At 31.3% G+C, this 72,089-nt stretch overlaps 1 non-coding gene across 1 annotated transcript; it reads right to left on the bottom strand.

Moving 5' to 3' along the window:
• Positions 1 to 39,682: 39,682 nt before the first annotated feature.
• On the bottom strand, positions 39,683 to 39,810 carry LOC148301894 (U4 spliceosomal RNA). Its single transcript, XR_015838733.1, has one exon. It is a non-coding gene; the product is annotated as a U4 spliceosomal RNA (small nuclear RNA).
• Between the last annotated feature and the right edge of the window lie 32,279 nt (positions 39,811 to 72,089).

Here is a 72,089-nt window from a genome sequence, read left to right as displayed (position 1 = left end):
ATTCAGTGGATTATTCAAGTGTTTAATTTAATTAATATGTATTGTTATAATAAGCATCTTCAGTCATAAAAAAAAACATAAAACGAAATTGTTCTCTTGAAAATAAACGCATTTCAAAGACTTCAAAAATCTGACTGATTTATTCCTGTACAAATATCTAGTTCTCAATTTAATGTTGTAAATATTTGTGTTAAGTTAAATTTTGAAATTGATTGATTTCATAAAAATTTCAAGTATTTAAAAAATGCTTTTATGCTTGTAAAATATGCTAAAAAAAGATCAAAGATAATCCTTCTTAGCGCGTGTAGTATTCATATCTTATTTTGAGTGATTAAACGCATACATTTATTTCTTTCCGCGAATCATATGTTTGAATTCATACGATTATATGTTGCTTTAAAAATGTATGAAGTAAGGGAGTTTCGAAAAGTAGATCTTAAAAAGTGTACAATTTTTAAAAAAATTCATACAAATGCAAATAAAAACCTTTCATCGACAGCTTAGCGAGTATTTTTGCCTAGAATTTTCACCCATGAATTACATGAAATTATAGTAACTTTAAACATAAAGAGTAAATCCACTCACGAGTAGGCATGGCTATGAAACTTATAAAGTTGAAGCCTGAGTAGGGACATGATAAACAGTGTTGCATAAGCCGTAGATAGATTTCAGAGTCACTTGGACGTTAGGTTATTCAATAAATTAAAAAACATCGACAGCTTAACTGGCAGTGCACAGTGGAGTCTTGGTTTCAACCCTAATTTATGAAAGTGAAGCATAGAGTTGTCAAAAGAAGGATGAAAGTAGACTGGATGCAGTCGAAATGCAATCTCTCTGATGAATGTGCGGCAAAACTATGAATGATAGACGAATGGTGAAATGAGGAATGAATGATGGCAAATGTGAACTGGAGATCAGAATGAGAACAGCAAAACAGACTACAAGGGCTACACCAAGCAGAAGAAGAAGAAAAAAAACGAAGGAGAAGAAGAAGAAGAAAAATTACAAACATTTGGAACTTGAGTGATATAATTTGGTCGCGAGAGTGGAATTACATGATAAATGTTCAAATGGTGAAATGAGGAGTGAATGATGGCAAATGTGAACTGGAGAACATAATGAGATCGGCAAAAACAGGCCACAAGGCCTACCAAGCATAAGAAGAAGAAGAAGAAGAAAAATTACAAAAATGGAACTTGAGTGGTATAATTTGGTTGCGAGAGTGGAATGACGTATGATAGATGTTCGAATGGTGAATGAGGAATGAACGATGACAAATGGGAACTGGAGAACATAATGAGATCGGCAAAAACAGGCCACAAGGCCTACCAAGCAGAAGAAGAAGAAGAAGAAAAATTACAAAAAAATGGAACTTGAGTGGTATAATTTGGTCGCGAGAGTGGAATGACGTATGATAGATGTTCGAATGGTGAATGAGGAATGAACGATGACAAATGGGACCTGAAGAACAGAATGAGAAATGCAAAAACAGGCCACAAGGCCTATACCAAGCAGAAGAAGAAGAAGAAAAAGAAGAAGAAGAAAAAAATTACAAAACTTTGAAACATGAGTGGTACAATTTGGTCGCGAGAGTTCAAACATAGTGCCCGCGGACTAGATATTAAATTCAAAGATGCTCGGACGAAGAGTTGAATGAAAAATGCAGATAAATGACACGTCGTGAGATTCGCGCGACTTCTGACACACGCCTCGCGTTCGTCACACTGTGCTTTCTACAGTATTTCATTTGTCAGACGGGTATTTATCAGATTCCATATTTTCAGTCTATCGGTGTTGTAAGGATGAACATGTGCTCCAAAAAAAACATACGGTGTTTTGCAACACGAGAAAAATCCGGAGATGCTCAAACTTTTGTGCCGTTTTTATTATAAATGTAATTTTTAATTTTGACTTTTCGACATGTCGCTCACTCCTTTCAAGAACGTCAAAAATAAAAAATCGTCAATTTTCAGTTGTGCATGTTTTCGGAATGCCCAGAAAATGTACTATATCCCAGCAAAAGAGGCATATTTTTAACTGAATATTTACCCGCTACAGGGCAGAAAGTGTTGTCTTTGCATTTTGAAGAAAAGGTATTGTTTAATTATTTTTTGAAATATACTAAATATTTTTCAAATGGAGAAAAACCTCCAAGTTTTCCTAAAAAGATCTGTTGCACAGTAAAAAGTTCAATAAGTGGCATGATTTTTATTTTTAATACATTGTATTATATTTTTAAACTTTAAAAACGTTCTCCTGAAAAATCTAGTTTTTTATTTTATGACGTTCTTGAAAGGAGTGAGCGATATGCGGAAAAAAAATATGGAAGTCTAGGTATTTACTAGGCTTGTGGCCTATGATAGGCTGGTTAAGTGATCACTTTATACACTTGTAACATTCACCATTCAACCCACGATTGACAACTACAGTAGGTACTAAAAATTTTGGAACTCTACAAATATCATTAATCTCATGACTTTATGTGTGAGTTCACTGGAGCCATCTATGGTTGACGTCTCAATATTATAAAATTAATGTTGAGATGTCAAAATAAACATATTAATGAATTTTATAATATTTCCTTTTTTGTATAAAAAATGTTAGTAATATCAGTAAATATATAACTAGTCATCGAGTTTTCAGTCTACCGGTTTAAAGACGTACTCGTCTCTTCGTCAGGACAATCACTACAACAGCACGCAAACAATACTACACGTCAATACCATACCACTATTAACACGATTACAACTACACAAAATGTTAATCACATGTGTTTTGGTCGACCCAAGGACCAATATGCACTAAAGGTTCAGGTTAAACATACATATTTTCAAGAAATATACATTTTCAATTGGCCTGAGTGTTTATGATGCATTTTTCACATTTACCTTCCCTATCCTTACTATTCGCCTCCGTAGTGTAATGGTCAGCACGTTCGGCTACCGTTCTGGAGGTCCCGAGTTCGATTCCCAAGGGGGGTTAAATAAATATACGTGATTTTTTCACTGTCATATTTATTCAATATTACCCTGGACTGGTACCTGAAGCGGAGGGCTGATCACCTTTCCTTCATGTGTAAACGATCAAGATAACACTGCGTTTATATGACGCAGTGCCCTATGCACCATTGGGGTGCGGATAAGGGTTTTATTATTATTATTTTATATCCTTATTATCCTACCTGCAGACAAGCCTATAAAAGTAGAGGCTTTGCTGGTTATTCTTAAAAAAATATATAATTATAATTTTAAAAATGTTTTTGAAAATAAAATTATATAACTAAACAGCCAAACTTTGAGAATCATTCATAAATTGCTTTCAATCAGGTTTTAAGACTTACCGAGATAAGCCTCAGGGCTTTTTAGTTAAGAACATATGTAGAGTATTAAGAGCTAATGTTTGTACAAGGAAAACAAACAACACGAGTAATAAAAGATCAATCATTAGTACTGCATTAAGAGAAGAGGTATGTTATTAACGTACACCGTTCTACCCGAGGTATGAATATATTGAAATTGATTACTATTTATTGGTAATGATTGCAAATAACGGAAGCTAACTAAATCCGAATACGTAATAAATAATATTTATTTTAGTATGCAAAGGCCGCTTTTCTTTGTAACTCTTTGCCTGTTTTTATGCAAACTAGTGCTTCATTTTTGACATCTCAACATAGATGAAGAAGAATATGGTAGTCTGGCTATTAACAGGGCTGCATAAGGGTTCATTTTTGGCATGGTGTTAAACAGGGATGTGTAATGTCGTCGTGGCTGTTTAATCTATACATGGATAATTTTTGCCTATTTTTATGCAAACAGTGCTTCATTTTTGACATCTCAACATAGATGAAGAAGAATATGGAAGTCTGGGTATTAACAGGGCTGCATAAGGGTTCATTTTCGGCATGGTGTTAAACAGGGATGTGTAATGTCGTCCTGGCTGTTGAATCTATACATGAATAATTTTTCCCCTTTTTTATGCAAACAATGCTTCATTTTTGACATCTCAACATAGACGAAGAAGAATATGGTAGTCCGGGTATTTACAGGGCTGCATAAGGGTTCATTTCATGGTTCATTTTCATAATGGTGTTAAACAGGGATGTGTAATGTCGTCCTGGCTGTTTAATCAATACATGGATAATTTTTGCCTATTTTTATGCAAACAATGCTTCATTTTTGACATCTCAACATAGATGAAGAAGAATATGGTAGTCTAGGTATTTACAGAGCTGCATAAGGGTTCGTTTTGTGGTTTATTTTCATCTTGGTGTTAAACAAGGATGTGTAATGTCGTCGTGGCTGTTTAATCTATACATGGATAATTTTTGCCTATTTTTACGCAAACAAGTGCTTCATTTTTGACATCTCAACATAGATGAAGAAGAATATGGATGTCTGGGTATTACCAGGGCATCATAAGGGTTCAATTTGTGGTTCATTTTCATCATGGTGGTAAACAGGGATGTGTAATGTCGTCCTGGCTGTTTAATCTATATATGGATAATTTTCGCCTATTTTTATGCAAACAGTGCTTCATTTTCGGCATCTTAACAAAGATGAAGAACAATATGGAAGTATGGGTATTAACAGGGGTGCATAAGGGTTCTTTTTCATCATAGTGTCAAACAGGGATGTGTAATGTCGTCATAACTCTTTAATCTATGCATGGAAAATTGCATGAAAAAATAGAAAGGTTTAAATACTATTGTAGAATGAATAATTTGACTATCCGTTACCTTGTGTATGCTGACGATGTTGTTTTTCTTACCGATAGCAGAGAAGACCTGCAGACGTTGGTGACAAAAGTGTTTTATGTGTGCAAGCAAAGTGATATAATGATGAATATTGACAAATCCACAGTCATGGCTTTTAAAAGAGTTGAATGTAGATCTGGATGTAAAATAGTAGTAAATGGGGGAAATTTTGGATCAGGTAGATAATTTTATGTGTTTTATAGGGAGTTAAGAATGTTTTGTAGGGATGGAAAGATTGATAAAGACATAGAAAAGAGAGTGAATGCTGGGTACATAGTGAATGGTGTACTGAAATCAGTTATAGCAAATAAAAACTGGTAGTGCACAATGAAGTCCTGCTTCAACCTTGATGTATGGAAGTGAAGCATGGGGTTGCCAAAAGAAGAATGAAGGTAGATTGAATGCAGTTGAAATGCGATCTCTCAGACATATTTACGGCAAGACGACGTATGATAGATGTTTGCATGGTGATTTAAGGAAACAATGCTAGGCTGAGATAAGCATTGCCGATATGATTGAGAAACATGCGTCGAGATGGTTTGGACCAGTGGAACGAATTAGTGAAGAAAGAATAGTGAAACAGCAGCAGAGGAAGATCGATGAAAACTTGTCACGGTCAAGTATTTCAAATACTTGAAAGTCAGGAGTAGAAATAATCGATAGGGTGTGTATGAAGAAATGAACGTGGAAGAGGCGACGATTTTTGTTGTTGCAAAGACTGATTAATGTGGCGTTCCATTCTCTCTGCCCACCCATGCAGAGAAGTGTCGTGATGGTTAGTTAATTTTAAATTAACTGATTGAAGAGTATTCTTATTTTTTATTTTTGATTATAAATTTACATAATTACAGATACTGAATTTTTATCACTGAAATAAAATCCTTATTCTTTAAATGGGCAAGTGAATACATATCGTGGTCGTACAGGAGAAAGTGACCAACTACCAAAACGTAAAATGTTCAGAAGGTCCCATTTAAGTCACTTTTGCTTCGCAAGAAAATAAACATCAATGCAGTTAGTCATTTTTAACAAATCAATATATTATACTTCCAAGATTAAAATCCTTTGGGAATTTTACAGGGCAATATTAAGCTAGTAAGATATTAAATAGTTTTACAACATTTTGAGTGTGTCCAAATACTTGTTCACAAAATCTGGATTATCTCCAATTACAGGAGTTATTTTACTGTAATTGGAGATAATCCAGATTTTGTGAACAAGTATTTGGACACACTCAAAATGTTGTAAATAAATTATCTGGTCAAATTATATGCTTAATAATAGAAGTGAGGATGGTATTTTCTGGCGTTTCTCATGTGTGTGATTATGATCCGGGATTTGGATCTCACATACTAATATGGGAGTTTCTGCTTAGTAAAAAGCTTCTTTACATCTCATCAATAGATGTCTGTAGTGAAGTTCTAGCGATTCATGAACAAGGTTTCTAAATTGGTTCATATATATAGAACTTCCAAGAATTTGAGTAGTGTGGTTGTCAATAATGGGTAGAATTGGTGAATGTTACACGTGTGTAAAGTGATCACTTAAACCAGCCTGTGACGGTCGTAAGCCCCGTAAATGCCCAGACTTCCATATTCTTCTTCATCTTTGATGAGATGTCAAAAAATAATATTAAATAGTTAATGATCACGGTTTTGCAAAAATATGCACTTGGTCACTTTCTCTTGTATGACAACGATATCTATATATATACAAAAGAGTCAAATAATTGTACGATTCTAGCTCGACCAAAATTCATAAAACGAATATTTTTTTAGCATAAATTGGTGTAGTCATAATTGTCTTCGTGCTAATGTATTATGGTTTTATTCGGAAAATTAAACATAGACTTTGTGGATGAAAGAAAAATGTTTTAGAAATTTTTGTTCTAGCTTTGATTAGTAGGTTGAAATAAATTATTATTCACAAAATTTTAAGTGTGTCCAAAACTTGTTCAGAAATCTGGTTTGTTTCACCTAGGAGTTATTTTATATTTTTTGACATCTCAACATAGATGAAGAAGAATATCGAAGTCTGGGTATTTTTCAGGGCTTAAGACCTGTCATAGACTGGTTGAGTGATCGCTTTACATACGTGTAATATTCGCTATTCTACTAATGATTGACAACCGCACTACTCAAATTGTCAAAATCGTGTAAAAATTTTAAAGTATTTGGTGAATTTATTTAGGAGATATAAATTTTTGAACAAATAAAGTTGTTACATACAAGACATTTTTATTGATAGGTTTGAATATTAAATACCATTGGTTTGAATATTAATTATCATAGATTTGAATATTAATTATCATAGATATGAATATTAATTATCATATATTTGAATATTAAATAATTTTTTTTTATGATAAGAAAACAACTCAAACATAATTTTTATAATTTCGTCATTTGATTCGGTAGTCACTTTGTGGTAATATCTATCTACTTTTAATTTAATTTTCTTTTGGTAAACACCACGATTCCTTGAAATGTATTTTCATGTTTGAAAATGATGCGGATGTAACAATAAATTTTCAGAAATATTGGACAGAGGAAAGGCAATTGAGATGGTATGGGTACATAGGATATTATTAACCCGAACATATTGTGAACCAGGCGATCGCCATGGATCTTCCTCGAAAGACATCTGGAGGAAGAAAAAAAAACATGGATGCTACAGAAAGTCTTTATTTATTTATTATTTAAACTTCATGTACAGAAAATAAAAAGTACACTGGCGGGCTTATTGCTAAAAAGCAATATCTTCCAACCGACCAAAGACGGACTAGTGATATTGATCAAAACGTTTGATACCATATATAGCCGTTTGCAATCAGAGGGTAGATGGTACTTGAACATTTAAAAAACATAAATTATAAATTGACATAAAAAAAACATAAATTACATATTAATATACCAATTACCAATTAACAAAAGACGATAATAAGGAGGGCAAAGGAAGAAGGGAGCTTAGGGAAGGAGGTAGAGGGAAGAGGTTTGATTGACAGTTAGGATTCTAATGACAGATAGTAATGTCTCAGACGTTTTTAAAAGTTAATACATATTATTGTCTGATGTAATAGATTTTATCAAAAAACTAAAAAACAAAAAGATGAAAATGAAAAAAAAAAAAAAGTGTTCTAGGATTCTAATGATAAATAGGTCGAGTCAGGTAGCAAGTTTAAGAAAGAGAGGAGGGGTCAGGGGAGGAGGAGATGGACAGTTAGGGTTCTAAGGTAAGATAATGAAAGTCAACATGATTCAAAGGCATGGCCTAAGTGACGTTGTCCAGGATAGAAGGACCTACAACCTGAGGACGAGGAGAGCTGACAACTTATATACTACAAAGACAATAAGTTGCGAAGGAGCCAGTAACAAGACTTAAATTTGACACTCGAAATAAAAACATCTTGAATGAATTAATATTTCGGTAGTATAAAGGCAAAGGGGTATATCTGTCTCAGAGCAAATTTTACAGGAGAGCAAAAACAAACTTGTGAAATTAAATATTTTTTTCGGATGGCATATGTACATATCTTAATAAAACTAAAAAAGTATTGCAACTACAGCTTTATCCTTTTGCTAGATTATGGAATACACTATTTTAGACATTTTGTGGAACAAACTTAGAAAATGAAAAATTTGACAGATATACCCCTTTGCCATTACACTACCGATTTAATATATAAATACTCTCCGCCTTCGTAGTGTAATGGTCAGCACGCTCGGCTACCGTTCTGGAGGTTCCGGGTTCGATTCCCAAGGGGGGTAAAATAAATATTAGTGATTTTTTCACTGTAATATTTATTAAAAATTATCATAGACTGGTACCTGAAGCGGAGGGCTGATCACCTTTCCTTCATGTATAAACGATCAAGATAACACTGCGTTTATATGACAGTGCCCTATGCACCATTTGGGTGCGGATAAGGGTTTTATTATATTTTTTTAAAGCACTTTTTCAAAACAAAAATAAAAGATATTCTTGGTGTAACATACATCAATAGTAAGGTAGAGGAATGGCATTTGAGATAGTATGGGCACATAGGATGCGGAGATCCTGAACATATTGAACCAGGCAATTGCCATGGATCTTCCGCGAAAGACATCTAAAGGAATACTAAAATGATCATGGATGTTACAGAAAAATGATTTGAATGCATGGCCTAATTGACGTTGTCCATGATAGAAGGACCTCTACAAAGACGATAAATTAGGATGGAGCCAGAGAGAAGAAGAGATGCAAAAAACAATTTTTGATATTTTTTTATGCAGCAATAAAAAAAACTGGTTTCGCAAGCATGTTAAATAATTGACAGAAAAGATAAAATATTGATATATATCGTATGAACATGTCACCGAATTGTATAAACACAGAGATAACTAAATTAGATTTGAAGTGGGCAGTGATGTATTCGATTAGAAAAAGTGGTGTTATGTACCCGACACGATCGTTAGAGGGTTTCGACCGGTTTTAATCTTCGAAACCAGTTTTTACTATTGTCCATAATTTCGTTTGATTATAGTTTTATTCGGAACAAGTATTTAATATGGAGCATTTTATTAATGACGCATTAACCTCTTAAAATTGATGCTTGTGCGAAGTAATTAAGATAGTGATATTAAAAGTAGGGTTGTCAAAATTTGGGCATCTAAAGACGTAAGAAAATGAATGAATTTATTGAGATGGTGTTAACTATGTCTTCTTTATCTTCCCTTTTCATGTTGGCTTCCTAGGTGTAGTATTTGGCCAACACGAGAGGTCTCTAAGTCACTCTGTCACGCGCCATCTCCTTGGCTTCCTCCCAGGTCAGTCCGGCATCTCGATGTTCCGATGAGTATAGTCGGTGAATGGTTGCCAGCAGCCTTACGGGGTGCTAGAATCCTCGGAGTTGGAAGAAGTGACATTAGGGGTTAATACTGTCAGGTGGCATTCTAAGGACATGTCCCAACCATGTATGGTGTATGATGTATAACACCTACTCTAGGCAACTAGAAACTGCTGAAATGCGAATGCATAGGTTATCAGTTGGACTGTCCCTTGAAGACAAAATAAAGAGTTCTTGAATTCATAGAAGCTTGAGTCTAATAGACATAAAAAATAAGGTAGAGGAAAAGAAATTAAGATGGTTTGGGCGCATATGACGTAGAGAAACTGATCATATTGTGAACCAGACAATTGCCATAGATCTCCCTAGGGAAAGACCAAAAAATTCATGGATGCTACAGAAAGATAACATGATTCAAAGGTATGGCCAAGGTGATGTTTTCCATGATAGAAGGACCTACATTCTGAGGATAAGGAGAGCTGATTCCAACAGTTTACAAAGATGAAAATCTAGGATGGAACCAAGAAGAAGTATAATCCAACACACTCAAAAAAATCATGGATGCTACAGAAAGATAACATATTTCGAAGGCATGGCCCAGGTGATGTTGTACATGACAGAAGGACCTACAACCTGAGGACAACGAGAGCTGATCCCAACAGTCTACAAAGACGATAAGTTGGGATGAAGCCAGGAAGAAGAAAGACAAAATTGTAAATCATTAGGCATAAAGTAAATATATAGCTCTTTTTTATGTACAAATGAAATATCGAATTATCACGGAAAACATTTCAAAGTGTCGTTCTTTAAAAAAAAAACTTTCGCCGGTTATTTCAATATTTCAAACGTGCTGAATAAATATCACGGATAATTACCGTTCGGATTTGTAATTTCCCCGCGGAATGTTTGGGGGAAATGTTTTAATGGACCATAAATATTAGCGGACGGGATCTGTTTGAAATAAGAATATGATGAATGCGAGGGGAGGAATTTGTAATTATGGCAACACTGGAATCTAGGATACGTCATCGGATTACATTAATCGGGAATGTATTGTTTACGCGCGCAAGTGTTGCCAGTGTAAATATCAACTTTTTTTAGTCCACTTTTGAAAATATTCCCATTGTGATTCCATTTATCGTCTTTCTCTCTTTCATTTTATTTTTATTTTTAAACAAATGTCAAATCGTTTGGTTGGAAGATATTGCTTTTTAGCAATAACTCGTCAATGTACTTATTTATTTTCTGTACATAAAGGTTAAATAAATAAATAAATAAAATCGTAATAATTTTATTTTAATGACCTGATGATGGAATAATTTTCCGAAACCACTAGTCACAAAAAAGTGTTTATAAAAGTGGTATTACACAAAGTAAACAATGGATAATAAGAAGAGTGTTTTAGCAACATTTTTTTTAGATTTTATTTTTTACTAAGAAACTCACTTAAAATTAATCATTCATATTATTTTTTTTGACATCTCAACAACGGTATGAAGAACATTTCTGGACACATTTCAACAGGAAGTCTGGGCATTTACGGGGCTTACGACCGTCATAGGCTGGTTTAAATGATCACTTTCACACGTGTAACATTCACCGATTCTACCCATGGACAACCACACTACTCAAATTCTTGGAGGTTTTACATGACTCAATTTTGAAATACATGATTCAATTTCGAAGCATTGTACTTGAATCACTATAATTTTCACTAGAGACATCTATTAATAAGATGAAGAAGCTTTTTATTGAGCACAAACTCTTTCAACTGTATGTGAGGTCCAAATTCTGGATTATAATCACAAATATGAGGAACGCCAGAAAATGTCCTTTTCATTTTTATATTTTAGCTTATAATTTGACTAGATAATTCATTTACTACATTTTAAGTGTGTCCAAATACTTGTTGGACATTTAAAAAATCAATCAATCATTCGCTCAACATTGCATCAACCGGATGCAGTGCTCGACGTTATTGAAAGGAGTGAGCGATATGTCATCAACTTCCTTTACATTTTTGGCTTTTTCAACCGTACTGGCTTCAATAATTTCATTAATTATTCGGCTGTCACTTTGTGGTAATATCAATTCATTTTAAATTTAAGATTTACTTGGTAAAAACCACTATTTCTTATAATCTGTATATGGAATAAGGCTTTTGATAATGAAATTTTACGACGGTCGAGGGGCTGTTTAGAGCTGCTCAAGACAACGACAATACGCCTGTCCAAACTCAAAACACAGTAAGGGTAAATAAGTCCAAAAATGCAAAAAAAAAACGTACTACAAAAAATGTCCCTTACTGCGTTTTAAGTTTGGACAGCCGAATATTCTCAAGTGATAATCGACGTTAGGGGAACTTGATATGACACGTACAGAAAAAGAAGAACATAATATTAATATGAATCGATTTAATAGACAATATTTTAATCTATTTTACACGTTGGCAACATTCATAATAGACAATATTTTAATCTATTTTACACGTTGGCAACAGTCGGTTCTTTTTCCAATTTGATTTATATTAATTAAGTACCCGGAGAGGCGTATTCAATAATTGGGAGGAGAAAAACTGTGGCTCGCTGTAATAATCATTAAACTATGTAATATTTAAAACCTCATTCACAACTTCAGTCAATACATAAATATGACGAGTACTCATTCAGTCAACATTCTTGTTAGCAATTAAAATTGATTGGGAATTGGGAAAATATTATAAATAGGTATCTAAATATATATATATATATATATATATATATATATATATATATATATATATATATATATATATATATATATATATATATATATATATATATATATATATATATATATATATATATATATACATATATACATATATATATATATATTTACATATATATATATATATATATATATATATATATATATATATATATATATATATATATATATATATATATATACATATATATATATATATATATATATATATTTATATATATATATATATATATATATATATATATATATATTTATAAATATATATATATATATATATATATATATATATATATATATATATATATATATATATATATATATATATATATATATATATATATATATATATATATATATATATATATATATATATATATATATATAAACAACAAAATCAGGTTGCAATATTTTGGGCGTGTTCAAATCCTTATTCACAAATATGTATTTACATTTTGACATCTCAACATAGATTATGAAGATTAAGGAAGTCTGAGTATTTACTGATCTGACGACCTGTCATATGTTGGTTGAAGTGATAGCTTTTTACACTTTAACATTCACCGTTTTACCCATAATTAACAACCACACGACGCAAATTTTTAAAATTTATGTATATTAATATTCTTTAATTGATACGTTTTTTCATACGTGACTCCTTTCTTAATAAATTGTCAATATTATTAACTCCTTTTCTAAATGGAGAAACACAGATTTGTGAACAAGGATTTGGTCACACTCAAAATGTTTTCAGAAAACATAAATTCAAAATTACTAAAACTTATCCAGTGAAGATATCGTTTTGTTGTTTTTTTTTATTTTTATACTACTTCTACTACTTTTTCTACAAAACGCTGTTTTCTGCAGGGGTAGGCAGAGATGATGGAACGCCACACTCTTCTGTCCTGACATACAATCCTCGCTTCCTTCACATCCATACATCTAGTCATAAATACCCCCCGATTACGGAGACTTTTGACACCGTCGGATTTTAGGTTCTGATTAATCTGATCGTGCCACGTCTTTTTCGGCCATCCTCGTTCTGTTCTCTCGCTCACATTCGCTAGATATACTTTCTTAGTCATTCTCTCGCTATCCATTCGCATCCACATGTCCATACCACCGTAAAGAACTCTTCCTAATTTTTTCAATTATTCCACGTTCAGCCTTTAATTCCTTTCTTATTTATTCTATTCTTATATTCTCTACTGCTATATATATATATATATATATATATATATATATATATATATATATATATATATATATATATATATATATATATATACATATATATATATATATATATATACATATATATATATATATATATATATATATATATATATATATATATATATATATATATATATATATATGTATATATATATATATATATATATATATATATATATATATATATATATATATATATATATATATATATATATATATATATATATATATATATATATATATATATATATATATATATATATATATATATATATATATATATATATATATATTTATAAATATATATATATATATATATATATATATATATATATATATATATATATATATATATATATATATATATATATATATATATATATATATATATATATATATATATATATATATATATATATATATATATATATATATATATATATATATATATATATATATATATATATATATATATATATATATATATATATAAATCTATTATCTTATATTTTATATCCATTTGCTCCTGTTAATGATTTTTATAAAATAACTAAAATACTGCCCTTGGCATGGGAAAACCTAATGAGGACACATTATGGTAAATTTAACATCGTAAATATGTGAATGATGAAATAAATAAATCATTTAATTTCAGGTCTGGTATATTTTTCAACTTACGAAAGCTCTACATCTGGCAAACATGTTTCCTTAACAGCAATAAATTTGAACTTAAATTAGTAAAATAACACATAAGAAACGCACAAAATGCAAGGAAAATATTATTTTATCAGCTTAATTGGCCGATCTGTTGCACTTCAATTTGATTTAAACTGATGCTGGATATAAACACTTTATTTACCATATTCTCAATGTTATTAATATTTAAAGCATTTACTTTGTGGTTAGTCAATTTTCCTTATTTATTTTTTTACAATTTTTGTTGTAATATTAGTATATAACCACTCACCGAGATTTTTATGTCTACCGGTTTTGAGACATACCCGTCTCTTCGTCAGGACAATCACTACCACAGCATGCAAACAATACTACCCTTCACTGCCATTGTACTGTTTACACTTTTATGACTTACGTTAAAAACCAAGCAAACTTGTACTTAAAACGAATCAAAGTTACGTTTACGTACAAATTTTAAAAGAATAGAGATTTATCACTACATCCATTTAAAAATTTGAACTATTCACGTAAAAGGATATTTACAACAAACTGAAAAATCCGTTTCCATAGTGTAATGGTCAGCATGCTCGGCTATCGTACTGGAGGTCCCGGATTCGATTCCAAGGAGGCATCAAATAAATATTAGAGTTTTTTTACACTATTATTTATTCAATATTACCCTGGACTAGTACCTAAAGCGGAGGGCTAATCACCTTTCTTCATGTGTTAACGATCAATATAATACTGCGTTTATATGATGCAGTGCCCTATGCACCATTGGGGTGCGGATAAGGGTTTTGAAGATATAAAGTCGGATCTAAACGCACACAGGCAAAACTATATCTTCTTGAACGTTAAATACATTAATTATACCTAATTCCGGAAAAACCCAGTCGAGATAATTGCGAATTACAAAGTTTCACAGCCAAATGAAAAGTTTCGCTTAATATTATCGCTAGGGCATGAAATAACTTGGGAAAATCCCATCTCAGATTTGAAAACTTTTGAGCTTAATCCTTTCTTAACGCACAGATGGAACTTGCTGAAATAAAGTACGTTTTATTTTTTTATTATTTATTATGCACAACTTTATAACAAATTGTTAGTGAAACAAATTCCTTGCAGGTGTTTCGGAGTACTTACTACCAGTTTGTGTACAGGTCATTCAAAAAGTTTATACTTGTCACAGAAAAGCTCCCTTTTATTTTGTATTTAAAAGTTTTCCTCATACTTTATTTAAAAACAAAAAATCACTAAAATTACAATTGAGTTCACAGAAGTTCTCCTTCCTGCATACCCTTACCCTTTTACTCACTTCCTCACACACACACCCCCACTCTTTATTACCCACTCTTTATTATTATTTTTTACCTCTTAATGTTTTAATAGTTATAAAAACATAAATGTGGAATTGTTTAATGGGCTTTATTTTCATTAATGTTACTATTTTTGTTTATATAATGTAATGTTTATTATTGTTACTGTAACTATTTTTCATTATATACTTTTTTCAATGTAAAGCTGTACAATTCCCGAACAAATAAAATAAAATGAAATAAAGTTACATCCAGTTATTCACATTTACAAAACAAGTACTGTTTCAATTACAAAATTCCACATTTGTGATTTTGTAAAATAAAAATACCCGAAAGACAGACGGGAGTAAGGAAAAGAGGAAAAGGCGAAGATCAAAGAAAAATTGCACGAAACGAGGGACACAGTACAATATCAATGCCGACTCACAATGTTATGTTAACAAAATATTTCAAAGTATTGTTCTTACCTGCCTCAATCTCATACAGCCTGCCAAACTTCCTGAGCGCGTGTTGCACCAGCACGCCCGAGGCGACTTGCGCGCCGTGCGCGATGACGTGCACGATCACCGCGACGCCCAGCACGCACCAGCCCCAGCTCCCCTCAGGGTAGTAATGCCTCCTGAGGGTCACAAGAGGCCGGATCTCTCCTATAGCGGCGCAGGCCAAGATCGCCGGACGCCGGTTGTCGTGGAGATGCACGTGGATATCGTTGAACTCTGGGAAGTCGTGCAAGATCTCTCTCGGCTCAGAGCCCGAGAAGGAGTCGGCTCTCAGGTGCGGCACGCTCTTCGACCGCTGCAGCACCTTCTTCTGGATCACGGCACTTATCTCGAGCCTCTCTTCAGACGATGAGTCCTCATGCTCCATCTTGCAAGAGCCCTCTGTGTCCCTTGGGTTCTTCCTACTTAGTGCCGTCGAGATGGAGAAGTTCGGCTCGTCGCGGCTCGCGGAGTGTGCCAAACTGCTTGTAGTGTGCGAGCGACACATTTTCGAAACACATATTTAGTCTGTCTTTCCGGAATCGAGACTTTCTTTGATCTTGCGCAAATGTCTTTATAATATCACATTAAGTACGTCAATCATATTTTCTTCAATGTTTTTTTACAGATACTTTGTGGTACATTTTACACAACTATATAAAATAAAACATGTTTTTTTAAAGCTTTTCTTCAACCGGTTTCGATAGGTACCTTAACATCTTCAAGGAATGAAATATACTTATTCATCCCTGAAGATGTCTAGATGCTTGTCGAAAATATAAAATGTAACTTAAACCTTATTTTTAACGGCTTTTATTATGGTTCTTTTCTCCAACTGGTTTAGACAAGCACCTTACATCTTTAGGATTGTATATGTACGAGTACCTACTTATCCATCCCTGAAGATGACGATTAGAGTTAAAATTTTATTTTATAAATTATAACGTAAATATGTAAGTAGTAAATTGATGATATTAGGTACCTACCGAGGATAATTTAATTTGTTTGGTGATTTTTTTATATTTATTAAATTGTAGTTAAGTTGATGGGATTCCAGTATCGATCATTACAAATAAAAAATAAAAATACCATTGATCATTCCAGTGAAATTATTTATATTATGACAATTGTTTCGCCTTTTGGAGATGTCAGACGAATGAGTTGTCAATAAAAAAATCTTTAATATAAGTTGTCAAAATATCGGTGGTATTAATTAATTAACATATTATTTGTTTGACATCTCATCAAAGATGAAGAAGAATATGGAAGGCTTCACATTTACGGGGCTGACGAACGTCATAGGCTGGTTTAAGTGTTCACTTTACACACGTGTAACATTCACCGATTCTACCCATTATTGACAACCACACTACTCACATTCTTGGAAGTTCTTCATATATTAACAAATTCAGAAACATTGTTATTGAATCAAAGATGAGATGTCAAACAAATATTATGAAAAATTAACTCCTACAATTGGAGATGATCCAGATTTGTAAACAAGTATTTGGACACACTCAAAATGTTGTAATTGATTAACATGCCAAACCCATTAACAAAAAATTCTTTGTTTTTTATAGCAAAATATCCAGTGAAATTTTTAATGTAAAATATTTACCATTCGTCCCAAATTCACTAACAAACGCCATTATGGTATTTCTTAGCTTGAAATATATAATACCAAATAAATTTCCGTTTTTTTCACTTTTAAACTCCTGGGTCTTACCTGAATAGTACCATACATTATTGTTTTACCGACGCAGCAAGACCATTAGATTTTATGGAATGAAAGTACATTTTAAAGAAAATTATTTTACGAGACGTATTTCGCTTTTGTCTAAAATTCTGTTTTAATGATTTTTTTCGTTAATACATTAAGCTAACTGTTTGCAATTTTCCCTGTCAATTGTGATTAATTTTTCGTATTTACTAGTTTGTAAATATACCAAGTCTTAAGTAAGGCCGAGGGAATCTAGGAATAAATTATTTTATGTACTTAATATGGTTACAAAGTTTTTTTTAAATAATTTAATTCATTTTCTCGACATTTCTACTTTAATAATCATAAAATTATAACGCAGTTCTCTCCAATAAAGAGACTAAGCTTTTGTGCTTCGAGAAGCACTTACATTTATTATTTATGTTTGTTGGTATTATAAATTATTTTTTTATTGATTTTTCTTTCTTGGATTAACATGTATGTATATAATTAATTTTTTAAGCATATTAATGTCCTCATTTTTTTATATCTGTTAGAAGGGTTATTGAAGTACTTGTTTCCCAAATATTGAAAGTTCTGTTGGATTTCTTTGGTGTTGCATTTCGGTATTGTAAAGTCATATTTGTATCTCGAAGATGGACTTGTCTTAAGATTTAAACATGATCAGGTATGTCAAATACTTGAAATCGGCGGGTGTGTATGAGGAGATACATGAAAGCATGAATGTGGAAGAGGCGAATAATGTTTGCAAAGCCACCATATTCTGTGGTTTCAGATATTTTTCTACATTATTATTTTTTTTAATTTGTATTTCTTGGTCTTCGTCTTCGTGTTGTAGGCCTTGTGGCATGTTCAGCAGAGGTCTGTCATGCATAAACTGACCCTGATTTATTTTTGTCATCAAAACGGGAAATCTACCAATTTTTACGTAATAGTATGTATTTTCAAGAAAACACGTATTTTTCATAGTTTTTATGTATTACTAAAAGGAAAGGAATTTTGATAAAGAAAATAAGAGAAATAAATAATATAAATATGAAAATATTATGTTGTTTTATATTTTACATAAAAAAACGGGACGGTCCCGTTCAAAACGGGACGTATGGTCACTTTGATCATGCACTTCTTCGGCTCTTAATGTATGATTATTCTGCAACCCCTAGTGCATGTCGACCAAAATCGCATGTGATAAACATGTTGTGTAGTTGTAAGTGTGTAAATAGTGCTACGATAGTGACGTAGCGTATTGTTTGCATGCTGTTGTAGTGATTGTCCTGACGAAGAGACAAGTACGTCTCGAAACCGGTAGAAAAAAAAATCTCGGTGAGTGGTTATTTACTAATATAACTAACATTTTAGTAAATAAATATAAAAGTAAAAATATTTATTATATTTTCGTTCAAGTTAATAATCTTGTCAAATTAAACTCTTTTTAAATATGATTGATAGAGATGGCTCATTAGCGTTTCTTGTCTTCTCTCATTATGTTTGAAGTGAGGAATAAACTATGCCATGAATAACTCATTGAGCGACTGTGTGCAAACAAGATAACGCCAAAAATCTCTTAATTAATGCTCGCTAAGCAAGCTTTTAAAGTGGTGTAGATTGGTATCTTGAGAAAAAAAATCGTCCACGTGTTGAATCGGGTTTCCGAATTATTTAAATGATCAAGAATAGTATGGAGAGGAAAAGAACGGTGATGTAATAAATTTATTTAAGGTTTTTTTTATTAACCTTAAATGATAAAATAAATTTAATTCCTTGATCGGCTGTCATTTTGTGAAGATATCCATACTATTATTATTTTAGTTTTACTTGGTAAATACCATTATTTCTTAAAAACTATTGAGACAGGTTTTTCGATACCTTTCGCATCATTTCGCACACTGTGTTTGAAAATGAAGCGTAATGCATCGAAACACATGTCGCTCACTCCTTTCAAGAACGTCATAAATCAAAAATCGTAAACTTTCAGTTGTGCATGTTTTTGCAATGCACAGAAAATGTACTATATCCCAGCAAAAGTGGCATATTTTTAACTTAATATTTAGCCACTACAGGGCAGAAAATGTTGTTTTCGCATTATGAAGAAAAGGTAGTGTTTAATTTTATTTTTAAGTAAACCAGTTATTTTTCAAATGGAGAAAAAACCTTCAGGTTTAACCTAAAAAGATCTGTTGCAGGGTAAAAAATTTAATAAGTGGCTTGATATTTATTTTTAATAAATTCTATTATATTTTTAAACTTTAAAAACGATCTCCTGAAAAATCAAGTTTTTTTATTTATGACGTTCTTTAAACTAGTGAGCGACATGTCACAATAGATTTTATTAAATAATGGTATTTATTAAGTAAAAATTTAATTAAAAATCAATTGAATTAATCACAGGGATAAATATGAAGTTATAGTAGAAGTAGCGGATAAATATGAAGTTAAAAATATGCCTCTTTTGCTGGGATATAGTACATTTTCTGGGCATTCCGAAAACATGCACAACTGAAAATTGACGATTTTTAATTTATGACCTTCTTGAAAGGAGTGAGCGATATGTACCTATGTTAAATAGACTTTTAATTATGCAATTACATTTAATACGGCTATATAGCTATACAATTAATAACGTGCTTATCTCGATTTCATTACAAATCTTTTGTAATATTTTTTATACGTTACAATTAATATTAACTATGTCTATTGTCTGTTGTCTGATGTATATCTATGTCAAAATCCAAATATTTGAATAGAGGGACCCAACATAACTTTTTGAAGTTGATTGAAAGTAATGTATTGCATTAGAATGGTTGAAAAAATGGTCAGGGGTACTAAAATACTGGACCACACTACAATATTTATATATATATATATATATATATATATATATATATATATATATATATATATATATATATATATATATATATATATATATATATATATATATATATATATATATATATTTTCCTTTTTTATATATATATTTTCCTTTTTTTTTCACTTTCTGTCCTGTAGCGGGTACATATTAAGTTAAAAATATGCCTCTTTCGCTGGGATATAGTACATTTTTTGGGCATTCCGAAAGCGTGCACAACTGAAAATTGACAATTTTTGATTTATGACGTTCTTGAAAGGAGTGAGCGATATGTATAAATGTTTAGAAATTGTATTATGTTGTACTTAAAAATGAAACTATATTAAATAAAAAATAAAAAAAATAAAAATTAAGCTTTAGAAAAGGACAGTAATTACAAATATATATATATATATATATATATATATATTTATATATATATATGTATATATATATATATATATATATATATATATATATATATATATATATATATATATATATATATATATATATATATATATATATATATATATATATATATATATATATATATATATATATATATACATATATATATATATATATATATATATATATATATATATGTCACTTTTGCTTGGCAAGAAAATAAACATCAATGCAGTTAGTCATTTTTAACAAGTCAATATATTATACTACCAATTTTAAAATCGTTTGGAATTTTTTTCAGGACGATATTAAACTAGTAAGAATCAAATAGTAAATAATCACGTTTTTGTAAAAAATGCACTTGGTCAGTGTCCCCTGTATGACTACGATATGTGTAAAAGTCACTGTTTGGTCTACTTTATAGGCATGTGGAATCATTGGCCCATATTTTTTAAGACGATGCCGGCTAGAACGTTACGATTAATGGAGAGGTACAAAATCATGATTTTTGATTTCTTCGTACCTCAGTTGAATTGCATTGACGTGACAGAGCTGTGGTTTCAACAAGATGGTGCAACATGCCACGCGGTGGGTGCCACGATTAATTCATTGCGTTGAATTTGAAAAAAAAACACCCTTTAAACATAAATATATATTTATTTTTATGTATTTATTAAATGTATTTTTGTGTAATTTTGTTAATCACTTTGTTTTTTAAGAAAAATATTCACGGAAACAGTTTTGCACCGTAATTAATAAGTAGCATTATTTCTTCTTAAACAACGTGTTCAAAGTTATGTTACAAATTAAAAATAATGAAATGCGTTTTATTATCGTATCCATAACTTCTTATTTTTTGCGATATCAATAAATAAATTACATGGTGAAAAATCCATTTATCGTGTCAAGTCTTTCTTAGCCATACTCATTCCGTTCCCCCTTTCACATTTGTCGAATATCTTTAGTCATTTCTCATCATTCATTCGCTCCACGTGTCCAAACCACCTGATTCAGACGTTTAAAAATCCATTTATCAACCTTGCATTATTTTTTATCTTCATTCAAATTATGTTAAGAAAAATATTTGTGTTTTTATTATTTACACAAATATTTCAATTTCATACTATTTCCAACACTTTAAGTGTGTCCAAATACTTGTTCACAAAATCTGGATTATCTCATTATATCTTATTATATAAGAGTTTCTGCTTAATAAAAAGCTTCTTTACATCTCACCAATAGATGTCTCTAGTGAAGTTCTAGTGATTCAAGAACAAGGTTTCTAAATTGGTTCATATATACAGAACTTCCAAGAACTTGCGTAGTGTGGTTGTCAATAATGGGTAGAATTGGTGAATGTTACACGTGTGTAAAGTGATCACTCAAACCAGCCTATGACGGTCGTCAGCCCCGTAAATGCCCAGACTTCCATATTCTTCTTCATCTTTGATTAGATGTCAAAAAATTATACTATTTCTGTAAGCCTAAGCGGCTCATTATTAGAAATAGGTAGCAAATTGTGGTAGAGTGGGTTCAAACCGAGAAACCCTTGCTCAAGAATCCGCGACACTAACCATGGATGAATTTTATTTTATTATATTGTGTTATTTTCTGTAAATATTCTGTTGGTTTTCTAATAAATAAATAAATAAGATCGCGTGTTGAATAAGTTTAGCTCCCCTGAAAACAACCACGCCCAAGCACCGAACCTATGACCTGTTGTTTAATAGCGAATGTGATCGATACGATATGTTAACATTCAAATTGCACAAATTTTAATCCTTTCAAATTCATGCATGTCTGGAAATGAAATATATCCATTTCACAAACCTGGGTTTCTCCACTTAATAGTTATATATTAACTCCTAAGTGGAAAAACCCAGATTTGTGAACAAAGATTTGGGCATACCCAATATTGTCTGCCCCCGTGGTGTAATGGTCAGCACGCTCGGCTTCCTTTCTGGAGGTCCCGGGTTCGATTCCCAGGGGGGTTCAAATAAATATTTGTGATTTTGTCACTGTAATATTTATTCAATATTACCCTAGACTGGTTCCTGAAGCGGAGGGCTGATCACCTTTCCTTCATGTGTAAACGATCAAGATAACACTGCGTTATATGACGCAGTGCCCTATGCACCATTGGGGTGCGGATAAGGGTTAAAAATATTGTAAACTTAATTTTTATATTTAAATAAATTAAACATAGATTTGGTAAAAGAAGGATTAAAGCATACTGAATGCCTTCGATATGCGATCCCTTAAATGAATGTATGGAAAAAACGATGAAATAAGCCGTTTGTTTATAATATATGAGGTATGAGAAAAGAATGGTCAAACAAATATACGAGGCGAATGTAGCTAAACATAGAACAAGACGAAGACCGAAAAAAACTTGTCATGATGAACTATTTAAAATATTTGAAAGCGCAAATATTTTAAATATTGGTCAAAAGCCAGAATGATCGGGGGGTATGTATCAGGAGATACATGAATGTGGAAGAGGTGAATAATGTTTGCAAAGACAGAGTGGTGAGGCATTCTATTCTCTCTGCCTACACATACGAGTTCTATGAAAATTGTGAAATAGTTTGTATTATTAATTTTTTCTCTCTTTTTGTATGTATACTAGGTTGAAATGGATAAAAACAATAAAAAAAAAATTGTAAAAAGAACTCCACCGACAAGACACACAAGGTGGGCTTGGTGGGTCTCTGCAAAAAAATATTTTTAAAATATGTTTATAATTGTTCTTTAAATAAATATATACAATTAATGTACTACGCATTTATGTATTACGCATTTTTTTCGATTGTTGCGCGGTATGATCGATAATCCTAAAATTATCCGGAACATTGGTCTGTATGTTCCCGATAGTTACCTAAGACAGCGTCGACATAGATTGTTTCACATTCCTATACACAGGACCAACCTGCCGATGGTTATGCCTGTAGGAAGAGCTACCGCTATAATGAACAATATCACATTGGATATTGATCTGTTCCATGTGTCCGAAGGAGTCTTCCGAAGCGGGATCCTCCTACACATTTAACAAGAGTCTTCTTACTTACTTTTTAATTTTTTTTTTAATGTATACGCCTTAAATGTTAGTTTGTAATGTATATGTTAATTATTAAATAAATTGAATTGAATTGAATTGAATTGAATGTAAATATATAATAGAAAAATAATTATAAAAGTAAACGACGTGATGGTTAGTCAATTATTAAGTTAATAAGGCAGTGTATAAACTAACTATCTCAGTATTTCTCAAATATTTTCCGACTAGTCCTATTCCGATTCCCGTTTTTATGTGATTTTCTTCCCGGCTTCAAAAACGAAAATATTTTTAAACGTAACTATGATGTTTAATAAAATTTCTAGCAAATAAACACCCAAATTTTAATATTTAAGTTCTGTGTTTAGTGCTACAAAGAAATTCAAGCGTAATAAGGTTAAAAGTTTTCTTATTGTATACGTACAATTTTAATGCCGTAGACGTTTAGATATGGAGTTGAAGTTGTATGTAAAACAGGGTTACTCAAAAAAATGTATCTAAAAAAAGTTTTAATTTTTTTCATAGTCGGTAACTGCTCTTTGTCAAATTTTTTTTTACAAACAAATCGCAATGACATTTTTAACATCTCAAAATAGATGAAGAATAATTAAATTATAAATAAAAAACTTCGGCTGTCCAAACTTAAAACACAGTAAGGGACATTTTTTTTGTAGTACGTTTTTTTTGTATTTTTGGGCTAAGTCTAAGCTATCTACGCAGTCCAAAAATGCAAAAAATACGTACTACAAAAAAATGTCCCTTACTGTGTTTTGAGTTTGGACAGCCGACTTGTATTAACCACTTATTATATTTTACAGTATTATATTTACACGTATTATATTTTGTCCGCATTCGTAGTATAATGGTCAGCATGCTCGGCAATCATTCTGGAGGTCCTGGGTTCGTTTCCCAGGGGAGGGTCAGATAAATATACGTTATTTTTTCACTCTAATACTTATTCTATATTAGCCTGGACTGGTACTTGAAGCGGAGGGCTGATCACCTTTCTTTCATGTGTTAACGATCAAGATAACACTGCGTTTATATGATGCAGTGCCCTATGCACCATTGGGGTGCGAATAAGGGTTCGAATATATGAATATGAATATTTTCACGTTAAGTTTCGGAAGCTACAGATGCTTCCATCCACGGGTTTGATATAAAGTTTATATTCACTTATATCCTGACCTGACCACTTTCCAGTATTTGAAATATTTAATCATGCCATCAAGTTTTCCTCGTTCTCCCTCTTCCTCTTTTTCCAGCTTTATTCACCTTGTATATTTATAATTATAATAAGATAACAACAAAAATACTTGGCAAAAAGAAAAACATCGAAAAATTAAACCTTTTTTTTTGCTTAAAAAAGTAACTGATTTTCTGTGCACCCAGTATCTTACGTCACTCATTGTTTGATTTAGGCATTCAGAGTGTTACTATTGGCAGAATCGTTGGCAAATGAATGATATTGACAGCTTTTGAAATTCGAACATGGCCAAAATACAGGGTGGTGCAAAAGTAATCACCCTATTGGAAAATGTTATAATTTTTTCAAATAGCGTAGTACGTCAATAATATTTGACATTTGTAAACAAGACAGCAGCAGTATATTAACAAATTGATAAAACAGGCACAAATGTGTATCAACGCTTATTGACGGATATCTCTTTTCCATTTTTTTTGTAAAAGTTCAAATAAAGATTTCCATTACTCAGTTTTTTTTTATTTTGTTTTTATTTTTAATTTTATTTTTTACATAATCTGTAAACGTTTCATGTATAATTTTCTTTGCAGAGATCCATCAAGCCACCTTGTGTGTCTTGTCGGTGGGTTCTTTTTACATGCATTTTTTTCATTGTATTTTTCTATTTTAACCTAATATATACACAAAAAAGAAAGAAAAAATTAAAAATAAAAACTATTTTACAATTTTCATAGAATTTACTCTTGATCAGTTACCCATTCCTTTATTTTGCCTTTGTTACATATTTTATTTTGACATCTTACCTCCGTAGGCAACAAATTAAACATGTTTGGAACGATATATTGAAGTGTTCTACTGCCATATTTATTTTTAATTCTTGGGACCATCAACCCTTCGTTGTGGGTAAATCGTGTATCATGGTTGTGTACTAGAATATATATTTATATATTTTTGTAGTTTGCTGTTCAACGATGATACTCATCTACAAAATTCCACGTACTGGAAGTAATTATTTATTAAGTTTTTTAAAAACGAAAAATGGATCATTAGTTTTGCGTCGTCCTGTATTTGATATAATATTGTAAGATGTGTGCGAAATTAGGGATGTTCGATTCGTATCGATCTATTGAAATAACTTTTTTCGATTCGGTCAGATCTAAAGTGTTTCGAGATCGAAATTATTATAAAATTTATGTCGACGATCAAATTTACATACGTATTATTATAGAGGATGTTTGATTTACGTGCGTTATTTATTACGTTCGGATTGTTGGAGTTGGATCTAATTTATTAAAAGTAATATTTTTACGAGTATTTTTTACCCAATATTAACATAAATAACTAGTAATCTCATTAAAATGATTAGGTTTTAAAAAAGAAGAAATATTTCCGTGTTTTTTATTAATTAAAAAAATACTATTTTTTATTAATTAAAAAAATGCTGGGGACAAAGTGAATGGTGCACTGAAATCAGTTAAAGCAAATAAAAACCTATCAGTGGAAGCTAAACTGGCAGCGCACAACGGAGTCCTGGTTCCAACTCTAATGTATGGAAGTGAAACATGGAGTTGGCAAAAGAAGGATGAAAGTAGACTGAATGCAGTCGAAATGCGATCGATGCAAGAATGTGAGACAAAACGATGTATGATAGATGTGCGAATAGTGAAATAAGGAAGGAAAGACGAGATAAGCATTATCGATAAAATTAAGAAAGGTGTGTTGAGATGGTTTGGACATGTGGAACGAATGAGTGACGAAAGAACGGTAAAACAAATTTATGAGGCGAATGTTAGTGGGAAAAGAAGCAGAGGAAGACCGAGAAAAACATGGCACGATCAGGTATGCCAAATACTTGAAAGTGGTCAGGTTAGGAGTCGTAACAATCGGCGGGTATGTATGAGGAGATGCATGAACGTGGAAGAGGCGAAGAATGTTTGCAAGGACAGAGTGGTGTGGCGCTTTGTTCTCTCTGCCTACCCCTGCGGGGAAGCGGCGTGATGGTTAGTTAGTTAAAAAAATACTTAAAATTATTACAAATTCATACATTTCTGTGAGCCTTAGCAGCTCATTATTAGTAGAAAAGGTATCAAATAGGAATAGGTATCAAATTGTGGGAGAGTGGGTTCGAACTGAGAAACTCTGACTCAAGAGTCCGCGACACTAACCACGGAACTACAACCCGACATTTTCTATTTGTTTCGTGATGATCAGCGTTACATGGTTATTTTGTTGTTATTTCGAGGACGTTCATAAATTTTGACGTCTTAACATAGATGTAGAAGAATATGAATGTCTGGGTATTTGCAAGCCTAATGACCTATCATAGACTGGTTAAGTGATAACTTTAAAGGCGTATAATATTCACCCATGATTGACAAACAAACTACTCAATTTATTAAACATATTTAAAGCGATCACTTAAACCGGCCTATGACAGTCGTAAATGCCCAGAATTCCATATTCTTCTTCATTTTTGATGAGATGTCAAATAATAATATCGCTCTTTCTTTTCAACAACGTCATATATAAAAAAAAATGATTTATCTGGAGATATAAAAGGAGGTTAAAAAAATAATAGAATGTGTTAAAAATAAATATTTACTGTGCAACAGATTGTTTTAGGTAAAACCAGAATATTTTTTCTCCATTTCAAAAATATTTTGTATATTTAAAAAAATATTTTGTCCGCCTCCGCAGTGTAATGGTCAGAACGCTCGGCTATCGTTCTGGAGGTCCCGGGTTCGATTCCCAAGGGGGGTAAAATAAATAAAAGTGATTTTTTCACTGTAATATTTCTTCAATATTACCATGGACTGGTACCTGAAGCGGAGGGCTGATCACCTTTCCTTCATGTGTAAACGATTAAGATAACACTGCGTTTATATGACACAGTGCCCTATGCACCATTGGGGTGCGGATAAGGGTTTTATTATTATATTTAAAAAAATAATTAAACAATACATTTTCTTCAAAATGCAAGAACAACATTTTCTGCCCTGTAGCGGGTAAATATTATGTTAAAAACATACCACTTTTGGAGGGATATAGTTCATTTTCTGGGCATTCCGAAAACATGCACAACTAAAAATTGACAATTTGATATATGATGTTGTTGAAAGGAGTGAGCGATATCATACATATATAATTCATCTCACGTCGCTTCATATTTTCAGTTCACGCCAGCATCTATGATTAGTTTGAAATAGCTCATATTTGTTCTCGTTCATCAATACATTTTTTATGTAACTGGATGTACATTTTTTTTCTACGCGATCTGATTAAAAAACGTCATGTTTTTAATACCAATCTAATCAAATGATTAATCTCGATATTGAATTTAGTCAATAATTCTAGGCAGATTAGAAATAATTGATTACAGCGCCGGATAAAGTATTGCCACACACCACCGTAATTGTTTTTAGATCAGGAGATATTGATTCATATTTACAACAATATATTTGTAACTTAGATGTAGGCTGCAACATATGGTGTGCTCTTATGCGCACTGTACGTTATACACTAAACATATGATATAACATAGATATGTACCCAATAATATTTCGATTTGGTAATACTGCAGTATTGTCCGCCTCCGTAGTGTAATGGTCAGCACGCTCGGCTACCGTTCTGGAGGTCCCGGGTTCGATTCCCAAGGGGGGTAAAATAAATATAAGTGATTTTTTCACTGTCATATTTATTCAATATTACCCTGGACTGGTACCTGAAGCGGAGGGCTGATCACCTTTCCTTCATGTGTAAACCATCAAGATAATACTGCGTTTATATGACGCAGTGCCCTATGCACCATTGGGGTGCGGATAAGGGTTTTATTATTATTATTAATACTGCAGTACTACAAATGTATGTAACTTTATATTTTTTAAATGATTTTCGCTACTAAGTTCATAAGAAAAATGCTTTGCAATAGTAGTCTGTCAGAAAGCCTAGAATTTCGTTTTTTTTTAAATAAAAAAGATCAATAAGTATTTGTGTTTTTATTTTTTACATAAATATTTCAATTTCACACCATTTCTGTGAGAGCCTAAGCGGCTCATTATTAGAAATAGGTATCAAGTTGTGGTAGAATGGGTTCGAACCGAGAATCTGCGATACTAACCACGGGACCACAACCTGACACGGTTTTCAGTTTAGTTATCATAAATCAACATAATGTTTTAGCTATCACAAATCACTAACCTAGCCGGATCGAACAGGGGGATTGAAATCCCTCATATTTAAATTTTAATTTGGTAACTTTAGTATTACAAGAATTAATTCCTACATATTTTTTGTTTGCAAAAAAATTATATTTAAGAAAATTTTCCCGTATTTATTTTTATAATTTCAATCGTTCAAGGTTTCAAAATATTGTTTTTGATAAAAAACACGATAATTTGATGCCCCAAGATCTGCATATGTACTTATGTATCAGAAAGCTATTTTTTGTCTGCTAGCAACATAGTGTTTATTTCATTCTAATAAATGTGGTATTACCATAAACAGCGAGTGAGACAATTAGTCTTCTCGGCTTTTGTATGATCGGATGGCAGTATTCAGTCGGCGCTTGGCAGCGAGTTGGAACAGACGCGGAATCTATGACTCAACTGGCGGCGAGTTAGTACATGCTGCGAGCTGCGTACTACGATTTCCATACAAATATAACTCGCTTTATGGTATGCGCATGTGAAGAGAATAGAACCATCCAGACTCCCCCCTTGCACTGCACGGCCAACCCCAAAGTAGACGACTCCCGGGCAGATCATGGATGAGATGGATTGACAGTTAGGTATCGATATCTCGATTTTTGGTATGCGCATGTAAGAAGAATAAAACCATCTAGACTCCCCCACATTGCACTGCACGGCCAACCCCAAAGTAGACGACTCCCGGGCCGACCATGGACGAGATGGATTGATAGTTAGGTATCGACATCGCAGGAGGCTACTTATCCCTTCTTAAAACAGGTCACAAGGCCTACACCAGGAAGAAGAAGAAGAAGAAGAACTATAAATGTCAATCTACCGAAAATGGTGATTTATTTTTTGAAAACGATTTTCTGTTATTTTTGAAGTTATTTGTTTTCAAAGCAAAGCTACAAAAAGCCGAAATTCTAAACAAATATCGAAAATAAAAGATTCGAAGTTAGTTGTTCTTTCAAGTTTCCGACTTTTTCTTGTCGTCTTTGTTCTCAAGAAAGTATTGACGAATGAATGACGAATAAATGCGGAAGATATACCCATACAACACAAAGCGGTTTCCGCCTAACTCGACTCTTGAGTTCAACGGTTACATAATATACAAAGCAAGAAGTAGTATTATAAAAAAAAAACCTTTACATACAGTTGCAGCTTTTAAAATTGTTAACAGTGTTTTATGATGAGAAATTTCTCCCACTTTTAAATTTTTAAACAAATTTATGGAGCGAATGTAGTAGGAAAAAGAAGCAGAGGACGACCGAGGAAAACTTGGCACAATCAGGTATGTCAAATACTTGAAAGCGGCCGGGTCAGGAGTCGTAATAATCGTCGGGTATGTATGAGGAGATGCATGAATGTAGAAGAGGCAAAGAATGTTTGCAAAGACAGAGTGATGTGGCGTTCGATTCTCTCTGCCTACCCCTGCGGGGAAGCGGCGTGATGGTTAGTTAGTTAGTTAGTTAGTAATATAAAGTTTTACACCAATCGCTCACTCCTTTCAACAACGTCATATATAAAAAATCGTCAATTTTCAGTTGTGCATGTTTTCGGAATGTCCAGAAAATGTACTTTATCCCAGCAAAAGCGGCATATTTTTAACTTAATACTTTTCCCGCTACACGGCAAAAAGTGTTGTTTTTGCAGTTTGATGAAAAGGTAATGTTTTTAATTTTTTTAAATATACCTAATATTTTTCAAATAGAAAAAAAACATTTCGGTTTTACCGAAAAAGATCTGTTGCACAGTAAAAAGTTAAATAATTGGCTTGATATTTATTTTAAAAACATTTTATTATATTTTTAAAGTATAAAAATGTTTTCCAGAAAAATCATATTTTTTTGATAAATGACGTTGTTGAAAGGAGTTAGCGATATCATTGGAACAATTTTTTCATATTATTTTTCTACAAGATATCAATGGAGCAATTTTTTCATATTATTTTTCTACAAAAAATATCATTGGAACAATTTTTTCATATTATTTTTCTACAAGATATCATTGGAACAATTTTTTTATATTATTTTTCTACAATATATCATTGGAACAATTTTTTCATATTATTTTTCTACAAGATATCATTGGAACAATTTTTTCAGATTATTTTTCTACAAGATATCATTGGAACAATTTTTTCATATTATTTTTCTACAAGATATCATTGAAACAATTTTTTCTCGAAACCCCATAGTACGGTGGCAATATTATTTGATGAGCAAAATGTTTCAAGGGGAATATATATCAAGACGCTCAGAGAACCAATCTCTCGTTTTTATTGCGTATTTTCACATTTTCGAGGGTGAAGGGGACATTTACTTTTTTCTCCTAAACAGGGTGGGTTTAAAGACCATCCCCTCAGGAATATATTACGCATAAATAACAGCCTCTGCCGACAACATAATTTATAAATTTAAAAGCTTATATGTAAACATTGTCATCCAAATACAAATCTGAAAGATATCGGCATGTCGTCACCTTGGAGATATTTTTCACAGTGTCCAAGAACAGGTAATTTTTAAATGAATATTTAAAAAAATATTTTAGGTGTGTCCAAAGCTCTGTTCAAAAATCTGGGTTTGTTCACTTGGGACTTATTTATAATGACATCCCAACATAGAGGTGAAGAATATGGAATATGGTTTAAGTGATCACTTTACACAAGTGTAACTTTCACTAATTCTACCCATGATTGACAACCACACTACCGAAATTCTTGGAACTTCTAGATATTTTGATCAAACTCGAAACAAAGTGCTTGACTTGACTAAAACGTATAATAATTAAATATGGATAGATATACGAAGTGACTGCCGAATTAATATATATATATATATATATATATATATATATATATATATATATATATATATATATATATATATATATATATATATATATATATATATATATATATATATATATATATATATATATATATATATATATATATATATATATATATATATATATATATATATATATATATATATATATATATATATATATATATATATATATATATATATATATATTTGTATATATATACAAATATACAAATAAAAATAAATTCAGCATTTACTATCCTTCGGTTTCCGAATTGAAAATTTGCGAAGGTACTTAGGTTTTATAATTCCGATATTACGAGAGCTTCTAGCGTGATTTACGAGTGCGACTCTCACCTAGGAAAACTTTCCCAATAACAAACACTATTTCCACTGTTTATTTTTCCCTAAAAAAAAATTTAGCAACCTATAATTCTAAAAAAAAACTTCTTTGAATATTTTTATATGGCTATTAGAATACACGAGCAGGGTTTTAATGTATATTTTTTTAATACGACGAAAAATATGAATAAAATGACTTTAGTACAATTTCAGATCACGTTTTTATTCACGGTATTGTCAATTGTCGAGTTATTTACATAAATACACCCCACATTTCAGTCGTTTTCATATCATTTGATATTTTGCATAATGTTAGTAGATGTATTATTTAGGAGGTATACTCTGTACCAGTGGCGGTACTTCCATAGAAGCCCAAAAGCCCGGCTTGCCTTACAACTCCAAATAAAAATGAATAAATCTATACCAAATGAATAAAAATATGTAATTGATGTATGACTATTTTTAAATTATGGCGCGCTTACATGATTATTAAACTCTATGCATGCCATTATATGGTGATGGTACTTATTGGTTATGGTTAACATCTGAGGAAGATATTTTTATATAGTGAACATTTTCTTTATTTCAAGGTGATGGCTATACCTTTCAAAAGTTATATGTTAGCATATTTTTACAATGATTACAATACATTGTTTATATTTATAATACTTTCTGGGTGCTTACTATACTGGGAGTAATATGAGATGAAGAAATTATAGGCACATCATGTATTAACGAATGTGAAAAATAATGGGCTTGCCTTACTTGTAAACCCTAGGCACGCCACTGCTCTGTACATATAATCGAGAGTTATATGGGTCCATTTAAGTAGTGTTTTACGAATAATTTTCAATATTAAACGGTAATAACTAACTAACTAACTAACCATCACGCCGCTTCCCGCAGGGGTAGGCAGAGAGAATAGAGCGCCACACCACTCTGTCCTTGCAAACATTCTTCGCCTCTTCCACGTTCATGCATCTCCTCATACATACCCGCCGATTGTTACGACTCCTAACCTGACCACTTTCAAATATTTGGCATACCTGATCGTGCCATGTTTTTCTCGGTCTTCTTCTGCTTCTTTTCCGGCTAACATTTGCCTCATAAATTTGTTTTACCGTCCTTTCCTCACTCATTCGTTCTACATGTCCAAACCATCTCAACACACCTTTCTTAATTTTATCGATAATGCTTATCTCAGCTCTGCATTCCTTCCTTATTTCACTATTCGTACATCTATCATACATCGTTTTGTCGCACATTCTTCTGAGAGATCGCATTTCGACTGCATTCAGTCTGCTTTCATCCTTCTAACGGTAATAAAGAGACGATTATTTATATTTTGTATATATAGTTCTTCAAACCCTTATCCGCACCCCAATGGTGCATAGGGCACTGGATCATATAAACGCAGTGTTATCTTGATCTTTAACACACGAAGGAATGGTGATCAGCCCTCCGTTTCAGGGTAATATTGAATAAACATTAGAGTGAAAAAATATCCGCTGATTATTAACTCTTGACCTGATTACATTCAAGTAATGGAAATAAGTAATTTATTAAATTTTCCTCAGTCTTCCTTTGCTTCTATTTCTACTTGCAGTCGCCTTATAAATTTGTTTTACTGTTCTCTCCTCACTCATGCGATTCACACGCCCAAACCATCTCAATACACCTTTCTTAATTTTATCGATAATGCTTATCGCGGCCTTGCATTTTTTCCTCGCGAGAGATCGCGTTTTGACTGCATTCAATCTGCCAGGGGCGTGCACTCCATGTAGGCAGAAAAGCAGTGCCTATACTAACTTACCCGCGTGACATATAAAAACGCAACCAGTACCTACCCTACCTTACTAAGTAGTACCTAATGATTTAAGAAAACACTTGTTTTATACCACTTGAGTTTTATTAAAGACTACATGTTTCAGGAGTTAAACTTCCATCATTCAGGTCTGTATTGTAACTAAAATATAAATATAAAATTGTTCTATAAATAAGGAGAGAGAAAAGTTAGGGGGAGGGGGTTAGTCAAGGGGCGGAGTTTAAAATCAAAGGAAAAATGGAAAGCAAAGGTGAAGAATTTTGAAACAATATATTATTTAATACATTATTATTAAATAATATATTGTTAATATATAAAAATCAATCATTCCACTCTCATAAATTATTAATACGCTTTGTTCCACATAAAGGCCAAATTATGAATTATTTAGAAAATTTAGAAATAAAAAAAAAACTAAATTCTAATAAGTTTAACTTCTGAAACATGTAGTCTTTAATAAAACTCAAGTGGTAGAAAACAAGTGTTTTCTTTAATCATTGTAACATGTCTTACCACAAAGTTAATGCCGAAATAATAAATAAAGTAGTACCTAGCTGCACTTTAAAAAAATAGTTTATCTTCGAGATTCTTAAACGATTTTTCAACTCTAAATTGCAATACTAAGCAATTTCAAAAAACTTAAAATATTTGGGAATTAAATATTTCAATAAACTCTTTAAAGAAATGAAAAAAAAGAAGATATAAAAATACTTAAGAAAAAATTAATGCCCATTTCATATAAATCTTGAAAAAATATATAAAAAAGACTATTATACCATTAATTATATAAAATATTAAACCATGAGTGTAAGTCCCTCTCCAAGCACAAGAGCTCAGTTTCTTTTTTGGAGAGGAACAGCGAATCTAAAATTGAAAGTTTGCCATGTGTATAAATGTTTAGAAAATGCATTATGTTGTACTTAAAAATGTAAATTTATTAAATAAATAAAATAAAATGTAAGGAAACGTTTAAAAAGACCATTTACTCTTTGTCTTCGTGTTAGCCGAAATGGTCTTCTGACGGCTTGGTCACGTCAGTTAAACAAATGCAAAAATCCAGTAGACAATAATTCAATATTTTGTTTATGACATCGAGGCAAGATCTACTATTATGCAATGATTATAGGCGATCAAAATCTTAAATAATACACAAAGTAATTGGTCCAGATCCGTTCCAACGGCTTATGGAGATCGGTATGCGACCACCATAAATCATTCCCATGCGCCTGACAGCGATGTCTAGTTCAGCCGTGGTAGTCAAAATTATGACATTAAGTCGTTCTTCTTACACAAACGTACATTTATGTAAATTTTATTAAGAAATAATGTATACTGAGTGAATTTATTTAAATAAATAAATAAAATTTCAGGTTTTTTTTTCAGATTGCTTTTATCCATCTGCTTTTTATTATTATTATTTTCTTTAAAAAAGTATTCTGTTTTAATTAAAACATTTTTTTCTTCAAAAAGTATTCTGCGGATACACCATATCTCCAAGATCATAAAACGTCTAAATTGTGTATTTTTATTTCATTTTCAAGGACTTTCCGCAAAACCTCTATTTTAGAAGCTTGTGTGCTAGACGGATTGTAAGGATAGGGAAGGTAGATGGAAATCACATCCCAGACCAATTGAAAATAAAAACCCGCAACGCCAGTTACGCAGTCGATTGTCTCCCCACTACGCCACAGCGCCTGCCTAAACGAGTAGATAGGCTAACGAGTACAATGGAGTGCTGATACTGACACTGATGCATGGGGACGTGATGTAGATGTAAGTTCCCTCAGATGAATGTGTGGGAAATCATGTGACAGAATTAAAAATGAAGTTATTACGAAGGAATGCAAAGCTGAACTCTGGGTAAGTTAAGGGTTATATTAATTAACTCGGCAGTCACTTCGTGGTAATATCCATTCATTTTTTATTTTAGTTTTACTTGGTACCACTATTTATTAAAATATATTATGACACGTGTTTTGATGCATTCCGCAATAATGATCACATATTTAATAACAATAATGTAGAAATTCTAAAAAAATATTTGAAACAACAGAAATGCATAAGAAAAACCACAATTAACCCATAACAAAGCCTCCCCCGTATTTTAAATGTTCCCATTTATAAAAAAAAATAAACAGATCCCACCTCCTCTTTATCCTTCAACGTCCCAAGGACTCAATTCTAAAATTTGGACTTAGCTTCACATATGGTGTTTGATAATGATACAGAATGCATCGAAACACGTGTCACTATACATTTTAACAAACAGTGGTATTAACCACGTAAATTTTTATTTAAAAATGATTGCATATTACCACATACAAAGTTACTGCCGAATTAAGGGATGGAATAACTCATTTATATTATTTATTGATTCGGAATTAACTTTGTGGAATGACATGTTGATTATTTAAAAAAAAAAATTAAATACTTGAATATACCACTTGATTAGTTTTATTTATATATTTGACTAGTTTCGAAAACTTATAGATGTTTTCATTTTCTGGTAAAAATTAAAACTTAAATGTTTAGTTTTAATTTTTACCAGAATATGAAAACATCTGTAAGTTTTCTAAACTAGTTGTATATATAAATAAAGCTCATCAAGTGGTATATTTAAGATTAATTTTTTTTAAATAACTCATTTTTGTTATTTTTAAAAAATATACAAAATTATGCTTTTGAAACGATTGATAATTCTGGCGATAATAGTATTTCCTCAGTGTTATATATCTAACTAGAGCCACATTACCGTTTCCATTTCGAGAGATGTCCCATCAATCATTACACATCATACTCAATAAAAATATATTTTAAAAATATCTAGTTTGATCAATCAATTATTGTTAAAAGTAACGAATTAGGTGACGCCTACGGTAAATTGAATTTTGTATATATAATCTATAAAAATATAATTATTATAATCGATGAAGCTTTGGTGTTCGATTTTATACGAAAGAAAGTATTTTTAATGTGGAAATAAACTTTATTTTAGTTACAACATTTTGAGTGTGTCCAAATACTTGTTCACAAAATCTGGATTATCTCCAATTACAGGAGTTATTATCACATTATTTTATGACATCTCATCAAAGATGAAGAAGAATATGGAACATCTCACCAGTAGATGTCTCTAGTGAAGTTCTAGTGATTCAAGAACAAGGTTTCTAAATTGGTTCATATAAACAGAACTTCAAAGGATTTGAGTAGTGTGGTTGTCAATGATGGGTAGAATTGGTGAATGTTACACGTGTGTAAAGTGATCACTTAAACCAGCCTATGACGGTCGTCAGCCCCGTAAATGCCCAGACTTCCATATTCTTCTTCATCTTTGATGAGATGTCATAAAATAAGATTTATTTTAATTTGTATAAATAGGTGAAAATAAACTATATTTGTAAGTGAATAAAAGAGATGCAATTAAACATTTTTTCTCAAGTGGAATATGGAAAATAACTGTATTTTTAAATGGAATACAAAGGTGGAAATAAACTACGTTTGTATTTTGTTGTATAATAAATAATAAGATGTAATGAACCGTTTGAAAGCGAAATAAAGAGGTGATAATCAATATTTTTAAGTGGAATATATACATAAACAGGTGGAAAAAAACAACATTTTTAGTGACCAAATTACATAGGCCAAAACAAATTTCATTTTTAAGAAGAATACAAAGATACAATTGAACTATTGTTTAAGTAAATAGATGAAAATGAACCAAAATATATAATGGAATAAAAAAATGCGATTAAACTATTTTTTAAGTGAAATAAATAAAAACGTGGAAAGAAACCTTTTTTACGTAGAATAAATAGGTTAAAATAAACATTTTTCATCAACATTGAATTATGAAATCTAAAAGTATATTTATAGATTTCGCTGGACGATACAAAAATTTTAATATTTTTACTAGAATACATAAAGTTTTAGTACAAAATATATATTTTTTTGCATTCTTCATACGTTGTTCATAACTTTCATTATAATAATAAATCCCTTATCCGCACCCCAATGGTGCATAGGGCACTGCGTCATATAAACGCAGTGTTATCTTGATCATTTACACATGAAGGAAAGGTGATCAGCCCTCCGCTTCAGGTACCAGTCCAGGGTAATATTGAATAAATATGACAGTGAAAAAATCACTTATATTTATTTTACCCCCCTTGGGAATCGAACCCGGGACCTACAGAACGGTAGCCGAGCGTGCTGACCATTATACTAGGCGGACATTTTTCATTAGTTAGTGAAATACGTTAAATTTTTTGTTGTTGACAGAGTTACGGACGGAAAATATCGACTCGAAAAGGATATTGTTGATGTCAGTAGGAATCAATTCTATAACACTAATCTATCTATTAACACTAAAGAAGCGGACGCACCGTTAATTATATTAAAAACTAAAAAAAACTCTTATTTTCAATAAAATGATGGGAAACCCTTTGATCTGGTAGATAGAAGATATTCGCTTCGTTATTCCAGCGATTTCGGAAATATTTACGGAATGGGTTCGCGAGGAAGTAGCACGGTTTGTGTCCGAAGCTTTAATTGCGTTTGTTTTGTGCGTTGCCGACAAAAGTGCAAATCCGCGCCGGAATTTTTATTGCCGGTAACTGATCAATCGCGGCATTTTTCGGCCAGTCCGCCAGTGGCGGGTGATGAATACTCTGCATCGAAAAAAATTACAAAACTAAACGTTTTGAGATAATTCACACGTGAACTCGCATCGCTCACTCCTTTTAACAACGTCATATATCAAAAATCGTCAATTTTCAGTTTTGCATGTTTTCGGAATGCCCAGAAAATGTACTATATCCCAGCAGAAGCGGCATATTTTAAACTTAATATTTACCCGCTACAGGGCAGAATGTGCTGTTTTTGCATTTTGAGAAAAACGTAGTTTATTTTTTTTTTACATACTAAATATTTTTCAAATGGAGAACAAACATTCAGGTTTTACGTTAAAAAGATCTGTTGTACAGTAAAAAGTTCAATAAGTGGCTTGATAATTATTTTTAATACATTTTATTTTATTTTTAAACTTTAAAAACGTTCTCCTGAAAAATCAAGTTTTTTGATATATGACGTTGTTGAAAGGAGTGAGCGACATGTGAATTATGAGATTAATGATATATTATATGAAGAAGTTGTAGTGTGTGGTTTAATTTAATTTTTTTTATTAATATTATTACTGTTTTTTTAATAGTAGCCCATTACAGGCTTTCAAAAATTGCCATAGCGGACGGTATTTCACGTCCACAAGGCAAAGTTTTCAACTTGCAATAATCGTACCTCGGATAGATCTCATTGGTTACGATATCGTCACTGCGCAAAGTTTTTAAGGAATAACCCGCAAAGCCTATACTTTAAGATGCTTGTCCGCAGGCAGGATAGTAAAGATAGGGAAGGTAAATGTGAAAAACACCCCATACAAACACCTACAGCAATTGAAAACCATTATTTCATGAGATTATTTTGCAATTGGCGAGAATCGAACCCGCCACGCCAGTTTCGCAGTCGAGCGTCTACCCAAATACGCCACGGAGCCTATGACAGGTCATAAGCCAACAAGGCAACAAGATAAGACAACCACACTTCTCAAATCTCTGAAACTCCTTCATGTATCATTAATCTCTAACTCTGTACATACGAGTTAACACCTGTATAAAGCGATCACTCACCACCATGTGACAGGTCATTAGCCCTGTAAATACCCAGACATTTATATTTTTCATCATTTGTGATGAGATGTAAAAAAAAAGTTAAAATAACTCCTGAGTGGTGAAAACCCATATTTGTGAACAAGTATTTGGACACACTTAAAATGTATGCCGCTACTGGATTTTATTCGATACCTCCAAGGAAAGCTTCGTCGAATACAGACAGCACGCATTTATTTGGATATCAAGTATTTCCATTTAAACCTTGTTAATTAACCCTTGCCGAAATAAAGATCGAACTGATGCAACTTAATTACTGCTGCAGACGTTTCTATTTAAGACGATTTTTGCAATTCGGAATCTTGTCGCAATTAAAATTATCATTTTTAGGCCATCCCTCTTAACCCCTTTCAAAAATCGAATTCCTTTTAAAATAATATATTGTTTGCTTTTTCTGCGAAATTCGCAAATACGTCAAATATAAATTGCCAGCCAATTTTTCTAAGAAAACTTGAATTCATGGCTGAATTAAAACGCAATACACAAATCATATTTGAATATTATATATTTGGCAGGCATCGCGGTATTAATGGATAGTCGCTTGACTACGAAATTAGAGTCGTGGGCTCGATACCCGCCAGTTTATTTTCAATTGGTCTGAATATTTTTGATATATTTTTCATCAGATTGGTGATGTTGGTAACGACGAAACCCGGTCACTGGTCAAATAAAATAAAAGTGAAAGAAAAACTACAAAATTGTTGTTTTTAAATCGTAAAAAATAGTAATTGATGCGTATCACAAAAATATACATTTTTAACAAAACAACAGTACGTGTAAAAATGGAAGTCATTTTGTGCATAAAATATCACTTTATTTAAAAGAACGAATTTTGTACACTAAAAAAATACCACTACATTTAAAAATGGAACATATTTTGAGCAGCAAAATATCACTACATTTAAAAAAGGAGCAAATTTTGTAAGACAATAATACCGCTACATTTAAAAATGGAACGCATTTTGTACAAAAATCACTGTATTTAAAAATAAAAAACACATTTTATACAAAAAATCAGCTCTCCACTCGAAAATAGAATAAATTTTGTACAAAATATAACCACACCTTTTAAAAATGGAATAAAAAAATTGTCACCTCAAAATGGTTTCAAAATGGAACACATTTTATGCAAAAAATATCACTCCGTTTAAAAATGGAATACATTTCATACAAAAAATCATCGCTTGGTTTGAAAATGGAACTCATTTTATACAAAAAAATCATCACTCCATTTAAAAATGGGACACGAGAATGTGGTATTTCTTTGATATATTTTAATGTGTAGGTAGCGTGTTGAAAAGCTATAAAAATTTCAGAGTGGCTAGTTTTACGTCAACTTTTTTTATTGTTTTAGCTTTGATTTGTATATAATTGCGATATCCCGCACGATCATATGTATATACTGACTAGTTGAATTGGAAGTTTGACTACCATCTGACATCGAAACTGGCAAAGCTAGATCAATTCCCAAAATATGCAAGACCTAAAATATGCAAGGATGAAAGCAGGGTGAACGCTGTCAAAATGCTATCCCTCGGACGAATGTGTGGAAAAATCGTAGTAGAAATTTCCTTTTTGTGTTATTTATAGTTTTGGAAGAAAACAGTAGTTCTTTATTTATAAGAATCTAAATTTAATCATCGCGACGATTTTTCGTAGGGGTATGCAGAGAGAACAGAACGCCACATTGAATTTGTCTTTGCACACAATCCATGCTTCTTCAACATTCAAATTTTTTTTTTCATGCAAACACGCCGATTATTCCGACTCCTGACCTGACCACGCCAAAGTATTTGAAATCCAAACGCCAAATTGATCATGTCAAATCTTCCTTGGTCTTCCTCTGCTTCTATTGCTAACCACATTCGCCTCATAAATTTGTTCAACTATCCTTTCTTCACTCATTCGAGGCACATGCCCAAACCATCTCAAGCACCTTTCTTAATTTGTATCCATACTTCTTTCTATATAGTATTTAGTAAAAACTGGTTTATTATGTAAAAAAATTACTTTTCGATTTTTTTTATATCAACGAAATTTTAGTTTATTGATTTTTATACACCGTTTCGGAAATCCTAGTTTAAAAAGGTTAATTTTATTACTTATTTACGCTGAAATCGATTTTTGTTCACAACAGTGTGACATCTATTCTAAATAAAACCGGTGATTCGTTTGTAATAAAAGTTTCCCTGTTGATATGAATGAGAATAGTAAAATATACAGGCCATTTGATTATAAAGCATGTTTGAATTTACTACTACTACTACTTGTATTATCACCCAATTTTCCTGCAGGAGCTGGCAGTGAGGATGGAACACCACACTCTTTTTTATATCTATATAAAAAAAATATTTTTTAATAATCATTTTTAATCAAGTTATTAAGTAAAGTCAAGTTACTAAATACTTTTATTGACCATTATTATATTCATATATTTAAATATATATATATATATATATATATATATATATATATATATATATATATATATATATATATATATATATATATATATATATATATATATATATATATATATATATATATATATATATATATATATATATATATATATATATATATATATATATACATACATATATATGTATATTGTTATTTCACATATATTTTACTAAACTAGTGATCGGGCTTTTCTGTTACCGACATCATCAAACTGGTGATGTCAGCGAAACCTGGTCAAATAAAATAGCTTTCAAATTGTTTTTACAAAATGCAGTTCCACCATGAAATGCCAGTACAAACTTTAATATGTAATTTTTTTAATTCCCTATAATTTATCTTGAAATTTTTTCACTACAATATTGAATTAATTTTTTTATTTACTGATTCGGCAATCATTTAATAGGTATATCTATTTTTTTTAAATTTAAGGTTTACTTGTTCAATACTACTACTACTACTACTACTACCATCACGCCGTTTCCCCGCAGGGGTAGGCAGAGAGGATGGAACGCCACACTCTTCTGTCCTGACATACACTCCTCGCCTCCTTCACATCCATACATCTAGTCATACATGCCCTCCGATTACGCAGACTTTTGACACCGCCAGATTTTAGGTTCTGATTGATCTGATCGTGCCAAGTCTTTTTCGGTCGTCCACGTTCTGTTTTCCCTCTCACATTCGCCACATATATTTTCTTAGTCATTCTCTCGCTATTCATTCGCTCCACATGTCCATACCACCGCAAAGAGCTCTTCCTAATCTTTTCAATTATTCCTCGTTCAGCCTTACATTCCTTTCTTATATCGTCGTTTTTAATTCTGTCATACAATGATTTTCCACACATTCGTCTGAGGGAGCGCATTTCATATTCAATCCCATTATTTCTTAAAATCTGCTAACCTCTTAACCATTGAAATAGTGTCACAACAGAATTTAAGAAATAGTGGTATTTACCAAATAAAACATTGATAAAATAATAATGTTACCCTCAAATATTTCTTTTGTCTAAACCAGTGAAAAATAAATCCTGGATATTAATTTAATAAAATTGAATTTCATTTCATTCATAAAAATAAGTTTCAAACATAAATCAAATAAATATACATATGTAACAAAAAGCCATGCTATTTGTTCCACAACGTATTACTTATTAATTTGCGGAAATAAATATGTAATAAATAACACATTCGCCATTTAAGACGTGTTTTTAAATAGAAAATCAATTACATACAATAAATTATCCGTTTTCATATATATTATTAACCGTATCAAATAGCGTATTATTACCGCTAATAGAAGCGATAATAATAATAATATAATAATAAGAACCAATATTACATACTCCTTTACAAGTTATATCAACTATCACTAACACTTAAACAACTTTTGGCATCAAATAACAACATCCAACTTTCACTTAAACACGAATTTAAACTAGTTCAAAATAGACTTAAAATCACACGCGGTTTAAGCAGATAAAAACCAATAAAAACCATTCAATTTGATTAGACGGATTCGAAAAACCGCGACTAGTTTTTCGGAAAACTTTGGCGCTGTTACGACTTCGGAAATCTCCGGAACACTTCGGAATCTATTCCTCGTATACGTGTTTTCGGCATCATATTTTAAATAAGACTGGCGGGTACCTATCTGTTGTACGTAAAGTAAGTGCTATACATTTGTTAGGAGGCAGTATTCGAAACGTTAAAGGCAGTATTACAAGGCATGATCTAATTCGTAGTCGATTTTGATTCTACAGGGTGTCACAAAACACTATCAGAAAATGATTTGTTATATTTTCTCATTTGTATTTATTTATTTATTTGGGAATTGTACAGCTAACATATAAAAAAATGATATAAAACAATGGTTACATTAACAAAAAATAGTTACGTTAAAAAAAAGCCAATTAAACAATTCCACGTTTTATGTTATAAAACTATTAAAAAACATTCAGAGATTAAACCAAAAACAAAAAAGGGTATTATGTAAAATAATAGATTTAGCAGGAAGGAGAAGGAAAGGAGAGGAATGAATAAGGGTAATTAAAGGATTTTTTTTCTAAGTAAGAAGTTTAAAAATATATTTATAAATGTATATATATATATACATACATTTACATACCTACGCATACATATACACACATATATATGTATATACATATACACATTCATTATATTTACAGAATTTCAATTGTATTCTCAGTTTCTTTTGAATATGTTTCTTACCTTATGTTCTTTTACTTTGTTTCGTTTAAACATGCTTCTTACCTTATGTTTTTTCACTTATTTCTTTTAAACATGCTTCTTAACATATACATTTTTTATTTGCTGATTTATTATAAAACCTGTTCGGTATAATAAATCGGCAATTATGGTATCGTATGACAATAATATTTGACGTTTGTAAACTAGAAAGCTGCAGTATACAAACAGATTTAGGGTGGCGCAAAATAAATCATCCAATTTTTTTTTTTTAATAACTTTTAATCTGAATAAAAATGAATATTTATATTTTGACTGATGGAACGAAATCTTTATTTGGACCTTAGCAATTTTTTCTGTTAAGTGAAAAATATAATATCCGTCAAGTGACTGTGTTGATACACATTTTTGATAATTTTATAAATTTGTTTGTATACTGCAGCTGTCTAGTTCATAAACGTCAAATATGATTGAAATAAAAAGCCATTTGCAAAAATTATAACATCTTTCAATAGGGTGATTAATTTTGCGCCATCCTGTACATGAATCTTGACGCAATATAAGGTATCCACACGCATTTATGTAAAACACATAAATTGAGTTATCGTGTTTTCTCGGATTTGTCCGTCCATTCGACAGCCATAATTGCTTGACAGATTTTGTACTAATTAAAAACATCCGCTTTTTAAATTAAATATTTGAAATTTTTGATAATTTATTAAGTAACAAATTGTAATTTAGATAATACTGTAATTATTTTTATATCAATTTTTGTAAGATTAAATTACATATCATCTATTGAAATTGTATAATATGCGTAATAATAAGCTTACATATCTGTATATAACTTCATTAATCGATTCGGCAGTCAGTTTGTGTTAAAATATATCCATTTTTTTACAACATTTTGAGTGTGTCCAAATACTTGTTCACAAAATCTACATACATTGTGAACAAGTATTTGGACACACTCAAAATGTTGTAAATAAATTGTCTGGTCAAATTATAAGCTTAAATAATAAAACTGAAAATGGTATTTTCTGGCGTTTCTCATGTGTGTGATATAATCCAGGATTCGGACCTCACATACTAATATAAGTGTTTCTGCTTAGTAAAAAGCTTCTTTACATCTCACCAATAGATGTCTCTAGTGAAGTGCTAGTGATTCAAGAACAAGGTTTCTAAATTGGTTCATATATACAGAACTTCCAAGAATTTGAGTAGTGTGGTTGTCAATAATGGGTAGAATTGGTGAATGTTACACGTGTGTAAATTGATCACTTGAACCAGCCTATGACGGTCGTCAGCCCTGTAAATGCCCAGAATTCCATATTCTTCTTCATCTTTGATGAGATGTCAAAAAATAATGTCCATTTTTTATTGAAGTTTTACTTCGTTAATACCACTATTTTCTTAATATCTATTACGACACGTGTTTCGATGCATTACGCATCATACGCTGTTTGAAAATGATGCGGAATGCAGTGAAACACGTGTCACAATAGATTTAAAGAAATAGTGGTATTTACCAAGTGAAATTAAAAAAAAAAAATTGATTCGGCAGTCACATTGTAGTAATATCAATCCATTTTTCTTTAAAGTTTTGTCTTGGTAAGAAACACTATTCTATTTACTTGGTTAATACCCCTTTTCATCCTTCTACGTCCCAAAGACACAACACACTTTGGAAAATGGTGATAAATCCATCGAAACACGTGTCACAATAGATTTAAAGAAACAGTGGTATTTACCATATAAAACTTTAATTAAAAATGGATAGATTTTACCACAAAGTGACTGCCGAATCAATTAATGAAATTTATTTTTGTGTGTTGATTAGCAGTCACAGTCAAAAGGGATCAGGGATTTTGAGTGATTGGAAACAAATTTAAAAACGGACTTTTAGAAGAATCGTTTGCTTGTGTATTTATAAAACTAACTAACTAACCATCACGCCGCTTCCCCGCAGGGGTAGGCAGAGAGAATAGAGCGCTACACCACTCTGTCCTTGCAAACATTCTTCGCCTCTTCCACGTTCATGCATCTCCTCATACATACCCGCCGATTGTTACGACTCCTAACCTGAGCACTTTCAAGTATTTGGCATACCTGATAGTGCCATGTTTTTCTCGGTCTTCCTCTGCTTCTTTTCCCACTAACATTCGCCTCATAAATTTGTTTTACCGTTCTTTCCTCACTCATTCGTTCTACATGTCCAAACCATCTCAACACACCTTTATTAATTTTATCGATAATGCTTATCTCAGCTTTGCATTCCTTCCTTATTTCACTATTCGTACATCTATCATACATCGTTTTGTCGCACATTCTTCTGAGAGATCGCATTTCGACTGCATTCAGTCTACTTTCATCCTTCTTTTGCCAACTCCATGTTTCACTTCCATACATTAGAGTTGGAACCAGGACTCCGTTGTGCACTGCCAGTTAAGCTTCCGCTAATGGGTTTTTATTTGCTATAACTGATTTCAGTGCACCATTCACTTTGTTCCCAGCATTCACTCTCCTTTCTGTATTTATTAATTGTAAATTATTTTTAATTGCACTTTTAATTTCTAATATTTCTAAGTTATCTAATTTAAGTCCTGTGTTGCATGTTTGTAATATATTTTGAATATTGAAAAGTTATAAAATAAACCCTGAAGAGGGCAACAGGTTGTTGCCGAAACTAGTTGGTTGTTAATAAAAATGTAGGTGAATCAAAAAGTCTTTTTATTTCTCAAAATAATATATGGCTCACTCCTTTCAAGAACGTCATAAATCAAAAATCGTCAATTTTCAGTTGTGCATGTTTTCGGAATGCCCAGAAAATGTACTATTATTATTATAGCGGGTAAATACTATTTTTAACTTAATATTTACCCGCTCCAGGGCAGAAAGTGTTGTTTTTGCATTTTGAAGAAAAGGTATTTTTTAATTATTTTTTTAAGTATACTAAATATTTTTCAAATGGAGAAAAAACATTCCGGTTTTACCTAAAAAGATCTGTTGCACAGTAAAAAGTTCAATAAGTGGCTTGATATTTATTTTTCATACATTGTATTATATTTTTAAACTTTAAAAACGTTCTCCTGAAAAATCAATTTTTTTGATTTATGACGTTCTTGAAAGTAGTGAGCGATATGTGTGTAAAATATTAAGACCTTGATTTTTATCAAATGTGATTATTTTCTATTAGGTGATTGGCGAATTCAGAGTAATAATTATTATTCAGAAATTTTGTATGCTCTTTACATAGGATGTTAAAATTTCTAAATAAATTTTATCAATTTTAGTGCTTCAAATTAAATCTAAGATTAAAAAAAAAATAGTGGTATTTACCAAATAAAACTTGAATTATAAATAAACACAACATCACCATTTGATTTTGGTCAGATTTTTTTCTTTATTAATTGATAGATTTACATTCCGGACCAGAATATCCCACCAAAATTTAATGTTAAATATATACGACATACGCGAATTAACGTGTTATCATGTTTATCGAGTTTTGAAATCAATTAAGCGAAGGAAATTATTAATTATATCATTATGATTTCGATATGTTATAACGGTTGTGTGTCTGTCGATCGGTATAACATGTTTTAAATGTATCAGGTATTTTGCGTCAAATGTGTGGGAGGGCCACTTAGGAACAATGTCACTCTAAAATACAAAACATCAGCTTACATTTCGGGTGTGTCCAAATACTTGTTCATAAATCTGGATCATCTCCAATTATATATATATAAATATATATATATATATATATATATATATATATATATATATATATATATATATATATATATATATATATATATATATATATATATATATATATATATATATATATATATATATATATATATATATATATATATATATATATAAAACCCTTACCGCACCCCAATGCATAGGGCACTGCTTCATATAAACGCAGTGTTATCTCGATCGTTTACACATGAAGGAAAGGTGATCAGCCCTCCACTTCAGGTACCAGTCCAGTGTAATATTGAATAAATATTAGAGTGAAAAAATCACTTATATTTATTAAACCCCCCTGGGAATCGAACCCGGGACCTCCAGAACGGTAGCCGAGCATGCTGACCATTACACTACGGAGGCGGACTTATATAATAACTCCTATAGTTGAAGATAATCCAGACTTGTGAACAAGTATATGGACGCACTCAAAATGTTGTAAATAAATTAACTAGTCAAATTATAAGCTAAAATAATAAAAATGAAAGTGATACTTTCTGGCGTTTCTCAGGAATGTGATTATAATCCAGGATTCGGACCTCACATACTAATATATGAGTTTCTGCTCAATAAAAAACTTCTTTTCATCTCACCAATATATGTTTTTAAGGAAATTCTAGTGATTGAAGCATAATGTTTCGAAATAGGATCATATATGTATATAGAACTTCAGAGAATTAGAGTGGTGTGGTTATCAATCATGATAAGAATAAGTGAATGTTACACGTGTGTAAAGTGATCACTTAAAGTAGCCTATAACGGTCGTCAGCCCCGTAAATGCCCAGACTTCCATATTTTTCTTCATCTTTGACGAGATGTCAAAAAATAATATGATGGTTTTACTTATTTATTGACTTTGTGGAAAGACACGTTGAATTAAAAAAAAAAAACTTGTATTTTATCATTTATTGAGTTTTATTTAATTTTAATTAAAGCTAGGTTTTTGTTATGAACTGTCGATAAAAAATTATCTATAGATTTCGAAACTAGTCGAGCCGAAGGAAATAAAACCCAATAAATGGTATTATACAGGTGGCACAAAATTAATTACCCTATCGGAAGATGCTATAATATTAACAAATAATAACTCGACACTGGCTATAACACCCAAGAAGGGTGAAAAGCCATAAAAAAAAGAAGAAGAAGAATATTAACAAATAGCGTCGGACGTCAATCATATTTGATTTTGCGTCATTCTTAATTTGTTTGCTTACATATTGCAGCTGTTTAGTCCAAACGTTTCAAATATTATATATTTGATGTACGAAGCCATTATAACTCCTAATATAATTATGACTCCAGATCTGACCGCGTTCAAGTGATTGAAATACTTAATCATGCCAAGTTTTCCACGGTCTTCCTCCGGTCCTTTTTCCAACATTTGCCTTATAAATTTGTTATTTTTATACAATGAAATATGCACTTTTCGAGGTTTTAAATTAAGATGGTGCATCGTAGTGCTATATTACGTTAAAATGCCCGTCATTATATAGAGAGTCGCGCCATATGTCCATTCCTTATCTGGCACCGGCTATCGTCTGCCCATCCGTCTTACGAGTATCTATCTACTCATCGGAAATGATAAAGTTGCGAGCCGATATTACCGGTATCATAAATACAGTAAACCCTCGATATAACGGACTGATCGGGGAGAGGGGGTGTCCATAAAAGCCGAAAGTTCGTTGTATAAAAATAAGTTTAAAATAAAAAAATAAACACTGTATTTAGATATATATTGAAAGCTGTCCCACCGCATTCCCAGATCTGATACAGAACGGCTGTCCAAACTTAAAGTGGATTCTACTTAGTCCAAAAATGCAAAAATACGTTTTTCAAAAAAAATGTCACTTACTGTGTTTCAAGTTTGGACAGCCGAGAAGCATATAGGCTTCCTGATAGACCTTTTCTTGCAAAGCAATTTTTTTCAAACAAACTAAGATGCCAAATTTATAGAAAATTTGAAACGAAATTGTATCCTGATTTTATTGTGAATTTGCTCGGCGACATGTTAATTTAAGTATTAGAAAAATTAACAGAACGATTAAAATTGTTCATAATTGAACGTATTTTTTGTCCCTTGTCACGTTGAACGCCATGTGAGTTATATTTATCGTGAGTCAAATGTAACTCTAATCATGGATGGGATTTTACGTTCTGTAAATTGGATACGCTTCACGTTTGCCATGTAATGTAAATGTATGCACTTTTTATGTGGCCCCTTGGATAAATTACCAAAGTTGCCACAGATTTTTCTCTGAAGACGAATACTTGGCATTGCATTGAAATGAAGACAAAATTTTAGGTGAAAGTAATTTTATTTTTCAGAGAAAACAAATGAATATTTTAAATACGTTTTTGGAATAAAGCACAAATATAATAAAAACTCATTAAAAATTATTATTCTGAATTTGCCTATCACCTAATAGAAAATAATCACACATTTGATAAAAATAAAGGTCTAAATATATTACAGGCATATATTATTTGAGAAATAAAAAGACTTTGTTTTTTGAACCACTCACATATGTTTTATTGCTTTGTGTTTCATGAAAAAAATATTCAAAACCTAAAAAAATAACCGCAACCTTCACATTTATATGCAGTCTTTCTTGTAACTCACGGACGAAAAACAAAAAAAAAAAGTATATATTTTCAAATTTTCTTTAAAAATTGCGTATGTGGCATATTTTTAAAACAAACTAACAATAAAAATTCGTGGCCAAGGATATTTTTTTTCTTCTTCTTATTTGTCAGTCAATGTGTTAAATCAGAAGTCCGTGAAATAGAAGTCCGTTATATCGAGTTCTTACTGTACGCGCGTAGACGACGAATACTTTTGACCTGTGACCCAAATATTCGAAAACAATGAAGTCCGGGCGATTTTTTTGTGTTTTTTTTTCGCGTCGACTGTTTTTCTTGTGATACAGAAAAGTGTTGAAAACATTATGATTTGTTTTTCTCTACGGGAGGCTGGTCGTAAAGCACAAAAAGAAATAAATAACTGATTTATTATCTGCGAAATGTTTTATTATTTCGATTCTGTCTGTTTGGAAGACATCTATAGTGCATTCTTTTTTTTGTATTTGTTTTTTAGATGGAAATCGCATTTATTATTAACCTTGCTTATGGTGTACGAGGTTCATAGATCATTATGTGGATTTTAAACCATTAATTCAGACATCTTCTCATACATACCAGCTGGTTACTCAGACTCCTGATCTGACCAAGCCAAATTATTTGAAGTACATGATCATGCGAAGTTTTTCTCAGTCTTCCTCTACTCCCATTTCTAACAACATTCAACTCCTAATTTTGTTTAATTTTTGTTTTTTTTTTATTGTTCTTTCCTTACTCACTCGTGGCACGTATATATATATACTGTATATATATATATATATATATATATATATATATATATATATATATATATATATATATATATATATATATATATATATATATATATATATATATATATATATATATATATATATATATATATATATATATATATATATATATATATATATATATATATATATATATATATATATATATATATATATATATATATATATATATATATATATATATATATATATATATATATATATATATATATATATATATATATATATATATATATATATATATATATATAACGTGGTAATATTTTCCTTTTGAAAATTAAGTGTAAATAATATGTAAAGTGGGTGTATAATAATAAAATAAACAATGTGTTGCTTTGTAATTAAAGAAACGACAATAAAAGTTTATTCTTAATTAATCTTTACAATAATTTTTATATCTATCTGATTCTGACAGTTAACAATATTATCGGAAGTCTTTTGTTTCATTCTGAGCGACGCATTCGACATCTTGTGGTAGAACTGTTTTATGTAGGTACTATTTGTAAGTACTTAATAAAATGTATAGGTAGGTACCTAGTTATTTTATTACATCTCCCCCCTTGGGGAAGAAAATTCATAGTAAAATTTTCACTCGTCCTCCGGATCATCTCCTTGTAGTGAAGGGACTGGTATAAGTTTAGTGATATGATAAAGTTTTTTTTTTTTTTTTCTTTCTTTTTTCCTTCTTTTTTTTCTTTCGTTTTTCCTTTTTTTTTTCTTTCTTTCTTTTTTTTTCTTTTTTCTGTTCTTTTTTTTTCTTTCTTTTTTTTGTATTTTTTTTTTCTTCTTGACCCCTTTAAAGTAGACACAGTTTTTTTTCAATCCATTTGTTTTTTTCTTTTGAATTCCTTCATTTTTATTCTGACCTCTTAAAGTATCTTCTAATTTAACCAAATTTACAACTTTTAATTGTTCATCTGCATTTTCATTCGAGTTTAATACTGGATTCCTGCTTAGACAATCTACTTCTAAATTCTTCTTTCCTGGAGAATATTTTATTTTATCTTTCGTAGAAGTTTTTTCTACTTTATTTTTATTTTCATTTTTCAAGCACTGTTTCTGTGTTATTTGTATGTCTTTATTTTTATTCTGATCTTTTAAATTATCTTCTAATTTAACCAAATTTACAACTTTTATTTGTTCATCTGCATTTTCATTCGATTTTAATACTGGATTCCTGCTTAGACAATCTACTTCTAAATTCTTCTTTCCTGGAGTATATTTTATTTTATCTTTCATAGAAATTTTTTCTACTTTATTTTTATTTTCATTTTTCAAGCACTGTTTCTGTGTTATTTGTATGTCTTCATTTTTATTCTGATCTTTTAAAATACCTTCTAATTTAACCAAATTTACAACTTTTAATTGTTCATTTGCATTTTCCTTCAATTCTAATACTGGATTCCTGCTCACACAATCTGCTTCGAAATTCTTCTTTTCTGGAGTATATTTTATTTTATATTTTGTAGAATTTTTTTTCACATGATTTTTATTTTTAATTTTATCACTAGTTCTTAAATTTTCACGTCTTATTTGATTATCTTCTAATCGTTTTCTTTGATCGTCTTCTAATTTTTCTCTCTCACTCCGAACATATTGTAGTAATTGTTTTAATACATCTAATGTTTCATAATCCATTTCCAATTAACAAAATTGTCGTTTTATAACGTGGTAATATTTTCCTTTTGAAAATTAAGTGTAAATAATATGTAAAGTGGGTGTATAATAATAAAATAAACAATGTGTTGCTTTGTAATTAAAGAAACGACACTAAAAGTTTATTCTTAATTAATCTTTACAATAATTTTTATATCTATCTGATTCTGACAGTTAACAATATTATCGGAAGTCTTTTGTTTCATTCTGAGCGACGCATTCGACATCTTGTGGTAGAACTGTTTTATGTAGGTACTATTTGTAAGTACTTAATAAAATGTATAGGTAGGCACCTAGTTATTTTATTACATATATATATATATATATATATATATATATATATATATATATATATATATATATATATATATATATATATATATATATATATATATTTATATATATATATATATATATATATATATATACATATATATATATATATATATATATATATATATATATATATATATATATATATATATATATATATATATATATATATATATATATATATATATATATATATATATATATATATATATATATATATATATATATATATATATATATATATATATATATATATATATATATATATATATACATTTATCAAATGAAGCATAAACATAGCTTACGATGTTTAAGTAGTGTGTAAAGTACAGACAGTACAGATCACTTAACCAGCCCATTACAGGTCATAAGCCCTGTAAATACCCAGACTTCCGTATTCTTCTTCATTCTTTCTGAGCTGTCAATATTATTACACACGTAAAAGATGTTTGCGTATTATTTTAATTTAATTTCACTTAATTATGTACGTTTTCCCTTTTTAATATATGAGAACTTATTTTATTTTTTACTACATTTAATGCTGATTTTCTGAAAAACTGAACAGAACTGAACTGAACTTTAAATTTAGGATATTTTATAACAATTTTTAAAATAGCGTATTTTTGAACAAATATTTAAAACAATTTTTATTTTTATCGCCTGTCCATAGTGTCAGAAGCAAGTGTGATAAAATGTGATACAATTTAGTATTTCCACAGCTTGTAAAAGTCTAATACTCTTAGAACGTTTGACAAGTTGATGTTTGTACTGAAAGAAATGCATTTGCTGATAGGCTCAAAAATATCTCTGAAAAGTGCTAACGAAAAAAACCGTTGATGTTCTAATGTGATGGTATTAAAAGTGATTTTTATAGCTCAACCTTTTCAATGCTATGAATAAATGAATAAAATTTTGTTTTAATTATATTTCATTGTTATTGTCTACATAAGAAATTGAATTCAATATAGTTATAATGATAAATCTCCAGCATTTTAACTGTGTTCATATCCTTGTTCGCGAATCCGGGTTTCTCCATTTAGCAGTTATTTTTACATTTCTGGCATCTCAACATAGATGAAGCAAACCAGACCGGTGAATTGGGATATTTAGACACTGCCGTAATGTTGTGTCCCGACTTTTTACTAGGCTTCAAAATTTAAAAAAAATCATGCTTGCAGGTGCCTTCCAGTATAAAAAATAGTTCGGCAAGGATCTTGCGTACATAAAAAAATAAGAGTCTCTATTCAATTTAAAGCTTACTTAAATCAACCAAAGATGCAGTCGTGAACTTGTATGAATTATATGTATATATACACACACATATCGCTCACTCCTTTCAAGAACGTCATAAATCAAAAATCGTCAATTTTTAGTTGTGTATGTTTTCGGAATGTCCAGAAAATGTACTATATTCCAGCAAATGAAGCATATTTTTAACTTAATATTTACCCGCTACAGGGCAGAAACTGTTGTTTTTGCATTTTGAAGAAAATGTATTGTTTAATTATTTTTTTAAATACACAAAATATTTTTCAAATGGAGAAAAAATCTTCAAGTTTTACCTAAAAAGATCTGTTGCACAATAAAAAGTTCAATAAGTGGCTTGATATTTATTTTTAATACATTTTATTATACTTTTAAACTATAAAAACGTTCTCCTGAAAAATCCAGTTTTTGATTTATGACGTTCTTGAAAGGAGTGAGCGATATATATAAATATATGTGTATACATATATTTAGGTGTTTTTATATATATTTATAAATATATATATATATATATATATATATATATATATATATATATACACATAAGTGTATTCAGAATTATATATAGCACCTAAAATATCAAATATATCAAAAGCTTGAAATGAAAAAAAAGCCGTCCGCGTCCAAAAGCTTTGAAGCCGGTCGAATTTTTAATGAAGTTTTCATAAGATATATAGTGGTTTTATAACAAAGATATAAAATCGCTACATATCTGTGTCACACTTCACAAAGTTTTGCTGGTTATATGTAACATAGAAAATATCTAACTTTATTTTTCAAATATGATTTATATACTATTTTTTTTAGTTTATAATTTACCATTACTACAAAATAAATATAATAACGATATATTTGATAAATCTATCGAAAAATCTCAAAGTTTGAGCTTCTACAGAATTAATGTGATATCGATCTACATATTTTTAGTAGTTAATATAGTTACATATATAATATCTAAGTATTTAACAAGAAATTAATTGAGACAGATGTGCTGCACTAAGTGCACGATCACGACTTCGTGCTTTTGATTTCAAAGATAAATATGCACTAGTTTTATGATATCCTAATACCATGATCTCATTTCTTGTTAAGCTGGGATTACAGAAACATAATATTTTTACAGATTATCCTAATTATGAATTTCTCAGAAAAAATAACTTATCTCAGGAGTGCTTTAGACATTTACCGCTTGAATTACTACCTAATATATTCTGTTCTGGTCGGATTGCGATGGGGCTCTATACTTTATGAATATTCATGGGGTTTTTGTGCAAAAATATCCATTATATTGCGAGATATTGTGAGGCTTGTTAGAACACTTTTTAAAGAAAGAAAGAGAGCTTTTTGCTATGTATGGACCTCTTAAAGCTTCCACCATATTCCCTGGTCCAAAATAGAATATCTTGGTTTTCATTTGGACCCATCCATTAAAGAAAACCTTTGAAAAGTATAACATCAATTATTTATTCCAAGTTTACAAGAAAAAAAAACTAAGTGTGGATCAAGTGGTTTAAAAAATATGTCGCACTAGCTGTACTCGGTCATGCGTTTCTGTGGCTCACTCTGGTTAAATGATAAAAATAGAAATTTCAAGGCATATATTTGTAATCTGTTTAGTTTCAGAATTCATTACATTAATATTTGAAAAATCCATAAAACAAAATTACATTGAAAAGATTGCAAGCGACAGCAGCTGTTAAGAAGCACGCAAAAGGGTGGTTGGAGTAAACGCTTTATATACGAGTATGCGTATTACTTTCACCATTTCACCCATGATTGTTGGAAAATCACACCTCTCAAAACTCAACTAAATACTAAACTAAAAATCACGCCAATTTACCACAGGGGTAAGCTAAAAAAAAAACGTCACAACAATCCGTCTTCCTAACCATTCTTGCCTCTTCCACATTCATGCATTTCTGCATATATACCCGCCGATTATTCCGACTCTTATCAGACCATTTTCAAGAATTTGAAATACTCAATCATGCCAAGTTTTTCTGTCTTCCTCTGTTTCAATTACCAACGTACCAATATGAAATACGCGACCAAATTTATGCACCAATTGGCTTTGATTGATAAGCTTTGAATGACTGAATGCAAGAACCGAATTAAATTATTCTTTTAAATAAGTCATAATTTACTTCGGTTTTTCAATTCGATCACCCATGTCTAGACTTCAATGCTTGTATAACATATAAATGTATTAAGCAGGAAGTCTGAACTAATCAAGATAAGAAGCGAGCATTTTTAAACGAAGAAAAAAACTTGACCAGTGGCGTGTCGGCGTCGTGTGAGCAAAGGTTAAACCGCACACGCAATTGGACCGTTTAAAGATATTTCTAGAACGGATTTTCAAATTGGCCAATCGAGATGCAATCCTGTCAACCAATCCACGACACGTCATTTTAAATACAGTACATAAAATACGAAAGGTTTAAATTCTCACAGCCTGTAAACATTATTTATTAGTGCTTTTCTTAAAAAAATCTTTCTTAGTAGATTAAGGAATAAGATTAATAAAAATAGTGCAGAACTCATTTTTAAAATAATAATTATTCCTATAATGGAAATGTATAGTGAGATGCCTGAATGTATGAAGAATGAAAAGAGTCTGAAAGAATTTTTTAAAAAATGTTTTGTTTACTGTAAGATGTGTATACACATATATGTATATATATGTATTATTTTTTGACATCTCATCAAAGATGAAGAAGAATATGGAAGTCTTGGCATTAACGGGGCTTATTCTTCTTCATCTTTGATGAGATGTCAAAAAATAATATGAAAATAACTCCTGTAATTGGAGATAATCCAGATTTTGTGAACAAGTATTTGGACACACTCAAAATGTTGTAAATATATGTATATAAAAAGTTTGTATTTATTATGTAATATATGCTAACTAAAAAAAAAAAAAGAACAAAGCAGGCCCCGGAAGCTCATGTTAAGCTTTTCACTAAAAAAATATGTTCAAATATCATTGAAATATTTATGAAAAAACCATATTTTATAACTAACGAACTAACTAACCATCACGCCGCTTCTCCGCAGGGGTAGGCAGAGAGAATAGAGTGCCACACCACTCTGTCCTTGCAAACATTCTTCGCCTCTTCGATTCGATTGTTACGACTCCTAACCTGACCACTTTTAAGTATTTGGCATACCTGATCGTGCCATGTTTTTCTCGGTCTTCCTCTGCTTCTTTTCCCGATAACATTCACCTCATACATTTGTTTTACCGTTCTTTCCTCACTCATTCGTTCTACATGTCCAAACCATCTCAACATACCTTTCTTAATTTTATCGATAATACTTTTATAATATATATGTGATATTAATTTTATAACTTTTTCGACGAATTATATAAATATAGATTATACATACGTAAGCGCAAACTTTCTTTCGTCTAATTGATTCTGAAATTTAAAAAAATATATATCCGTGAAAAAAGGTGCCAAAACGCCATTCCGCCGCGTTCCAAGGAAAAAAGCCTTGTTTATTAATATTATAATTGTTTCAAGTTGCTATGAACGTTACACAAGTGTATAATGTGATCGCTTAAGCCAGCCAAATGCCAGGTCGTAAGCCCTGCGATGCTGAGACTTCTTCTAACAGCCATCATTATCATAATTTATCTTAGCGACTTTATTTCCCTAATCCATTGGTTATGGTTTTTTTTGCCCCGCAGACCGCTTGTCATTTTTTTATGTTTTCCGGAGATCGCCTGCCTGGCTAATATTGAATTTTCCCACCCTTTAAATCCTCTTTGAGCGCTTGTGCACTACACGGATTTTTACCGTCCGGCAGTCCCATTTTTTTTTAATAAAGGCAACTATGACAGTTTAGCGTGATCGAATTTACGCGCAACGTGTTCACGCACCGATCCGAATAAAGACGGATAAAAGCACAAGCGAATCATCTGTTTTTTCATGCTAGCAAAATTCCGTGTATTACAGAAGCGCCCTTTGAATGTGTTTAAATAACGTCCAAGTAACTATGAAGTAGAAAAGTATAAACTGTATAGTTATTATTTCATTATATGCACCATTAGTATGAATAAAAAAAATGAAACCAACAAAAAAATCACTCACCTGAATATCAAATCCGGCGTGGGGTACATATTTTCTGTTTTATTTTATAAAATGGGTGATAATTACCTGCAATAAACGAAAAAACAATCAATTAGTGCATATTTATATGTGTTTAAATTTATATATTTTTTACATTTATTTAAATGACAATTTTAAACATATTTAATTTTTTTGCAGAGACCCACCAAGCCACCTTGTGGGTAAGTTTCATTCATCTGTTTTAATAAAAATGTAAATACTAGTTTGTTCAAAATCTTAAATCTTGCATTCGCATATGCGCGTATTTGTAATACATATAGTTTTTCAAAACACAGGTGTAACAACGGTGTTTGTTTTAAAAATTCATGTGCAACAAAACTTTTTGTATAAAATTGCTATTTGGTTTTCTTGCTATAGTCTTTTTAACCATGATGGCAGAGACATCTACTGAATGTAACGATGACACATACAATACTAAACTTCGCTCATGGCGGCTAGCGTCATGCATTTCTTGACAGCTTCTAAAATATTGTGAAATTGTGAACAAGCATTGCGAAATTATTTGTACATGTAAAAAAAAGTGTGTTTTATTTTTTTTATTTTTCATTTAGCCAAAAAAAAAAGATTGACACATCTCTCGAGATGCAGAGACCTTATTTCCTTGTACAAAAATCTATACTTGTATATTTTAATACCGTATTATAATATTAATATATTCCTCCATCAATCAAACACCATGATCCTGTCAACAGCAATGCCTATCTTTTTCACGAGGATTACGTTTTAATACGGTGTGTCACAAATAGTAGCTACGTAAAAATAGTCTCCGTCCTGAAACGTGAATTATTGCTAACAAATAACAAATAATGACAGTGAGAGTGTTTGCGAATATGGTTCCTTATAGAAGCTGAAGAAGACCGCGCGAAACTTGGCCTGATCAAGTATTTCAAATAATTGAAAGTGATTAGGTCAGGAGTTAGAATAGTCGGCGGGCATAAAGAGAAACCCACTCACAATTAAAAATAAATCTTTCTTGGAATTATTTCGCAATTGGCTGGAATCAAACCCGCGATGCCAGTTTCGCAGTCGCGCGTCTACCCAACTACGCCACGGCACCTGTTACACTTTCAACTATTAGTTTTTTTCTGAATTGTTTTTGTAATATTAAAAGTTCACATTCATACTAATACTTATTCAAACTTTTTTTTGCACATATTTTGACGTTTTTTTTAAATTATTTTAAATTCTTTTGAATTTCATTACATATTACAAATAGAAGTACATTTTTTTAGTATGAATACAAAAAAAATCTGTGTGTGGGTAAACATTATATTTTAGGTCATAGTAAATGACACTGGCAAGAATACAATAGATATTATAAGATGGAAAAATATAATTTATAAAAAAAAAAAGTTAAGTTTAAGTACGTATTTTTTCTGACACCTTATACTTCAGTAGAATGATGGACGTTTTATCACGTAATAAATATTCAGTAGACCCTTGTTACAGGCACTAACTATACGTACTAACCAGGCGAGTTCTATAGCACGTAGAACGTAGTTTGTAATTGGAAATTGACAGGACTAATTAAGGCTGACTTTTATTTATTTGCTTCGTTACTGTTGAACGTTTAATGATCCATCATTCAAATATTATGTAGGCGTGTCGAGTATTATGCAAGGTTCTTTATTCAGTCACATCACCCCATTACTTCACCGAAACAGAATAGAAAGGGATGAGTGTAAACTCTGTCTGCTCATGTATAAATCAAAGCATAATATGGGTCCAGAGTATCAAAAACAGCTGTGTATTCCAGACAAATAGATAGACGTCTACAACAACTGCTATGGGTTCCCTAGCTCGCACCCAGGGCACTTAATTTGGCGAGCGTGTCTATGCTGTTGCGGGACCAGTGGGTTAGAATGCTCTTCCAACAGTAGTCAGAAATAGTGAGAGTGAGATTATCTTTAGAAAACAAATAAAAACGCATTTGTTTGCTAAATCATTTCTTCTATCTTCTTTTATCCAATTTAACCACAAAGATAGTATTTAACAAAGATGGCGCTATTTAAATTATCCAAATTTATAATAATTATTTTTATCACTTTATAAGTTGTACATTTCCACCCATGCTAGGCAGAATACAGTATCGGCTTGATGCAGTATTAACTTGAACGATAACTTCATGAAAAAAAGGTGAAGTCGTGTACTCCAAGTTTGGGGAGGGCAAAGAAAAATATGATTGAGAACTGATTACAGCTAGTTCTATATTTATTACTAATTCCTTATCCAAAGCATTGCAGCCTTGTACAAGGATAGTACTGCATGTATAAGGGTAATTGGCTCATTTTGATCTTGGTTTCGGCATCTCTAAAGGTGAAGAACAGGGATGTGTAATGTCGCCTTGGCTGTTTAACCTATACATGGATAATTGCATTAAAGAATTGAAAGATTTAAATGTTTAAGCTAGAATGAACAATTTGACCACCTGTTTTGTAAATTAAGAGCATTGTTAACTTTGTGGTATGGTAATTTAACACTCTTCTTATCATTCAACTTTTAATTTGAGTGTCTTTTGTCTTTTGTATGCTTACGATGCCGTACTTCTAGCCGATAGTAGAGAAGACCTGCAGGCGCTGGTGTCAAAGGTATATAATATGTGCAAGGAAAGTGATTTGCTGATGAATTTTAACACATCTTAAGTTGTGGTTTTCTCAAGTCATGGTAATCTCAGCAGTTGGTAATGTAAAATTTATCTTAAAAGATTCGAAGTTAGGACTTGATATAAGTATATTGTCTCCCATCTATCGATCAGTTTCTAAAGCTCGATCAATAGATTCGATATTAGGTGTGCGTCTTGGCTAAAAATCTTTAGTTAGAGGAATCACCGCTAGGCAGCGCTATAATACAAGAGAGAGATAAAATAGAAGATCGTAGAAAGGTGTAGGTTTTCCGCGCGTTTTTCCCGATTTTGATTACCATATTATTCCTAGAAAATTTATTGTTCGAAGGGCAACACCGGTCATAAATTCAACGTCGCTGACACATAAATTTACATAATGGCGGCAAAATGATACATGAAAAGGGTGTAGTCAACAGATTGTGGGATAAATTATCGAATTTAGACGGCGAACGGAAGACGAGGCCTGCGATTAAGGGCCTTTCTTGTAATAATAATGACCGCCATCTTTGATTACTCGAATGGCAATGACATTCGATTATCCAATTTCATTGCCAGTTGTCAGACATTGAACTTTTTGATACAATATTCCGAGTGTGTCCAAATACTTGCTCACAAATCCGGATTATCTCCAAATAGGGCGCTTGTGCACTACACGGAATTTTACTGTCCAGCTGTCCGGTTTTTTCAAATAAAAGCGACTACGACAATTTAGCGTTATCGAGTTCACGCCTACCGATTGAGCGCATCGATCCGGAAAAAAACAGATAAGTGCACAAGGCAATTAATTGTTTTTTCATGCTAACCGGACTGCCGGAGAGTAAAATTCCGTGAAGTGCACAAGCACTCATAGGAGTTATTTTTCATATTAACACTCTCCTTATCATTCATCGTTCATTTTGTGTAATACCATTTTTACACAAACCGAGCGATGAATGATAATGTGTTACATACCACAAAGTCAACAATGCTTTTAATATACAAAATATTTTTTACATGATTTATATTTCGAATTTGAACAGTATATATAGAAGTTTCAAGAATTTGAGTAGTATGGCTGTCAATCATGGGTAGGATTAGTGAATGTTACACGTGTGTAAAGTGATTACTTAAACCTGCCTATGACTTTCGTAAGCCCCATAAATGCCCAGACTTCCATATTATTCTTCATCTATGTTGAAATGTCATAAAATAATATTAATTTTTGCTAATTAAAACGTAGAAAACTTGGTATGATCAAGTATTTCAAATACATAATTTAAAGTGACCAGGTTAAGAGTCAGATTAATCGACGGGTATATATGAGCAGATGTATGAATGTGGAAGAGGCGAAGATTGGGTGTAAATACATATTGGTGTTTTATTCTAGTCTCTCTTCCTACTCCTTTGGGGAAGCGGCGTGATGGTTAGTTTGTTAGTGAGAAACTAACTACAAAATACATTTTTTAAAATTATTTTTTAATATTAATAGTAGCCATTTTTAATTAATGTTTTACTCAGTAAATACCACTATTTCTTATAGATTACAGATTTTAAGAAATAGTGGTAAGTATTTACTAGGTAAAACATTAATTAAAAATGGATAGATTTTACCACAAAGTGACTGCCGAATCAATTAATCAAAATATATATAGTATGAAGTGTAGACATACTCAGAATTCGCCAACAAAAATTTTAGCACACTCAAAATATTGCTACTTGTATACTCGTACATAATCGACCATTTGGAACGAACTAAAATAAAATTACTTAACATTTTATATAAAGTTACAAACCAAACATTATTGTAACGAATGAGTTCTCAATGTTGGCACAGAAAACATAAAAAAAAACATTAGCCCAATCCGCCGCGTATTCATCCCGAAATATCCCCTTCGCAAATCTTTTAAAATGGATTTTCCCCTTTGACAGGGATCGGCCTCAAAGCGATGAGATTTGTATTAGGACATCGCGAGTCACGTGTTTCAAATTCCCGGTTTAAATCCCCGCCAAATGTATCCGGGAAACGCATAAACAATGCGAAACATATTTCAAACACGCGAACGCAACATTTTTGGGATGCCGCAGAAACCGCGATATTTGGCAGAGAGAGAGATATGCCGAAGAAATGGAAGAAAAAAAGTGAATTTTTCTCCTTTCTCTTATTTTGAATTCAATTTTATGTCACACAACAAGGCGATAAAAATACGAAGAAGATAAAAATGAAAGGGTTATAAGTTTAATTTTTTTTTATTCATTTGTAATCGTGCATATGATAACAAATAAATAAACAATTTAAAATAACAAGTTTTGACTGAGTTTTACCGTGCCGAGGGCACATTTAAAAATACATACCATATTTATAATATTATATGAAAATATTACATTTTGTCCGCCTCTGTAGTGTAATGGTCAGCACGCTCGGCTGCCATTCTGGAGGTCCCGGGTTCGATTCCCAGGGGGGGTCAAATAAATATAAGTGATTTTTTTTCTCTGTGATATTTATTCAATATTACCCTGGACTGGTACCTGAAGTGGAGGGCTGATCACCTTTCCTTCAGGTGTAAACGATCAAGTTAACATTGTGTTTATATGAAGCAGTGCCCTATGCACCATTGAGGTGCGGATAAGGGTTTTATTATTTTATATATATGAAAAGTAAATTATTTTTGCGGTGCAATCAAATATGACATGGCCGAATGATGCGATCAATTTCAGATGTACCGCCTCCATTATTCATAAATCACTCTTTTATACTCACTTTCGTAAATCAATGACTTTATGGATAATGAATGTAGGTGTGAAACTACATACTAAATAAAATATATAATATAGAATAAGGGTTTATAACATATATTATTTTTTGACAACTCAACATATCGCTCACTCCTTTCGACAACGTCAAATATCAAAAATCGTCAATTTTCAGTTGAGCATGTTTTCGAAATGCCCAGAAAATGTACTACATCCCAGCAAAAGTGCCATGTTTCTAACTTAATATTTACCCGCTACAGGGCAGAAAGTGTTATTTTTGCATTTTGAAGAAAAGGTACATTTTAATTATTTTATTTAAATATTTTTCAAATGGAGAAAAAACATTCAGGTTTTACCTAAAATGATCTGTTGCACAGTAAAAATTTCAATGAGTGGCTTAGTATTTATTTTTAATACATTTTATTATATTCTTAAACTTTAAAAAGCACCTTGCGAGGATTGGTGTCTTTGACTCCCCCATTTGCGAGTGTCGTTTTGAAGAGGAAGACCTTAACCACATATTCTTTGTTTGCCCAATAAATGACCAAATGCCAAATTTTTTTAAAACTCTGGCCCCGCTTATTCCCCTCCCTACAGATACCCATCTCATCCTGGCGAGCAGGCACCCAATTATGTACAGACTTTTAGTTGTTTTTTTTAAATCAAATGGAATAAATTTATAGTTTAATAATAAGTCTATCATAATTTATAATTAAGAATTCAGTTAACTTGACATTGACAAATGCAGTGTATTTCATGTGCAACGCCATTCTATATAAAAAAAAACTTTAAAAAGGAGTGAGCGAAATGGCATATGAAGAAGAATTTGGAAGCTCGGATATTTCCAGGGCTTACTATCGTCATAGGCTTGGTTAAGTGTTACATTTGTCTGCCTAGGCAGTGTAATGGTCGGCTACCGTACTGGAGGGTATCGTCCCGGGTTCGATTCCCAAAGGAGGGGGGTTCAAATAAATATAAGTGACGTTTTCACTCTAATTTTTATTCAATATTACCCTGGACTAGTACCAGAAGCGGAATGCTGATCCCCTTTCATTCATGTGTTAACTATATATATAACACTGCGTTTATATGTATGATGCCTCCGCCTCCGTAGTGTAATGGTCAGCACGCTCCCGGGAGGTCTCGGGTTCGATTCCCAAGGGGGATAAAATAAATATAATTGATTTTTTCACCGTAATATTTATTCAATATTACCATGGACTGGTACCTGAAGCGGAGGGCTGATCACCCTTCCTTCATGTGTAAACGATCAAGATAACACTGCGTTTATATGACACAGTGCCCTATGCACCATTGGGGTGGATGAGGGTTTTTATTATTATTATTATATGATGCAATGCCCTATGCTCCGTTGGGTGTGGATGAGGGTTTGAAGAATGAAGAAGAAGATCATCAATCCCACCCATAAATGACAACCATACTATTTAAATTTTTTAAACATCTAGATATTGATTAAACTCGTGGACCTGTAAATGTCCAGACTTCCATATTCTTCTACGTCCGTGTTGAGATGTCTAAAAATAATGTAAATAATAATTTTGTATGATCATACAGATTTGTGAACAAGTATTTTGACACTCTCAAAACGTTGCAGATGTATTTATATTTTGCAGACAGCCTTCTAAATGATAAATTTCTTTTTCTTTGAATATTTACAACTTCCTATTTCATACAATCTGACAAAAGGTAGAGTTTCAGAAATAAAATATTTTACAGATTTATTATTTGTGTCGCCTACTTTCAAAATCCGCCACGTCCAATTTTATAAGATTTTAAAATAAATACTCTATCGGAATTCTAATTGCGGGCTTTGTTGTTTAAAATATTTAAAAACTCTGCTAAAAATACTTAAAAACAGCGGTGTATTTCAAATTCCGCTATTTTCATGGAACTTGCTTTCTGACCCATATCGGCCAATCAGAGAGCGGGGAAAGGTCAAAAATTAAGATGACGTCACTATCGGTTTGTGTCTCGTGTTTTTTTTTATACAGAATAATTTTCTTAAAAAATGGGAAAATTCTCTATTTCATAATATTTTATCTAAAGACAGACAAATCTTTTAAACATAAATGTTCATTCAAAACCATTATCCGCACCCAGTGGTGCGTAGGGCACTGCATCATATAAACGCAGTGTTATCTTGATCGTTAACACATGAAGGAGAGGTGATCAGCCCTCCGCTTCCGGTGCCAGTCCAAGGTAATATGGAATAAATATAAGTGTGAAAAAATTACTTTATTTAAATATTATATTTATTTTACCCCCCTGGGAATCGAACCCGGGACATCCAGTACAGTAGCCGAGCGTGCTGACCATTACACTAAACATAAATGTCACCCGGAGAATTTTGCAATTTTTGCAAAATCGACTTACACGGATCTGGCGGATTTTGAAAGTAGGCGACACATTTATGGTGTGCACTTTTATATGAATTCATTCTATGTTTTTATTCGGCGAGCTGCGGAATATGGTGTATCCGACGTAGAAAATATTTATTAGGACATTATGCACGATGTTATTTATGACGCTTAGTGATATCCATACAATAAAACATTTCAGCTAAATGCATTGCTCTATATTGGGTCTCAGAGCAGTTAATTTTGATCGTCGAAAAGAAAGTTTTTATTCGTAGCCAAGATTTTCTCTCTTAAAAGAAATAACGCAAGTGAACGCCTTTCCCATCATATCGACGTGCCCTACGTGAAGTGCTCTAACTACATTTTTGTCAATTTTGAGATATTTGGTGTATGTTATCTACAAATATAAACGAACAAAAAAATATATAAAGTAAATAACGCCTAGTTTTCAGGCGTATAAGACGCTATCTACGTCGAATTTTCGAAATGAACTGAACTCCTAAAACGCTAACTACTTAATTTTGACAAAGCATAAAGTTTTAAAACGATTTAATACATTATTTTAATATGTTTAATAATACTGGTTGATAATTTCAGATAATACCGTTAATTTATAGAAAAGAATACTTTAAAAAAATCTCTCCTGTAAAGTACCAGATTTGCAGATAGAGTATTTTACGTAGGGGCCGTCGATATGAAATGATCTACATTTTTATTGATTTTGCAACAATGATGAAGAAGAACATGTTCATACTTATTTGTTATCTTTTTTTCAATTTCATCTTTTTGATTTTTTTTTTTCTGTTTAAATCAAATATTTGTAGTTTTTATTGGCATTTTTTATGTTTTTTTATATTTCTGATATCTACTGTATTTTTTCCACTGGCCTTTTTTTTGTCTTAAAGAAAATATATACCCACACACAGGTCAGGCCTTTGTAGGATCTTTTTTTGTTTTAATATAATTTTCTACTTATGATTAAAATTTATTGTGATATGAAAAAAAAATAAAAAAATAAAATTGAAACTTATTCATTTACAGGGCTTATGATCTGTTATTGGTTGGTTTAAGTGATCAGTTCACATACGTAGTAATATTCTCTATTCGACTCACGATTGACAACAACCGCACTACTCAAATTTCACATGTCATATTTTTACTTCATCGTTGACTTCTTTAGTTGAAATAAGAGTAACATTTTTTAACCATCGAATTTTTTAAACCTTCTTCATTTAATCTATTAGGATCAAAATCCAGAATTTGTAAAAATATATTTGTTCATATATAAATTTATCGTAGTCGTACAGGAGGATGTGACCAACTAACAAAGCGTAAAATGTTCAGGAGGGCCATGTAAGTCACTTTTGCTTGGCAAGAAAATAAACATCAATGCAGTAAGTCATTTTTAATAAGTCAACATTTTATACTTCTATGTTTAAAAACCTTTGGGATTTTTTTAGGGCAATATTAAGCTAGTAAGTCAAATAGTCAATAATCACATTTTTGTAAAAAATGTATATAATATGCATATATAAATATATAAATATATATAATATATATATATATATATTTATATATATATATATATATATATATATATATATATATATATATATATATATATATATATATATATATATATATATATATATATATATATATATATATATATATATATATATATATATATATATATATATATATATATATATATATATATATATATATATATTTATATATAAACTATATATATATATATATATATATATAGAAAAACTGTGCGGAAAATCAATTTTATAAATGTATGAGTTACATTGAAGAAAGCGTAATTTCCATTGTTTGCGAATCCGTTACATTGTGCGAATGATATTCGATACGCTTCCTCGAGCATATAAACACATCATTATTAGATGGATGAGCAATGTGGAGATGGCTCTAATGACCGGATGTATTTCTGGACGTCATTTATCTGAGAGCGGAACAAGAAAAATTGAGAATATAATTAGTACAAATGGAGCGGGGAGGAGGGTGGCTAGTGGCTGTTGCATGAGTACAAAACCTGTGGTACTAGATACATAATTTAACTAGTGGTAGGCAGAGAGAATAGAATACCACACCAATCTATCTTTCCAGAATATCTTCGTCTCTTACACGTTGGTGCATCTCTTCGTTCGTACTCGACGATAATTTTTAATTATTTAAAATATACATGTATTTGGAATTATACAGATGTAGATTAATAAATATTAAAAAAAAACACTACTCTGACAATTTTAAAGCCAATTAAATAATTCCACATTTATATTTTAATCACTTTTGAAAATAAAGAGATAAACAAAGAAAAGAGACAACATTTTGAGTGTGTCCAAATACTTGTTAACAAATCTGGATTATCTCCAATTATAGGAGGATTTTTCATACTATTATTTTGACATCTCATCAAAGATGAAGATGCCCAGGCTTCCGTATTCTTCTGCTTCTTTAATGAGGTGTAAAAAAATAAAGATAAATGAGAGTGGGTGTGTGTGAGTGTATTTTTGTGTATGTGTATGTGTGGGTTTAAGGGAGAGGTGAGAGTAAAAAGGAGAGGGTATGGTATAAAATGTAATATGCTGGAAGGCAAAGGAGAGGAGAGGAATCAATGAGAGTGGTTAGAGGATTTTATTCCGACTCTTGACGTGACTACTTTTAAGTGTTTGAAGAACTTGGTAAGGTCAAGTTTGCCTCATTTTTCCTATGCTTATATTTTCAACAACATTTAACTTCTTTATTTGTTTCATTGGTTCACTCATTCGTTCTACAAAGCCAAACCATCCCACCAACACACCTTTCTCAATTTTATCGATAATGTACAGCTCAGCCTCGATGCAGAATTTCAATCCAGTGTGTGATTTATATCAAGATGGTATGTGCAATTAAGAAACTTGCTTATTTCCAACAAAGATGTCGCCAAAGCAGTGGCACGCGAATAACCATAAATCTTACTTCCGAATGTTCGATTACCATGGTTGTCAATCATGGGTAGAATGGAGAATATGACACGTGTAGGTATAGAATGATCACTTAAACTAACCAATGACAGGGTGTAAGCCATGTGAATGTGCGGACATCAATTTTCTTCTTCACCTATGTTGATGTGTCAAAAATCGCTCACTCCTTTCAACAACGTCATATATAAAAAAATCATCAATTTTCAGTTGTGTATGTTTTCGGGATGCTCAGAAAATGTACTTTATCCCAGCAAAAGCGGCATATTTTTAACTTAATATTTACCCGCTACAGGGCAAAAAGTGCTGTTTTTGCATTTTGAAAAATAAACATCGTTTAATTATTTTTATAAATAAACTAAATATTTTCTAAATGGAGAAAAAACCTTCACGTTTTTTTTTACCATAAAAGATCTGTTGTACAGTAAAAAGTTCAATAAGTGGTTTATATTTTTTTTATTACATTTTATTATATTCTCAAACTTTTAAAACGATCTTTTTTGATATAATATATGACGTTGTTGAAAGGAGTGAGCGATATGGGTTATTTATTATTGAAGAAAAGGTTGAACACCCCTCCGCTAGTTAGTGGCTAGTGCTAGGAATCTAGGGTAGTTGGGAAATTCCGAGAAAATGAGTTCTTTGACCTAAATAAAATCATTTGTCGAGTCAAGTCGACTGAAAACAACGCAATGTCTTCATACACTCACTACGCAAAATGTGAGATTGTAAAACGTGACATTTTCAGCGAGATAAATAATTATTCACATTTCTTAACCTTTCCAAGGGTACAAAAATTGATGTCCGACTTTCTCTGGGGAGTGGGTTCTTGCAATGACATCTGTGGATATTTGTGTGTAATTAAGTCGTAATTGAAAAATGTTTCGAATGGGTGTTCCTTTTTTATTAAATTATTTTAACATAATTTCAATCTTCATAATTCATCGATTGAACGAAAAAATATATAAAAATTAAACAACTTTGTTTTAGCCACTTTAAAATGTTATTATTAGTACACTAAATTAGTACACATAAGTACCCTTGAGGTTGTATTTTACGAAAAAAGCGCTAAATGAATTATCCAAATTTATTATTTTTATTATTATTATGAAAAATAATACTCTGAACGTCGTCCATACCAATTTCGCCACCCTGTATAATATGTATAAATAAGTACCTTTTTTATTACATGGATATTTCCTGTTATGTGGTATTGGGAAAATTGAAGTATCTTCTCTTTTCACGGACGCAATATTTACATGTTGTCACAGTTTTTCCTTAGAAAGTCTCCGTATCGTCAAAACATCCGTTTTCCCAAGCGACAGTTTCATACAACTCTTCAAACATGTTTATTGCTTCTTAATCTACAGAGTGGCCATCATATTTGCGAAAATATGAACCAAAATTGTGTGTCGTGATTATTCATTTAAAATCTTCATCTGTTTTTTTTCCTTTTGCCTTGATATTTCAAAAAAATATTAATTTTTAGAAGGGTGATTTTTATCTCAAGTGATCATTTGAAATCGATTTATTTTAATTGTTAAATTCAATAAAAGGATTAACCCTTTGACTAACGAAATCCGATATATCAGCTTATCATATATCATATATCATATCATATATCAGCAGTACTCTAGCAAGAAATACCGGATCTGATGTCACGATAAATAAACGTATCATATACATTTTGAACAGTATGTAAGGATAATTTTATTTTTTCACTCTAATATTTATTCAATATTACACTGGACTGGTACCTGAAGTGGAGGGCTGATCACCTTTCCTTCATGTGTAAACGATCGAGATAACACTGCGTTTATATGAAGCAGTGCCCTATGCACCATCGGGGTGCAGTAAGGGTTTATTATTATGTAAGCATAATTAAAATGTAACATTGTTTTAAGATCACTATAAATATTTTATTATAACTTAATCACAATGTCTACCG

Source organism: Brachycentrus maculatus, unplaced genomic scaffold (assembly GCF_059751285.1).
Source record: "Brachycentrus maculatus isolate JH-2025_06_01 unplaced genomic scaffold, ASM5975128v1 h1tg000505l, whole genome shotgun sequence".
NCBI classification, from domain to species: Eukaryota; Metazoa; Arthropoda; class Insecta; order Trichoptera; family Brachycentridae; genus Brachycentrus; species Brachycentrus maculatus.
The sequence above is the reverse complement of the archived record's forward strand: the minus strand, read 5'-3'. Positions and strand labels throughout refer to the sequence as shown.